At 36.7% G+C, this 72089-nt stretch overlaps 1 long non-coding RNA gene across 1 annotated transcript; it reads right to left on the bottom strand.

The window, feature by feature from the left end:
* Positions 1-15506: 15506 nt before the first annotated feature.
* Positions 15507-64543, bottom strand: LOC149536361 (uncharacterized). Its single transcript, XR_016357012.1, has 3 exons — positions 64499-64543; positions 38743-38841; positions 15507-15579 (listed from the first exon to the last, which is right to left on the bottom strand). It is a non-coding gene; the product is annotated as an uncharacterized LOC149536361 (long non-coding RNA).
* Between the last annotated feature and the right edge of the window lie 7546 nt (positions 64544-72089).

The raw sequence follows: 72089 nt of genomic DNA, 5'->3' as shown, positions 1-72089 counted from the left end.
AACATCATGATATACCACTTGCAGCATTGAAGAGTCTATCGGATTTTACTGGAGAAAATCAAACTACAGCTTATGAACACATAAGGGATGTTGCTACTTTGTGCAACGTACATCATGTTACAGAGGAGGATGTGGCTACTAAGTTGTTGGTGGCATCTTTAAAGGGGAAAGCATTACAGTGGTTCACAAGTCTAACTGTTGGCTCTATAGGCTCATGGGATGCCTTGGGTGACGCTTTAACGAAACATTTTGAAGACAAGTCTGACTTCTTTCGCTGGTAGAGCAGCTCACAACTATAAAGCGGGTGCCACAAGAGCAAATGATGGATTTTAACAACCGGTTTCAAAGAACCTGGACAAGAATACCCATTACGGTGAGACCTTCAGTCGATCATGCTTTTCTTTATTATTTGAGAAGCTTAAATAGCAATATATCAGTAATGATTCAATCTATGGGAGGTGTTTCGCTGCCTCAAGCTTATGATATCGTCATAGAGCTGAAAATAGTCTTATTCAAGCTAGTAAAATAGCCCCTAGGCCTCCAATGCCCATTTTTTCGGACATTCACCCAAATATGCCATTGACAATTCCACAATTTAACCAGTTACCTACTATTCCCAGCCAAGAAATTACCATGGCAGGCCATTCACAAGAGCTGCAGGAGATAAAAAACAATCAGCTCAAGATCAAAAACATGATGCAAACTTTTAGTAACAAGCTGGTTAATCTTAAAAAACAATAGTTCCAGCCTAGGCTGCCTTACCAACAGCAGAATCCAGTTGCAAATCCGCCTTACCAACAGTAGAATCAAGGTTAGGCCCAAGGAAATAGACAACCATTTAAAGGTAATGCAATGGGTTATAGGCAAAATATCAATCACAGACCTTTCCGACCTTATAACCCGGCCCCTCTTAATGCTACAAATCCAATAAGAGACGCAGTCCCCATGCAAAATAACCTTGCAGCAGATTTTGAATGGTGTTACCCCTGTAGTGAACCGCATAATCAGGCCACATGCACAAATGCAGTTATAAATCAGGCATTAATGGTACAAAATACAGTGGCAGGACAACAAAATGTCACTTATGATGCACCTGAAACAGCAGCATGATGCACCTACTCCTGAAATTGGCTTCCTTAACTGGCAGAAAGATGAGTTTTGTGTAGTCAATAATGGCTCATCAATATCAGCAAAATACCCGAGCTAAGAAAAGAGCCCTTGAAACAAAGCAAACAGCAAATAAGGGTAGACTACCTGATACTGCTAAACCATCATCAAGTGCCACAAATGCAGTGGGAGACACTCACGTTCCTGTCGCTAAGGAAACCGTTCACAGGCCAACGGAGCATGGTGCTATTAAAGCACATCAAAAACAACACTTTGCTGCGCCATGAAGAAGATGAACGTGTCCATGTCAATGTGGGAGACTTTGGCCATCCCCGGTCAGGCGGATATCTTGCAAAAGGCTCTCTCAGATGAAGCAAATCCCTCAAGGGTGATGGATGAACCAGCAAGAGTGGTGTTAACCAGCGTTGATGAAAAGGAGGAGGACAGCGATAAAATTGCCACGGGACCAAATAAGGTAATAAAACTACCTCCTTTCTATCTTTCCTTGATTATTGGCGATAAACTAGTCCATAACTATATGGTAGATAGTGGAGCTACAAGCTCAGTCATGCCAAAAAAGATAGCCGACTAGTTAGGACTAAAATACCAACCCATTGAAAAGGGTGTCGTTCAGCTTGATGGGACATCCGTAGGTACTATAGGCGTGATTAGAGATGCGAGTGTCACCCTTCATGCCTATCCTAATTTTTCCATTCAACAAGATATCTATGTTATAGATTTACCTCCATATTTTGCCATCTGTTTGTCTAGAGATTTCACAGCGAAGATTGGTGGTTACCTATCATCTGATTGGTCCCACATGCTTTTTAGGAATAGATATGGCACAAAAGTGACGATCAAATCGGAGTTACTTGCAAAAAACCACATAGAGCCTTATGTTCCTAGTGCTGTCAATGCGAACCTGCTTGCATTTGACCAAGCAGAATGTCATACAGCTGCTGAAAATCGAACCCAGCTAGATGGTGTCTCAGATATTCTTCTTGATGAATGGGCATCAAGTCAAACATATGAAAACCAGTTTTACCATATGACGAATGCTGACTTGGGGACCTACATTATACATGAAAAAAGTGAAGTTATTCCCAATCTGGTCAAACCAGTGAAACAGTTGGGAGAATCCCAAGATCGGCTATGGAGCATGTTTTTCGATGGTTCAAGAGGTAAACAAGGTGCTGGTGGAGGCATCATGCTGGTTTCACCCGACAATGATAGGTACTATGCCGCTTTCAGATTCAGTTTTTCTTGCACCAATAATAGAGTAGAGTACGAAGGCTTAGTTCAGGGATTAGAATGGGCAAGAAAGCGCAGTATTAAGTGCTTGAGGGTGTATGGTGATAGTGAACTAGTAGTAAATCAAATCAGATGTCTGAATGCTGCAAAAAATGACATTTTAAAGTCTTATAGACATCATGTTTGGGATTTGCTTGAAAATTTTGAGGCATTTAATATACTAGCTGTTCCTAGAAAAGAAAACCAACATGCCGATAGACTGGCAGCTGTAGGAGCTCAATATGACATTGTCAACAGCGTGTCCGCCCATACTGATCAGTGTCATATCAGAATCATTACCAGGCCTTTAGTTCCTGATAACGATGTTAGTTGGCAAGTTTTTGACAACGATGAACAAATTCTGCAATTTTTGCTGGAAGAAGACGCTTTTGCCAGTTCTAACCAGCAAAGACATAAAGATCAGTATGGTGATCAGGTGATACAGTTAAAAAACAACAAGTTACCAAAAGGTTTAGTAACGCTGGAAAGCGTATTTAATTCTGATGATCAGCTTAGACTAGGAAAAGCCAACTTGCTGGTCAATGCAGATCTGGAAATTGCACCAGGTAAATGCCTTAAGTTTGGCAAGGTAAATTCAGCTGAAGAAGAAGCTTTTCTTCATTTATTTCAAGAATTTAGTGATGTCTTCGCTTGGTAATACAGCGATTTAAAAGGGTTCAATCCAGGACTGCCACAACATGCAATAGAGCTCGAACCAATAGCTAAGCCAGTTCGACAAAAGCAAAGGCCTATTAATCCAAAGCTGGAACCTTTGATGCAAAAAGAAGTTTTCAGATTGATCGAGAGTAAGATAATTTTTCCTATCAAACACACAAGTTGGGTTGCTAACTTGGTCCCGGTAAGGAAGAAAAATGGGGAGCTACGACTATGCGTAGATTTCAAAGACTTGAATCGAGTCTCGCTGAAGGATAGACACCCGCTTCCATCCATGGAACAGATTTTGCAAAGTGTATCAGGGGCTGAAAGGTTCTCTTTGCTAGATGGTTATTCAGGTTATAACCAAATTTTGGTAAAGGAGGAAGATCAGTTCAAAACAGCATTTACAACAAAATGGGGAACAATGGCGTATAAAAGAATGCCATTCGGATTGTCCAACGCTGGAGCTACCTTTCAGAAGGCCATGGAGATCGCTTTCAGCAATCTGATGTACAAGTTCGTCTTGGTTTATTTGGATGATGTCACTGTTTATTCACAAAAAACAGCAGACCACATTAATCATTTAAGACAAATTTTTGAACGTTGTAGAAGGTTTGGCATCTCATTAAATCCCAAAAAGAGTATTTTTTCTATGCATGAGGCTAAATTACTTGGATACATTGTATCTAAGTCAAGAATTATGTTTAAGACAGATTTTTGAACGTTGTAGAAAGTTTGGCATCTTGTTAAATCCCAAAAAGAGTATTTTTTCTGTGCATGAGGGTAAATTACTTGGATACATTGTATCTAAGTCAGGTATTACGGTGGACCCCGAATGAGTTGCAGCAATTTTGGAGCTTCCTCTACCACAACACAAGAAAGGCCTTCAAAGTTTCATTGGCCGCATCAATTTCGTGCGGAGGTTTCTGCCTGACATTGCAGCACTTCTCAAACCATTAACGGCCATGCTTAAAAAGAATATAGTTTTTACCTGGACGAAGGAAGCCAAAAAAAAATTTCAGGCCATTAAAGATGCATTAGCAGCATCACCCGTCCTAGTCAATCCTGATTTCAGTAAAGATTTTATTCTTTACGCATATGGTGGTCATGATGTGATTTTAGCCATGCTGGTACAGAAAAATCCAAAGGGATTGGAACAACCAATTGCATTCTTCAGCAATGGACTTGAAGAGTACGAACAACGTTATAGCTTTGTTGAGAAACATGTCCTTGCTGTTGTAAAAAGCCTTAAGAAATTCAGGCACTTGCTGACGCATAAAAAAGTCATTTTGCGTGTCACGCATCCAAGCGTCAAAGAGTTTCTCCTGAGTAGAGATCTGAATGAGAAAAGAGTCGGCTGGATCACACGCGTCATGGAATATGACGTAGATATCCAGATAACCAAGCTGGTTCGAGGGAAGGGTTTGTGCGAGCAAATCGCAGATAAGGATATTTCGGAGCTAGAGGAGCAAGCAAATGCTATTTTACTAATCAGTGCTGCTGGAAACGATGACGGAACAGCAAGCTGGTTACAGGATATGATCCATTTTTTAAAAACCAGTCAATGTCCAGCCACCTTAGATCGAGCAAAGCGAAGGTATTATCGCTTGCAATCAGCCCCTTTTGTGCTGATAAATGATATTTTATATCAAAAAGACTTCAATGGAGTCCTTCTCAGATGCATAGATTCAGATCAAACTACTCAAGTGTTGCATGAATTTCATGATGGGCATTCAGGAGGACATTTTTCTCCTAGAACAACGGCCTATAAGATTCTCCGAGCTGGCTATTATTGGCCTGATTTATTTAAAGACTGTCATGCACACATCAGAAAATGCGCTAAATGTGCCATCTTTGCAGGAAAAGAGAGGCTGCCAACTTTGCCCTTGCAGCCAATTAAGATCGAACAGCCCTTTCAAAAGTGGGGTGTTGATTTCATAGGGGCCATTAACCCTCCATCAAGTGCAGGTCACAAGTGGATCATTACAGCCACTGATTATTTCACACGCTGGACTGAGGCAACAGCGTTAAAGGATGCAAATGAAACAGCAGTCCTAAGCTTTTATGATGACATTGTGAACAGATTTGGAGTACCGGATTCCATTATCTCAGATAATGCACTTGCTTTCGTTGGAATGAAAGTCACTAATTGGGCTTTTCATCATGGAATATATCTCAGTACAAGCTCAAATTATTACCCACAAGGAAATGAATTAGCAGAATCTTCCAACAAGAACCTGATAGGAATCATCAAGCGCAATTTGCAAGAGAATCAGAGAGATTGGCATTCGAAATTGAAGGCCGCCTTATAGGCTTGTTTATGGGAAAGAGGCAAGATTGTCAATTGAGACAGAATTACCAGCGCTTGATCTTGCTACACAGCTGGTTTTATTTGAGGAAGGTGACCCTATGCTGGTGCAGTGTGTCCAGTTGATGGAGCTGGAAGAAACCAGGAAAAAGGCCATGGAAACCATGGAGTATTAGCAAATGCAGATAAAGAAAAGCTTTGATAAGAGAGCTCGAGCTCAAGAATTCCATGTTGGCAACATGGTACTGAAGTGGGATGTCCTCAAGAGCAGACCCGACCAGCGCAATAAATTTGATCATATGTGGGCTGGGCCGTTTCAAATTGCTGAGTGTAAACAACACAATGCTTACCAGTTGGCTACCATGGAAGGAGACATCCTACCGATCCCTGTGAATGGGATCCACCTCAAACCATGTTTTGAGGTATAATTTTCAGTCCTGCCTTGTACATAATAAGTTTTTCCCCTTGTTTTCAATAAGTCGGTTTGCATTTTAGTTTTGTTTTGTTTCTGTTCTAGGTTAGTTTCATGTTTTGTTTGTAGTGTTTTTCAGTTAAGTTGCTGGTTTATGTTGTGGAAGTCGTCATACCTGCCCATTTCATTCATGCATGCGTAAATATGTGTACTCAAACGCACACACATATCCAACATACACATACATACGCACACATATATCGCTGCAAATAAATGTCTAGCTGCCAGCCATACATATCTGCATACCCATGCATACGCTGCATACATGCATCCATTCAAGCCCACACATTCACCCATACATCAACCAAATGGTCGACTATAATGGTTTCGACTTCTAGTTCATACTTGAGTTCTGACCCTACATACCCATCAATCCAATAAGAGTTTCTGTTCTTACTGAACTCACGTGCATGCATTCAAAACTGAACCAGCAACTTTAGAAGTCGCTTTTGTCAGGCCTAGGTGCTAGGAACGCATAATCAGACTCTGTGCCCGAGGAATAAGAGCAACTAAAAGCAAACTGGTCAAATGTCAAGCAGGCAGACATATAGCAGAAGTCACCAAAAATGTTACCAAAATTTCACACATGCGAATTTTACTTCAAGTAACATCATAGAAAGAGTTGCAAAAGAAAACACACATTTTCTATTCTTTCAATTTCATCATTTTTGCAATCATATATAATCATGAGCAAAGAAATACAAATGTTCATTGTATAGATCATCACTGATATGTACAATTCTCATTTTTACATGTAAATGAAACGAATTAATGTGCTGAATGGAGAAAGTCTCACACAAGTCGTGAGGATAACTGATTACCTTTCTTTCATCAAGAAATACACTAACAGATAAATATATACATGAATGTAATAGGGATAGAGATAACCAGTCATTGCCTCTTGCTTTGACTGGTTATGGTTTCTTTTCCTACCACACTTGTCCAGCTCCAAGCTCCATGCTCTCCAGCAACTGCAAAAAACATCAAGCAACTAATGTTAGATCCCGAGGGATCTAAGCAATGACTACATATCTCTATGACTACATATACCTGTCAATGCATCTCGTCATGAAAGAAAACAAACAGTGATATTGGCATTTAATTCTAAAAGAAATAAAACCATTTGTGAGTGTCACAAGCCCGTGCTCGAACCTCATGAAATACAATTAAAAGAGTGAACTGCTGAAGAAAAAAAAAAATAGAGCATTTAGGCAAAGAGTAGTACAAAGGTCGGGCAATATTCCTCATGCAAGGTAGGAAAGGGAAACACAAAGCTGTACTGGAACAAGGATAAAGTTTAAGATTTCGTGCGTTCTTGCTTTTAAAAAAGTGGATATAGCATACAAAGAATACCAGTACAGGATTCTTGTCTTGACAGAAATGGAACAACATTCATTATTTTGACAGCGTACCCTGATTATTTCCTTTCAGTCGGAAAGACTCTATAATGCTATGATGATAGAATATTGACCAGATTCTAATAATGGAAATGTTGATAAATGAAAATGCTGATAACGATCAGCAATAATGAGAAATTGTAATACTACAAAGGGAGAGAAATTCTGAGTAATTGGATATTGGTGCTATTGACATATTTTGCTAAAGCTTGGAAATGGAAGGTCTCTTTACGCATGTCATCTGATAAAAGTTCTTGGGTTGAAATCTGCTGATCATATTTTATGCTTCTGCTCTAAGTTTGTTGGGGTTCTAAGGATTCCTCAAATAAAGATGATGTATTGTTACATAATAATATGAGAGGTACTGTAGAATAACTTATTCATATAAAGAGCAGAAAGCCAGTGGAGAAGATGCAGCTTTGTTAATACTTGTGAATGTTTCATTATTCCCTATTTTCTGTCTCATTTCAGCACCTCTGTGTAGAACAGTAAGTTTGTTTGCAGGTTATAACATGTGTTTTTGGGTGAAATTAGTCAAAGGGAGGTATTAGTTTGTCTTTCTTTCTATAGTTTCAGTGAAAAAAACCTTATTATAAATCATTTTGCAAGCCTTTACAGGAAGTTGCGCTTCATCTGTGTTTCGTAAACTTACATTATCCTCTGTCACATGTGGGTTACATTTCCATACCCTTCTTTGGTGTATCACTTCCTTATTTTAAGACTTAAGGTTTAGTTTTTTGGTTTTCAGTAACTTCTTCCCCTTTTCCCTCAAGTTTTCTTTAAGTTTCAAGAGGTTATCACTGAGAGATTCAATAGGAGCCAGCCTAGAATCCGGAGGTTTCATCTCACTATCAAGTCCCACATAGTGAAGTGAATCCCATGTTAAGTAAGGGTTACTGAATGTTTTCCCATTAAGTAAAGGGTGCAAATCCTGAAACTTAACAGTTTTGGCACGCCTAGTGGGACCCGAATACATTTTCCAACTGTGCTGGTATAGCCAAAAGCCTTCTTTCAACCAGCCAGCAGGAAATGATGAATTTATGAGAAAGATACAAACACGAAGTTCCAGTTCTTTTGAATATCTGCAGCTAGAAACTACAAAAAGATGTGGAAGGAGTCTTGCTAGAACAAACCCAGCACCAAGAAGACAACTATCAGCTCCTGGTTTTCGTGTGTACAACAGAACAGGCCAAAGGAAAGTCAAATGTTCAGCAAGTCCATCAGTAAGGGCTGAATTATTTGACATATCTACTCATTCACCTACAAATTCAGCAAGTACTAGTTTTATACTAGTAAGTACAGAAAATACGAGCTTTCAGCAAAGTGTTCCTGCTCAATAGCAACCTATACAACAGCAACCTATGCAACAACCAGTACAACAGCCTCTACAGCAACCTCTGCCAATGGTGAGACAGTTTGCTTTTGTGCCTTTTAATCAAGGGAGCCCCTTGAATTTTGCCCAACATAATGATACACCACTTGCAGCATTGAAGAGTCTACCAGATTTTACTGGAGAAAATCAAACTACATCTTATGAACACATAAGGGATGTTGCTACTTTGTGCAACGTACATCATGTTACAGAGGAGGATGTGGCTACTAATTTGTTGGCGGCATCTTTAAAGGGGAAAGCATTACAGTGGTTCACAAGTCTAACTGTTGGCTCTATAGGCTCATGGGATGCCTTGGGTGACGCTTTAAAGAAACATTTTGAAGACAAGTCTGACTTCTTTCGCTGATAGAGCAGATCACAACTATAAAGCGGGCGCCACAAGAGCAAATGATGGATTTTAACAACCAGTTTCAAAGAACCTGGACTAGAATACCCATTACGGTGAGACCTTCAGTCGATCATGCTTTTCTTTATTATTTGAGAAGTTTAAATAGCGATATATCAGTAATGATTCAATCTATGGGAGGTGTTTCGCTGCCTCAAGCTTATGCTATCGCCATTAGAGTTGAAAATAGTATTATTCAAGCTGGTAAAATAGCCCCTAGGCCTCCATTGCCCATTTTTCCAGACATTCACCCAAATATGCCATTGACAATTCCACAATTTAACCAGTTACCTGATGTTCCCAGCCAAGAAATTACCATGGCAGGCCCTTCGGGTACTGCAGGCCCTTCACAAGAGCTGCAGGAGATAAAAAACAATCAGCTCAAGATCGAAAACATAATGCAAACTTTTAGTAACGAGCTGGTTAATCTTAAAAAACAATAGATCCAGCCTAGGCTGCCTTACCAACAGCAGAATCCAGTTGCAAATCCGCCTTACCAACAGTAGAATCAAGGTCAGGCCTAAGGAAATAGACAACCATTTCAAGGTAATGCAATGGGTTATAGGCAAAATATCAATCATAGACCTTTCCGACCTTATAACCCAGCCCCTCTTAATGCTGCAAATCCAATAAGAGACGTAGTCCCCATGCAAAATAACCTTGCAACAGATTTTGAATGGTGTTACCCCTGTAGTGAACCGAATAATCAGGCCACATGCACAAATGGAGTTATAAATCAGGCATTAATGGTACAAAATACAGTGCCAGGACAACAAAATGTCACTTATGATGCACCTGAACAGCAGCATGATGCACCTGCTCCTAAAACCGGCTTCCTTAACTGGCAGAAAGATGATTTTTGTGCAGTCAATAATGACTCACCAATATCAGCAAATACCCGAGCTAAGAAAAGAGCCCTTGAAACAGAGCAAACAACAAATAAGGGTAGACTACCTGATAGTGCTGAACCATCATCAAGTGCCACAAATGCAGTGGGAGACACTCACGTTCTTGTTGCTAAGGAAACTGTTCACAGGCCAGCAGAGCATGGTGTTGTTAAAGCACATCAGAAACCACACTTCGCTACGCCATTTAATATCGTGGAGAACATGAAGAAGATGAACGTGTCCATGTCAATATGGGAGAATTTGGCCATCCCCGGTCAGGCAAATATCTTGCGAAAGGCTCTCTCAAATGAAGCAAATCCCTCAAGGGTGATGGACGAACCAACAAGAGTGGTGTTAACCAGCACTGATGAAAAGGAGGAGGACAGCGACAAAATTGCCACGGGACCAAATAAGGTAATAAAATCGCCTCCTTTCTATCTTTCCTTGATTATTGGCGATAAACTAGTCCATAACTATATGGTAGATAGTGGAGCTACAAGCTCAGTCATGCCAAAAAAGATAGCCGACCAATTAGGACTTAAATACCAACCCCTTGAAAAGGGTGTCGTTCAACTTGATGGGACATCCCTAGGTACTATAGGCGTGATTAGAGATGCGACTGTCACCCTTCATGCCTGTCCTAATTTTGCCATTCAGCAAGATATCTATGTTATAGATTTACCTCCATATTTTGCCATCTGTTTGTCTAGAGATTTCATAGCGAAGATTGGTGGTTACCTGTCATCCGATTGGTCCCACATGCTTTTTAGGACTAGATATGGCACAAAAGTGACAATCAAATTGGAGTTACTTGCAAAAAACCACATAGAGCCTTATGTTCCTAGTGTTGTCAATGCGAATCTGCTTGCATTTGACCAAGCAGAATGTCATACAGCTGCTGAAAATTGAACCCAGCTAGATGATGTCCCAAATATTCTTCTTGATGAATCAGCATCAAGTCAAACATATGAAAACCAGTTGTACCATATGACAAATGCTGACTTGGGGACCTACATTATACATGAACAAAGTCAAGTTATTCCCAATCTAGTCAAACCAGTGAATCAGTTGGGAGAATCCCAAGATCGGCTATGGAGCATGTTTTTCGATGGTTCAAGAGGTAAACAAGGTGCTGGTGGAGGCATCATGCTGGTTTCACCCGACAATGATAGGTACTATGCTGCTTTCAGATTCAGTTTTTCTTGCACCAATAATACAGTAGAGTACGAAGGGTTAGTTCAGGGATTAGAATGGGCAAGAAAGCGCAGTATTAAGTGCTTGAGGGTGTATGGTGATAGTGAACTAGTGGTAAATCAAATCAGATGTCTGAATGCTGCAAAAAATGACATTTTAAAGTCTTATAGACATCGTGTTTGGGATTTGCTTGAAAATTTTGATGCATTTAATATACTAGTTGTTCCTAGAAAAGAAAACTAGCATGCCGATAGACTGGCAGCTGTAGGAGCTCAATATGGCATTGTCAACAGCTTGTCTGCCCATACTGATCAGTGTCATATCAGAATCATTACCAGGCCTTCAGTTCCTAATAACGATGTTAGTTGGCAATTTTTTGACAATGATGAACAAATTCTGCAATTTTTGTTGGAAGAAGACGTTTTTGCCAGTTCTAACCAGCAGAGATATAAAGATCAGTATGGTGATCAGGTGATACAGTTAAAAAACAACAAGTTACCAAAAGGTTTAGTAACGCTGGAAAGCATATTTAATTCTGATGATCAGCTCAAACCAGGAAAAGCCAACTTGCTAGTCAAAAAAAACTAGTATGCAGATCTGGAAATTGCACCAGATAAATGCCTTAAGTTCGGCAAGGTAAATTCAGCTAAAGAAGAAGAAGCTTTTCTTCATTTATTTCAAGAATTCAGTGATGTCTTCGCTTGGCAATACAGTGATTTAAAAGGGTTCAATCCAGGACTGGCACAACATACAATAGAGCTCGAACCAACACCTAAGCTAGTTCGACAAAAGCAAAGGCCTATTAATCCAAAGCTGGAACCTTTGATGCAAAAAGAAGTTTTCAGATTGATCGAGAGTAAGATAATTTTTCCTATCAAACACACAAGTTGGGTTGCTAACTTGGTCCCGGTAAGGAAGAAAAATGGGGAGGTATGACTGTGTGTCGATTTCAGAGACTTGGATCGAGTCTCGCTGAAGGATAGACACCCGCTTCCATCCATGGAACAGATTTTGCAAAGTGTATCAGGGGCTGAAAGGTCCTCTTTGCTAGATGGTTATTCAGGTTATAACCAAATTTTGGTAAAGGAGGAAGATCAGTTCAAAACAGCATTTACAACAAAATGGGGAACAATGGCATATAAAAGAATGCCATTCTGATTGTCCAACGCTGGAGCTACCTTTCAGAAGGCCATGGAGATGGCTTTCAGCAATCTGATGTACAAGTTCGTCTTGGTTTATTTGGATGATGTCACTGTTTATTCACAGAAAATAGCAGACCACATTAATCATTTAAGACAGATTTTTGAATGCTGTAGAAGGTTTGGCATCTCATTAAATCCCAAAAAGAGTATTTTTTCTGTGCATGAGGCTAAATTACTTGGATACATTGTATCTAAGTCAGGTATTACGTTTAAGACAGATTTTTGAACGTTGTAGAAGGTTTGGCAGCTCGTTAAATCCCAAAAAGAGTATTTTTTCTGTGCATGAGGGTAAATTACTTGGATACATTGTATCTAAGTTAGGTATTACGGTGGACCCCGAATGAGTTGTAGCAATTTTGGAGCTGCCTCTACCACAACACAAGAAAGGCCTTCAAAGTTTCATTGGCCACATCAATTTCGTGCGGAGGTTTCTGCCTGACATTGCAGCACTTCTCAAACCATTAATGCCCATGCTTAAAAAGGATACAATTTTTACCTGGATGAAGGAAGCTAAAGAAAATTTTCAGGCCATTAAAGACGCATTAGCAGCATCACCCGTCCTAGTCAATCCTGATTTCAATAAAGATTTTATTATTTACGCATATGGTGGTCATGATGTGATTTCAGCCATGCTGGTATAGAAAAATCCAGAGGGATTGGAACAGCCAATCGCATTCTTCAGCAAAGGACTTGAAGAGTACGAACAACGGTATAGCTTTGTTGAGAAACATGTCCTTGCTGTTGTAAAAAGCCTTTAGAAATTTAGGCACTTGTTGATGCATAACAAAGTCATTTTGTGTGTCACGCATCCAAGCGTCAAAGAGTTTCTCTTGAGTAGAGATCTGAATGAGAAAAGAACCAGTTGGATCACACGCGTCATGGAATATGACGTAGATATCCAGATAACCAAGCTGGTTCGAGGGAAGGGTTTGTGCAAGCAAATTGCAGATAATGATATTTCGGAGCTAGAGGAGCAAGCAAATGCTATTTTACTAGTCGGTGCTGCTGGAAACGAAGACGGAATAGCAAACTGGATACAGGATATGATCCATTTTTTAAAAACCAGTCAATGTCCAGCCACCTTAGACTGAGCAAAGCGAAGGTATTATCGCTTGCAATCAGCCCCTTTTGTACTGATAAATGATATTTTTTACCAAAAAGACTTCAATGGAGTTCTTCTCAGATGCATAGATTCAGATCAAACTACTCAAGTGTTGCATGAATTTCATGATGGGCATTCAGGAGGACATTTTTCTCCTAGAACAACGGCCTATAAGATTCTCCGAGCTAGCTATTATTGGCCTGATTTATTTAAAGACTGTCATGCACACGTCAAAAAATGCGCTAAATGTACCGTCTTTGCAGGAAAAGAGAGGCTGCCAACTTTTCCCTTGCAGCCAATTAAGATCGAACAGCCCTTTCAAAAGTGGGGTGTTGATTTCATACGGGCCATTAACCCTCCATCAAGTGCGGGTCACAAGTGGATCATTACAACCACTGATTATTTCACACGCTGGATTGAGGCAGCAGCGTTAAAGGACGCAAATGAAACAGCAGTCCTAAGCTTTTATAATAACATTGTGAACAGATTTGGAGTACCGAATTCCATTATCTCAGATAATGCACTTGCTTTCGTTGGAATGAAAGTTACTAATTGGGCTTTTCATCATGGAATATATCTCAGTACGAGCTCAAATTATTACCTGCAAGGAAATGGATTAATGGAATCTTCCAACAAGAATCTGATAAGAATCATCAAGCGCAATTTGCAAGAGAATCAGAGAGATTGGCATTCGAAATTGAAGGCCGCCTTATGGGTTGATAGGATGACCCCAAAGCAAATCATTGGAAACTCGCCTGATAGGATTGTTTATGGGAAAGAGGCCAGATTGTCAATTGAAATTTGAGACAGAATTACCAGCGCTTGATCTTGCTACACAGCTGGTTTTATTTGAGGAAGGTGACCCTATGCTGCTGCGGTGTGCCTAGTTGATGGAGCTGGAAGAAACCAGGAAAAAGGCCATGGAAACCATGGAGTATCAGCAAATGCAGATAAAGAAAAGCTTTGATAAGAGAGCTCGAGCTCGAGAATTCCATGTTGGCAACATGGTACTGAAGTGGGATGTCCTCAAGAGCAGACCCGGCTAGCACAATAAATTTGATCATATGTGGGCTGGGTCGTTTTAAATTGTTGAGTGTAAACAACACAATGCTTACCAGCTAGCTACCATGGAAGCAGACGTCCTACCGATCCCTGTGAATGGGACCCACCTCAAACCATGTTTTGAGGTATGATTTTCAGTCCTTCCTTGTACATAATAAGTGCGTCTGCATTTTTGTTTTGTTTTATTTCTATTCTAGGTTAGTTTCCTATTTTGTTTGTAGTGTTTTTCAGTTAAATTGCTGGTTTATGTTGTGGAAGTCATCATACCTGCCCATTTCATTCATGCATGCATAAATATGTGTACTCAAACGCGCACATATCCAACATACACATACATACGCACACATATATCGCTGCAAATAAATGTCTGGTTGCCAGCCATACATATCTGCATACCCATGCATATGCTACATACATGCATCCATTCAAGCCCACACATTCACCCATACATCAACCAAATGGTCGACTATAACGGTTTCGACTTCTAAAGTTGATACTTGAGTTCTGACCCTGCATACCCATCAATCCAATAAGAGTTTCCGATCTTACTGAACTCACGTGCATGCATTCAAAACTGAACCAGCAACTTTAGAAGTCGCTTTTGTCAGGCCTAGGTGCTAGGAACGCATAATCAGACTCTGTCCCCGAGGAATAAGAGCAACTAAAAGCAAATTGGTCAAATGTCAAGCATGTAGACATACAGCAGAAGCCACCAAAAACGTTACCAAAATTTCACACATGCGAATTTTACTTCAAGTAACATCATAGAAAGAGTTGCAAAAGAAAATGCACATTTTCTATTCTTTCAATTTCATCATTTTTGCAATCATATATAATCATGAGCAAAGAAATACAAATGTTCATTGTATAGATCATCACTGATATGTACAATTCTCATTTTTACATGTAAATGAAACGAATTAATGTGCTGAATGGAGAAAGTCTCACACAAGTCGTGAGGATAACTAATTAACTTTCTTTCATCAAGAAATACACTAACAGATAAATATATACATGAATGTAATAGGGATAGAGATAACCAGTCATTGCCTGTTGCTTTGACTGGTTATGGTTTCTTTCCCTGCCGCACTTGTCCAGCTCCAAGCTCCACGCTCTCCAGAAGCTGCAAAAAACATAAAGCAACTGATGTTAGATCCTGTGACAGTAAAGAAGCTGTCCTCCACGTCTGGTAAAGAAAGCAAATAATATGATTTTTGCATTTTGCAACATACGTATTAGTAACTGGAAAATCCAAAAAGAAGCAATAATATACATATGAAACAACAAAACCTTCCAGTTCCAGCAATGAATTCGCATTCAAAGGCAAACAATACCCACAGCTTATACTGGAGAAGCCATATAAAAATTCGAAGGCTTGAGTTCATATTCATGACGGCCAAGAAATGTTAAAAGAAATAATGGCAGAATGATACCCTTGTGTTCATCATGGCAGCCAGCAATCAATTTTCTCACTCCAAATGTAATCTATAGGTATATCAAAAGGAGAAAGAACATAACATCAGAATTTTTCGTTACCTTTCAACACATACATCTCGTGATGGCTTCGACTTTCAAATAGCAGTGAAACTCAAGCACGGTGACCATCAAACTCTTCATGGCAACGAGTAACTCCAAGAAACCCTCCTAGCCGCAGCTCCAGAATGCGTTTCGAGAGCTCTTCTTTCTCGCATTTGCGAATGTAAAAATGAATGACACTTTAGGGTATTCGACCTTTCTTATGCCCTTATTTTGTTTTTAATAAAATTTTTAAATCCGAAGGGCTTTCCATGGGATTTTATTCCCTTTGCAATTGTCTTTGTTTTTGCTTTGAAAGGGGGGGATTTTTACCCGTGTCTAGCATTTTTTTCCTTTTTGTTTTGCATTTTTTTTTGTCTTTTATTTCTTTTAAAAAGGTTCAATTAAATTTATTTCTTTGTAAAAAATAATAATTTACTATAATATGATTTATTTGTGTTATTTTAATAAGTATCAATTATTTTAATGGAATATTAGTTGATTCAATTATCACTTAATATTCTATAAAATAATTAATATTTATTAAAATAAAAGGAATAGATCGTATTACAATAAATCATTAATAAATACTGAATGATTTATATCTTATTTATAAAATATAAATCATTCAATAAGCATTTTCGTGCAAAGAAATAAACATTTAATTTCTTTTTAAAAAAGGGTTAAAAGACAGATATTTTGCAAAATTATATGACTAAGTGTTGAGTCAAGGGTGAATTTTTTTTGATGAGGAGTTATTGCATTTTGGAGACCTTTTGGAGGTCTGGCAGGAGTTTTGGGGCTACATTTATGAGGGGCAGTTGGTGATATTATCAGACCATGCCTTTTGGGCTATTTGGTACACCTTTTTGAAGTCTTGTCAAAGACTCAAGTTGGCCTTTGGGGTTGAATCCGACCCAGCATTTATGGTTTTTGGTAAGATGCAGTTGAAAAACGATGTTAAGTATGAGTTGGAGGCTCATTTTAGAGGGGTTCTGATTTGTGTGGATAGAGGTTTTGTGGCTTTTTCTCTAAGTCCTGGACTTCATTTTATAGAGTCTGTAATTCATTTCTGGAGATATACTACAGGTTGCAACAGTGTGATTATGCTTGGTGAAGTTATCGGTGAGCCCTTTTCCTTTCTACAATTTTTGTGTGCATTTCAAAATGATTGGATAGGTTAACTTGTGAATGTTTCATTATTCCCTGTTTTCTGTCTCATTTCAGCACCTCTGTGTAGAACAGTAAGTTTGTTTGCAGGTTATAACATGTGTTTTTGGGTGAAATTAGTCAAAGGGAGGTATTAGTTTGTCTTTCTTTCTGTAGTTTCAGTGAAAAAAACCTTATTATAAATCATTTGTGCAAGCCTTTACAGGAAGTTGTGCTTCATCTGTGTTTCATAAAGTTACATTATCCTCTTTGTCACATGTGGGTTACATTTCCATACCCCTCTTTGGTGTATCACTTCCTTATTTTAAGACTTAAGGTTTAGTTTTTTGGTTTTCAGTAACTTGTTCCCCTTTTCCCTCAAGTTTTCTTTAAATTTCAAGAGGTTATCACTGAGAGATTCAATAGGAGCGGGCCTATAATCCGAAGGTTTCATCTCACTGTCCAGTCCCACATAGTGAAGTGAATCCCATGTTAAGTAAGGGTTACTGAATGTTTTCCCATTCAGTAAAAGGTGCAAATCCTAAAACTTAACAAACACTACAAGATGTTAACCCTGAGACAATGACAAGATTGAATCCATGCATGCATGAGAAAAAGCAACAACCTAAAGCAAGAAAGCAATCATACAAGAGCCAGAAGTTGCGTCGCGAGATGTAACATTTGGAACAAGTGGTGCATGTTAACCAAGTTTTCACCTTTTTGGCAAAGAATTTATTTTTGCTACCATGAAGCATGTTTGTCAGGTTTTCATCAATGACACTTTTTTTATTTTTCAAATTTTTTTGGTCTTTTTGATTTTTTGACTTTTTTTTTCTATTTTTGATTTTTTTTAACCTTTTTTGACATTACTAAGGCACCTATTGCTAGGTTTTCACCAAGATAATGATTTTTTTCAGAATATTTTGCAAATTTTAGAACTTTTAAGGACATTTTCAAAATTTTAGAGCTTTTTTAGAGATTACTAGCTCTCAAGCAGGATCATTTCATTTTGTTCCAGTGTCTAGCAAGGTGTAGGACAAGATGTAGTAGCAAGCTAGTGGATAAGTAGAGATGAATAGGCAAGAGTATGAAGTGAGTGAAAGTGATCCTTAAGAACTAGCTCTCCAAGAGTACCCAAGCTAGGGAAAATGTAAGATAGTTATATGAAGTGGGTTTTGGATAATCAATGAAAGTTAATGAGTGAGATAGCATGATGCCATGAAAGCAAGTAATCCAAAAGAGTGGACATGTCAAGAGGCCTCTAAGAACCATTTTTTTTCCTTTTTCTTTTGATCAAGACTAAGGGTCAAGTGGATAGGATAGTGATAGGAGAACACAATTAGAATTAAGGATAATGGAGGCTATGAGTGAGTGACTCAAGATAAGGAGGATGGTGACAGGAAGCCTAGTGGATAAGCAAATAACCCATGCTCACAAATAGCTCAAAAGCGTCAAGATCAAAGAGGAAAGATGGAATGGATAGAATATGGAAGAATTACGCATGACGTCTATTTGCCAGGTTTTCATCATTGTACTTGTCCAAGGTGCCACAAGAACTAGTTTTCACCATAGGATGAATTTATTTATCTTTACTTTTGCTACCAAGGCGCATGTTTCCAAGTTTTCACCAGGGCACATTTTTACTTTTACTTTTAATATTTTTGGAAAGAATTCAAGCATTTTGTCAAGTTGAATAATACTCCTATTGGAAGGAAAAGTTATGATAAGCCAAGAACATAGAAAGGTATGCTCAAAGATGTTGATAGGGTAATGGAATGGAGATGGTAGAAAATATATATATGGAGGATAAGGTTTTAGGCTATGGATGAGATAAATGGGATGGAAGGATAAAAAGTGGGAGGATAGAAGGTGGAGTGGATATGGTATTGAAAGGGATGCACAAGGGTAGAAGAAAAAGTGGGCAAGATCAACATTGACACACACCTTGAAGGGTAGTGGAATGATGGAAGAAATATAGATGAAATAGCTTGAGGTTTAGATGTATGAGGTGGTAGAATAATTTTTGAGGAAGATGTAGTGGAAGGCTTCAGAATCTTTTGAGGAAGATGTTTGGAAGTAGTCTAGAAGATGAAGTGAAAGCCTTTGGAATTTGGAATGTCACCTTTGATTTTTTTTCAATATTCAAGTGTTTCAAGAGAGACCTGATTATCCATATGGATTTAGAGTTCTCTTCACTTTTGCATGATTTAGAGCATATTTATTTAATGGTGGATTTAGGAACCCATATTTTCTTCGATTTTGTTCTTTTTTAGTGGACCTTTGTGGTCTCTTGAATAGTTCTATTTTTGGATTCACATGCCAATCAGAGGAGATATAGTGATCATTTGTAAATGGATTCTCATATTTATTTTTAAGTTGATCATCCAAATTGCTTCCAAAAGGCTTGCGACTTGTGGATGAAGAATGTTTATATCGCAGGTTTAGATGGAAAACTTTATGTGAAGGACTCAAGGATTTGTGCCTTTGTTGATCTCGAGGTAGGGTAGGAGAAGTAGGTAATGACTTAATAGTGGAATTAGGAGATGGAGGAACATAAGGTCCCAAAATAGATTGAAGGTTGAAGGCCAAATATGCCAAATTCTCTATATAGGGTAGGGCATCTAGTTCATATGACTGTGCCTATTATTCTATGGGGACCCATTGGTGAACTAGTAGGGTGAATGTCTACGATTCCCCCACACCCTACTATTCTAGGGGAATGATATGTATATAATCTGGGGAATGGAGCAAAGAATAATTAGGTCGATACAATAGGCATTGAACCGATTGAACTGCCCAATGTTTAGCATCTACCTACCACTATGCAAAATCTCTCCTCCTGCTAGCCCCTATTATCTAAAAGGGCCCTCCCTAAAAAGCTTTTATGGGCCCCTTACTCTTCTATGGTAGGTGGGAGGTATATTATTGTAGCGGCTCAATGGCATGTACTATAAAAAGAAAGAAAGAAACCTATTGCACTCAAAGATTCTATACGTAACATGTAGAACACCTAGGCCTATAATTTTATGCCCATAACCATACCATAAAATTCTAGGGCTAGACTAGGGATTTTCCCTCATTGTTCCTATAGGTTATAATAATATGCACCCATAAAATTATAGGGGCGGGAATGCCCTTCAATATATAGAGGGGTAGGGGCCCCCTGCACGCACCATGCATGCAGAGGGAGGCCTATTATTATTATTGGGGCCCAGAGATATTAAAAAAGGCTAGGAGGGAACCCTACAATTCTATAGGAAAAATATCGATGACGTCTGCTGAACTGAACAACTATTGTAGAATTGACTGAATCCACAGTGCTAATAATCTAGAAAATAAACAATTGGTACATATGTCTGACAGCGCATGAATCAATACCCAATATACCTAGTTCTTCCTTTTCTTTTGGTCTCAAATCAACCGTCTCTACTGTAGGGATTGGATCTTAAGCACCAATGCAGGCTATGAATCTTCTAAAGATGCTACAATAACCAACCGACTCTGTTCCAACCTATGCATCTACCCATGTGGCTATCATTGCATGTGCAGTCTCTACCAGTTATGCTACTGGTCATGCCTTCTCCTTCGCTGTTGGTTCAAGCCCTACTTATCTATAGGAAAGTGGATCTACTAAATAATCAATGGCTTGAGAACTTTCTTTTTTGTCCCTACTTATGCTAGTGATGCCACTGGTAGATATGCTCCTTGATCTAGATCTGTTGCAACACCAATATATATAGGGGTGGGGACGTCTGGATCATCATAAACATCTGAATCAATAGGTTTTGAGTCCCCTATAGGGAAACAACATCTTCTTGGTCAACAACTGGAACTGTTGCTAGTGCAATTACTATAGTTGTGTGAACAAACTATTACATGTAGCGCTACTGCTACTTATGCCACTGGATCAATGGGTTCTTTAATGTGTGCTCCCATTATAGTTGAGATGTTGGATCCATTCCATATACATAGTAAACTATGGTTGCTATAGTGTCTAGGTGCATATGCATGGACCTACAAACTGCTAGATCGACTACATGTAGAATTAGCTGCTTAACCAATGGAATAAGTTGCTAGAACCCTTAAAATAATAGGGCTCAATATGATGTCAGTGGTGGTGTTGGTTCTGGTAGTGGTGCTTCTTATAGAGATGGTGCTCTAATCAGAACCCCTACCATTCTATAGGCGGTTTGGATGTCCTATTGTCTACTCCCTCGATTCTATATTTGTAAAGGTTCCTATCGGTTCATCTACAAGGGGTCTCTATAATTCTATGGGCTCCAGTGAACCTGCATGCACAAGTCCAGTGAACCAACTCCTTAGAATAATTGAGGGTGGATGGATGTAATGTGTCATTGTCCAGGTGCCTATCCTTCATTCCATTTTATAGGACGTATACAATTGCTAATGGTCAGTCGAGTATCAATCTCAATAAGCTCAAGACAAGTTTCCTTTAAGCCAGATTCCCCCACCCTATATTTTAGTGGGCCTATCCTATAAATTTTAGGGTAGGGGGCCTATAAAATTGTAAGGGGTGGGAGGTCCTAAAAAATGGTAGGGGCCCACAATATATGTTTTTCCCCACCCCACCCCATTAATTATAGATAGTTGTTCATTAATTATAGTTGTTGAACAATTCTATTCCCAATGAATAGTCGGGCTATCCCACAATAATCTTGTTGGGGGGGTCAGGTCCTCCCTTCATTAATTGTGGAGAATTATGGATAGGCTGGGGTGGGTGCCCTATTATGGCTATTATTCTCATCGTGCATGCAACTATAATACTGAGCCCCAACTATTATTAACCCCAGCCCAAGCTTCAACATGGAAGTGGGCCCCCAATTACTATAGTTATGGGTATGCAGGAGGCTCGCATGTAGTTGGGTGGGTGGGGGGAGATAGGGAGGATGAAGGTTCAGGATAGGAAAGGAAGGGAAGAGTCTCAAGACATTTTGGTTTTGCAACTAAATGATCTTAAACTAGGATTGTAACTGGATCAAAGGAAGGTGGGGTCTTCATCGAGATAGAGATAGGCGAAGGTGTTTACGAGAAAATTGTACCAGGAGTGCTTCTCCACAACAAAGATCTATAAAAAAAGGTGATGCATCATTTGGTGGTGCCCTACTATTATAAGGCCCTTGTCTCTCCTAGTGGATCAATCAAAGGCTTTGCAGATCTTTTATTAGGAAAAACTCTATCTGCAACCCCCTCCCCATGTTACGATTATTCATCTAAATATGGATGGATCTTCATCTCCAACTGCTACATCCCTATATTAAATGTGGCCACATATGCTACCTATACCTCTGATACTGGTGCTTTCTCTATTGCTAGTGGAATTCCTACCACCTCCAATTTTGTCTCCACTACCTCCACCTCATGTGCTTGATCTAGGTACAGGTTGTGTATCGAAGGATCTACTGATGAATCTATAGCTCAATCATCAACTGGATTAACTGGTTCTAATCCAACTAGCTCTCAAACAAGCTATTTTTCTACCCCTAGAATAGTAGGGGCCTACATTTGGCCTATAAAATTTTACCAAAGTCTCGCCTATATAAGTTATGCCTACATTCCCTCATGTCATCCTAGTTTCTATATGTGCATATTGGGTTTAAGGTCCAGTGTTTTATAGCCTCCCTCCGACCCCGATTAGACCTCACCTTATAGCATCCTAGTACCTAACCCCATCGCAAGCAAAGAAGCCCATAGTCACGCCATAAATGGAGCCTTATTCGAGCCCAACAATGCCATCAGAGCTCCTCTTTCTAGAGAAAGCTTACTGTAACAGCAAAAAAATAGCATTGCCCAACCCTAGTGGTACCAATCCAATCATTTTCCCTAAACAGATTATTCAGTTTTCAGATCCATGCACAGGTAAAGATCCAAAGCTAGTTGTTAATTTAGTTTACCTAGAAGCCAAGATAGAAGTGGGCACAAAGGCATTGGCAAAGGCATAGGTTTCAACAGCGAAGCCAGCCAAGAGCTAAGATAGGACCACCACCTCTCTTAGCATTCCAAGCACTAGTCACGAATGCAATTGATCTCGAACAGCCTATCAAAAATGAGTAGATCGAGAGTCCACAGTATCCATTACAATTAGAGAGTTCAAAGCATCTCTTCCTGTTCCATATTTAGTCCCTGGTCCTTCAGGTGTAGAGCACTACAGTTGAGCAGTTTCACTCCTGCAAAACTTGGTAGAGCAAAGGCAAAGTCAAATCTCATGCTTATAGAAACAATGGGGCAAGATTGATACCCTAAGAGCCAATGGTCCAATATTGAGATACATATCCATGACCAGCAAGCACAAAGACTATAAGCTAACATTAGTGGGAAAAAAGGAGTTGAAGTTTAAGCTTACCTTACGTAAGTGTGTGTGCATGTAGAGTTCATTTCAAAGACATAAGCAAAGGCATGTTCAAAACCTAGTTGACCAAACAAAAGCAACACCTATAGCAAAGAGAGCAATGCAATGGTAGAGCAAGTAGGAGCATTGATCTTGCCCTTATTTTGAAAGTGATCCTCTAGCTCGTATCTGGATCCATAACCTATAGAGGCGCTACCATCAACGAATTGAGATTGAGCAAGACTAATTGGGAACAAAGATAGGCTATTACTCATCAAAATAGGAAAGAAGCAATACTTGAATATTTGCTATGCTAGTACCCTAATTCATCACTCGATATATCCCTGTTAGTGGATCGTTCTCTTCTCCTCCTTGGTTCCCTTGAATGATAATTACAATGAATAAGAACTCTCCAACAGGCACATAAATAAGTTTTTAACACCTAGTAAATGCCAAAACAGGGATTTTACCTAGAGGGAGAAGCTTAGACAAGAAGTAGAAAAGGCATAAGGACCAAGAATAGATTTAGAAGATACAAATGGATAATGGATAGGGATATCAACATCCTTAGAGTGAGCAACATGACCTAGTCCATTAATAGACTCGAGAATAACTTCAATAGGAGCAACACCTTTTGTAAGGTCCCTCCTCATATGTACTTATTAAATATAAATTTCTTTGTTAAATCCATTATAGGAGATTGAAATGGATATGAAGTGATGTTTTATGTTGTAAATGTCCTAATGAAAATTGAGATTAGTTGATATGTATCCATGTTTTAAATACTCAGTGATTTGAGAACTACTATATTATCTCGACTATTTAAATATTAATTTGCACTAACAATGATACGAGGTGTTTCACCTGATGATGATGGTGTTGATACAATACCTCAATGATTAGGTTATACACATTCAAAGAGTTCAATATTCCTTATTGGTGGTGTTTATGATGTTTAGGTGTATGCATGCCTAATGATTATTATTCTAGTATTTTAATCTGAATTAATAAATAAGTTATGTTATATTGATTATGTAATTACTGATGGTTAAATGTATGAGCAGAAATGAGATAAATAGTTATTTATATGAAAGATTGATGTTTTGATTTATGTGATTATCCAGATAAATTTGAATATATGCATGTGATTTTTCTCGAGCTATCGATGTGTGAAATGAGTGTGTAGGATTATTAGCCGAGAAATCTAAAGGAGAATCCGAACTGGACCCTATGTACTATTTGTGAAAACAAGGTTTGAGTCTAATGAAAGATGCAAACCTCATTGTTTCATATTTCTTTTGTATCGTAAATTAAATGTGTGTATCATTCTGTAATCGTTAAGTGTTAATGTTTTCTAACAGGGATCTTATAGTGTCACTTGACACTCATGACTCGTGTATGCATTTCAACATGATAATTAGGGTTAGTCGAGTAACCTAAAAATCTAAGTTGGACTAGGTTAGTAACCTAATACTAATTAGTTGATAATCAGGATTAATTATCCTAATTAGGGTTTAGTGATAAATTTGCATTCTTAGGATTTTTAGGAAGTCCAAATATTTCAAATATTTTAATAGGTCATTAAATAGTCCTAGAGGCCAAAAAGTATGAAAACTAAGTGCCTAGGGGGTATATGTATGGGTTGGAGGTATTTTCCACCCCTCTAGCCCCTTTGTTGACTTTGGTGACCACCCAAATATCTCATTTTTGCTTTATTGCGAAAATTGGAACTTCACCATGAGTTGTCAAGTTATACTCCATCATGAAGTTTTCTTTAGTGATGAGGTTATGTTAGAAGATACTAGAATCCTTAGTTAAGTGGGAGAGTTATTGTATTTTGTAGGTGGTTGAGTTAGCAACCTATGTAATGGCAGATTTGAGGGTGGAAAAGTGTTCGCCCAACCTCTAGATTTAGAGAGTAAAGTCTAGATTGAAAGAGGAAGAAAGATAGCTCTTCTCAAATTTCAGTATGCCATAACCATTTGTGAAGGTAAGAATCCTTCAAGCTCTTGTCTTCATGGTGTGTTTTATTTCTTAAAGTAAGTTTTACATATGTGTGTTTGTGTGTATGATGAACATGTTAGGGATGGGATTGTAATGGGTTTTCTTTAAATGTTTTCCTTCATGTCTTATGCTTTGATTTTTGAAGAAAACTGTAAGCGTTGTGTTGGCATTACTCACCCTCGAATAGGGAAAAAGTAGCCATGTATGGGAGGAGGGCTTCAGTTGGACTCTAGGCAGTGCAGAGTCTCTCCTCATGACGAGGAGAGTGAAAGAGTAGGGTGTTATGGGCCCCTACTCGTCAGTACAAACAATGTTTGTGTTTTAGGAAATTGAGAAGTGAAAGAACGAAAGTTCTTGTGATATTAGCCTCGAAAGGGCATCTGTGAAAGAATGGAAGTTCTTGTGATACTAGCCTCAAAAGGGCATCTGTGGAAGAATGAAAGTTCTTGTGATATTTGCTTCAAAAGAGCATCTGTTATGGTGTTGTGACCAACTTCTCCTTTCTTGGAAAAATACACCTTCTCCCTAGTTTGGTTCAATGATGAACCTATTATGCAAACTTGGGTTGGGAGTAAATGGGTTGAATGTGTCTTAGTGTTAAATTTGTTTGTCTCTCAGTCAATTTTGTTATCACCATGGTTACCTTGATAAAATTGTCAATTTCGTAGTAGCTACCTTGTTATGGAGCCAAGCAAGATCTCAGAGTTGTTTTCAATTCAAATGTGTTGGAAGATTTCTCCTCAAGATAATGATCCTGCTGTAAAAAAATATTGTTAAAGTTATTTTTGAAACGATTTTGATCTCAAATTTTCTTCCCTAATTCTTTCCCGAAGGAGTCCTTGAATCAAATGATCAAATAAAAATAGAGTATGTTCCATTCATATGATATTCTGTATGATTAAATTTATATGCATATGTTTTTCAGTAAATGGATACAATGATGGTTTACCTTTCCTATAGCATTTTTACAATTTTAAATTTGTATTCATATGATTAATGGTAATTAGGTGAAATGATGATATATAGAGTTATGCAATTTGATTCCAAACTGTGTTAAGAAAATTTGAATGATATAAATGTTATTCATCTTGCATTTTCGTGATTATTAGGAAGTAAAATATTCCTATTTGAATGTTTAAACATTACATCAAGCTCTAAGCTATAATTCAACCTAGAAAAAAAAGATCCCCTTGCCTTATAAACTTAATTTTATTTGATAACCAACACTTAGAAAAAAAGGCACTTCAAGAGAAAAATTTATCTCTTAGATCAAAATTGCTCTTTGCCCTTTGTATGGGAAAATTTAAATTCCCTTTAGAATAGAGCATATTCTTAAAAGATTCCCTTAAATATCCTTTAATATTCCTTTAAATCATTGGTTATATAAATATAATAAGGAAATAATATCAATATTTAAATAATAATAAAAAGAGACTATCATATCCTAAAGGTTCAACAACTAAACTTTAGAGTTTAATGCCATCCTCAATCTCACCATCCTAGGCATAGACTTTGGGGACCAAAGGCAAGCACATTTAATATTTTGACTTTAGCCATCTTTCTCCTATTGGCTTATGATCTGCACGTGGCCCCATGACATCTGAAAAGTGCCTCATTGGTTAGTGGATGCATTAATGGGGGGCGATTTCAAAAGCTAGCAAAGGAGAGTGTTGAAAGGCCACGACCCATGCACATAGACTCTAGTGCATCCTCCTTGGGGGCAGCGTAAAAGAGGAGGTGGGACAACACACCCTCCCACTTCGGCGACATGACATGGGAGTGGTGGAGGCTAGAGTAAAATGGATGAGGGAAAAGTTAGTTTAGGTGGTTGGTTAGAGGTAGGTAGAGTTAGCGATTAGATTAATGTGTTTTATGTTACTTGGTTAGTAAGTGTTGGAGTTAGGATTTATTTAGTTGTTAATTGGGATATGTGTTAAAGTGTTAGAAGTTAGGATAGTTATGTTAGATGTTAAGTTATTTGTTTAGTATGTTTTATTAAGGGTAATTAAAGAGTATGAGTTGAGATTTTTAATTTTTGTTTAAATGTTAATTGTTAAGTGATAGGATATGATAAATGACAAATGTTAAGTTTAGCATTTATAAAGTTAAAATTTGATAGTTAGTTTTGGTTAGTAAGTTAATAAAGTAAAGTTAGAGATAGATTAGTTGTATATGTTTTATTTTGTGGGGGTTTAATTTGTATGTTTATTTTGGTTAGTATGTGCATAGGTTTTAAATTAAGTGTTAATTATATAATCATTAGATTTAGACATTATTTTAATGTTATTAGTTTTAGTTTTAATTTATGTTTACTAGAAGTGTTTTGGATTTTAATATATTTACATCAATAAGATTATGGTTTTAATTTTGTTTAGTGATGAATTATTATTTGATGTGTTGATTAGTTTAGTTATCTAGTTAACATTAATGCTAATGATTAGTTTAATGATAAATATTTAATGTTTTTAATTAGTTCTAAATAAGTTATGATTATATCTAGAATTAAGTATTAGTATATTATGATAGATTAACCTTTAAATGCAGAATTAGTTTTTCCTAAGGGTTGATCTAGTATAGTGATAAAAGGGATAGCATCATAATCGACTTAAGAACTTGGACTTGATGTCACAGCTCTGTAATTTGAACCTTATGTTTAATTGATCAACTCATTCAACCGGAACTAAGTGTTCTCATATTGTTAGGACTTTAGTGGTTCGAACCCGTATAGTATGTGGAGATGACAACTCTGCATCTTAATGATTTGTATTCGAAACTCACTTTAATCCTATGTCATCGTTCCATAGCCTAATTAGTGTAGCATGCATTTATATTGTGAATTAATTATCTTTATAAAAAAAATTCTGGGTGTTTTTTTGCCTTGTATTTTGGGCATGACTCCTTTGATAAGAGAACTTAAAGGTTGAGTATAATTTTGAAGTGGATGTGGAGAAGTAGAACAAGAGGGGTACTTTGATCTTGACAATGATTTTCGGATAGCATAGGAAAAGTATTTTTCTCATGATCTTCAGTAATCTTATTAGGGATGGTGGAAGGAATATCACGATCTTGCCTAGTAGAGAGGCATGATATGGGAGATGGAGGACTGTGTGGCTCTTGAGATTGAGGGATGACATATTGAGGGATATGAGAGGGGTCCTGATCTTGATCTTTAGATTTGTTAAAATCCTCTTGACATGGACCCACTTCTAAGGACAAGGTAGAATGTGGAGTTTGCATGACAAGCTCTTGAAGAGATAGTGAAGGTCTAGTTGGAGTGGGAATAATAGTAGCAACAAATGAAGGTTTTGGATCTTTAGTTTGAGTATTATAGGAAATGCTTGTAGCTAAGTCAAGATTAGCTTGGGCTTGTTTGAGGCAGCCCTTGAGGGTACACATAGTCAATAGAAAAAACATTAGGTGCTTTGTTTCGTGGAGGTATGTTGGAAGAAGTAGAAGTTGCAATTGAACCATTATTAGGCATGGTTTCATAAGGTTGATCAAGCTTGAGAGAAGCATCTTTGATAGATAAGTTCTTAAGTTTTTGAATTATGCCAACATCAAATAGATCTTGGATTTTATTTTTCAACTCCATGCAATGTGAAGTTTAATGTAGATTATGTCTATCATGGGCACAATAATTACTCATAAAGAAGACTCCAACCAACGTGACTTTAGGTAAAACAATGAGTTTCTTTTGAAGAAGTTCTTCCAAAGTGGATTCATAAGATCTTCCCAATGGGGTGAAATCACGCTTTGGTTTAGGTTTCAAAGTTTTTTCTTCAAAAATATTTCTAGATTTCTTGGGTGTTTACGAATTGTTTTGAGATGGCTTGGACTCATCTTTAGGAGATGGCTTTAAATAATCTCGCAAGGAGAATTTGTTCGATGATGTGTCATCTTTCTCCCTCATTCTTTGAAGTTGAGCCCTCATTGATTGGATTTGTTTCTTCATGTTCACAATAAGTATCTCTTCTTCCTCACTAGAAATGTTGGATTTAACGCATTTATTGTTAGCCATTGTGATGTCCTAGGTTTATGTGAACAACCAAACAAAAAGGTTTGATAGGTTTAGACTAAGACCATACTTAAAACGTCGTCTCAAAGTAGGTGTAAGTTATAGCAAGGGTGGTGTTTTCCAAGATACGAATAGTCGAAAGAGAGGCTAAAACAACCAAGAGATTGACTATCGTGTCAACAATGGATAACAACACAATAGAACAAGTATAATAGTGCAATAAAGAGAGTAGTTGAAATGCAGGTCACAAGTGTTCAATTGAGATAATTTAGTTTCAGATAGTTACAAATAGAGTTGTGTATGGAGTTTTGTTAACATAGACTAGTGAAGATTCAAGAAGCTAGTATAGTTATCATTTCAACCAATTTCCCATCAGATGTTTAACTCACCATTTCACTAGTTTTGACTTGTTTGATGTTTATGCAGATTTTGCACTTTGCATACTCAAGCACGCCAAACACATCAACAATCATATCAAGGCTTTCAACTAGGATATACAAAAATCAACTATAGGGTGTTCTCAATATACACAAGGTACGTGAGGCCCAAATCTGTAGATGAAAAACAATGTCACACAACGGAGAGGAGATGGTAACTCAAATCTCCACCTTCACTTCCCAAAGGTATAAAGTTTTTTGGGGCTTAGCCAAAAGTGACAAGATTATACTTCCAAGAGAGGTGTCTTTTGATTCACCTCACGATAATTACACTTCACCAGAACACGAGAGTTGAGGTTATCTCAAGGGGTGATCAAATCCCCAAGCAAGCCTCCTAAAAGTAAAACAAGTCCACTTATTTCTTGTGCACTCAAGATCACCCAAAGGCACAATAGGAGTGAATATGTAAGTGACCTTGAAGTTCAAAAGACACTTGTTCTTTTCTAATGAATCTTTAGATTTTGTAATCTACCCTTGAAGACACTCGTGTTTAGCACACAAAGTTCTTTCCAACGTACAACATTGTCAACATAAGAAATCAATAGGGAAAGGAGTCAATTACTTTATGCATTTAAGATTGAATGAGTATTTTTTTTAAGCACCAAACTTGAGTGTTAAAGATTCATTCTAATGAAAGGATGCAAATTTCCTTTAAGCATTCAAGATTGTGTTTTAGCATGCATTCCAATGAAAAATTTATATTTTAGTTCATGGCATTCAAGTTTTCTCAATTTATTAAGACACTGAAGATTGAATTTGATTGTTTTAAGTTTGAAGACATTCAAGAATGTGTTTGGAATATGAATTTAATTGCAACATTCATTCAAAGACAAATGATTAATCATTCAAGTTCATTCATTCCTAATTTTAAGTCCTCCCATGTCTCCTTCCTTGTCGCTTTCCACAAACCTGCGATAACTATTTTTTATTAAAACTCAAATATTTACATCATGAGTTAATTTTTGTTCTTATGAAAATACATTAAAAATTATTAAAAATAGAATTTGTATCAAACAAATCTAATTTTTTTTACTATGAGCTCCTAATAGTGTCCCAAACCTACAAGAAAAATTTCAGATTAAAATTCTATGATTTATGTCATAAATTAATTTTTTATTATGAAAAATCATGAAAACAATTATTAAAAATAGACATTTGATCAAACAAATCTGAAAATTTTACTAGAATCTCCTAAAACTGCCCAAAATCTTCAATTAAATTTCTAGATCAAAATTCCATACTTTGGGTGATAAATGATTTTTTTAATGAAAAAACATTAAAAATATATTTAATAATAAACTTTTGATCAAAAAATTCTAAAAATTTTATTGTAATCGCCAGCTATTATCCAAAACTTGTAAAAAACATTTCAGATCAAAATAAACTGATTTGTGGCATAAAATAATTTTTATATGAAAAATCTATAAAAAATTATATAAAATAGAGATTTTATCAGAAAAATCTGAAATGCTTTTTGTGATCTCTAGCTATTGCCATAACCTTCAATAAAAATTTCAAATCAAAATTCATTGATTTGGTCTACTTTTTATGATTTTCATGAAAAAAATAAAAAGATTATAAATATAGAATTTTGATTTTTTTTAAAAAAATTGATTTTTTTTTTTTAATAAGTTAGATATGTCAACACCAACCTACCATTAATTTTCATGAAGATTAAAATAAAATCCAAAAAAAAACCCTCCACAAAGACTATTAGGAAGGTGCACAATAGAAGGGAGGAGTTATTTTTTAGCAGTCCCAAAGTGTCTTCCAGATTTTGTTGATTGTTGAGTCTCTTCCTAAAGCATCTTCAAACCTCCACGAACAAGATATAAACAAAAACTAAATGCAAAACAAGAATGAGGCTTTCAAGCCCCACGGTGGATGCCAAAACTATGAGTGCTAATTATGGCCTATAAATTGACCACATTTCAACATGATCATTATATGAAGAATCATCCTAGAATGTTCATGAGATTGTTCATCTGAAATAATCCAACAAGTCGATATGTCACCTCCTAACTAGATTAATTTTGCTATTCACTCTCAAATTTGAGAAGCTAGCAACTAGACCTCTAGTATGAAGGATTTAAATATAAATGATATGCAAGATTAAGCTAAATGTATGCATTATTAAGCTAAGAATAAAATAAACAAATTACTGTAAATGAATGCATTTTTTATCTATATGAAAGAAAGCAAGTGAGAATAGTAAAACCATGAATGCAAGAAATTGAGTCAACAATTCTACATAAATTCAATACTTTTCCTATACATCCTCTGAAATGAGGAATTGAGTGTTTCTTAAATAGAATTCTAGAATTGATCAACGGTCAAGATCAAATTGAATGAACGGTCGAGATTGGAAATGAGATTCAGTTAGAATAGAAACTTCCCTATGCAAATGAAGTTAACTGATTCAATTCTAAGTGTAATGGAGAGTTAACTGTTTCAATTCATTTTCCAATTCCAATTCACTCAGAGTTTCCAATTCTTAGTTGAAGAGAGAATTTGGAGAGTATATTTGATTTAATAGAATTGAAGATGACCTCATAAATGAATAATCTTAATTAATTGAATAATTAAACTCTATAATTAGAATGAGGATATCTTTAATTAAATCAAATACATTTAGTTCCTTAATGTATATTAGCCAAAGGGGTAAATTTAATTTAATTAAAGTTCCATGACTCACAATTAAATTAAATTGATTTATAGGTTTACCTTTGCTAATTTAATTAGACTTAGGAATTAAATAAAGTATGTAATTAGTGCAGATTAGAGATTTTCTACATTTGACACTTAGGTCAAGCAAAGGTTGTCGAAATCAAAATTGCCTAGTACTATACGACTTAAGATTGATTAATAGATCAAAATTAGTTTAGCATGGTACTGTGCCAATTTTGGGGTATTACAGGTGGCAACGGGTCGTGTGGAATGGAAACATTGTATGAGTGTCAAGGATTGTCATACATATGTGGAAAGGGTGAGAAACCTAGTTGTACGAGCAATATTTCCACGAAGAAAGTCATATGGTGAAAGTATTGTGGGGTGTGGGTGTTGCATGGTGGAATTGCCCATCGGTAAATTACAGTGGTATCAGAGCTAGTAATCTTGCCAGCCTTTTGAGTGGTGAATGTGGAATGAGTTCATTGTGTGCACCAAAGGGAGATATTGTTTTGTGGACAAAATGGGGGAGCTTAACACTAAAATCACGATATTGCTAAGGGAGCTAACAAGAAGCCAAGCTCAACTCAATGAAGCCATGGCTAGGGGAAAACAATGAAAACCCATCGAAGAGATGGGCATGGCAATAATTTGATAACTGAAAGTTCAAACACAACATTCACTTTTTTTCATTGATGTCAACATTTTCCCAAAGAACAAAAGCACCTTGTAGAGAGTGAGAGCTCACTTTCTTGGAGATGCAAGAGTAGCTAAGACAAGATTGGAGGAATGAAAATAGAAATGAGACATTTTGACAATAGGAGCCATGGCGATTAGAACATTAACATTAAAAGGAGGATTGGCAAGCTAAATTTATCATCCTTTGATGGGTGTCAGAGAACATTAGCATGACCTTGAGTATAGAAAGACAATACCTACTTCCATCTCAACTTGATGCCCAAATTTGAGGTAATAAAATTTGCAACACTTTACCTGGGAGGAGTCTCTTACAAATTGTGGTACCACAAGATGGTCCCCTTCGATCATGATTGAGTCACTTCATATGTAGATTTCATAGAGAAACTCATAGACTACTTTGACGAGAAGGATTCAAAGCTAAAATTCAAGGAGTTGGCACAACTAAAGAAGTCCACACCAGTTGACAATTGCATTTCAAAATTTTAGAGGTTGTCAGTGTTGGGTACTAACAAGTCTGAGAGAAGACTTGTGGTGTTGTTTATGGATGGTTTGATGGAACCCCTCAAGCATTGGGTTTAAGGTTTCAATCCAAACATGCTCATAGAGACATATGAGAAGACAAGTAACATGGCTACCTCCAAGGAGCGATTTCAAAAGAAGCCTTCGATAGATGAAGCCACTTGTCAAGAATTTCGAAGAAGGAAATTTTGTTTCATTTGCAAGGATCCTTGGGAATCAGATCACCATTGTCTTGGCAAGGGGAAAGTTTACTATATTGAGGTGGTACCTGATGATGAGGAAGAAGTATGCAAAGCACAAGAGGAAGAGACTAATCATGCAAAGAGGATCCCACACTTGTGCAAAGGGGATGTTCCATTTCTACACTTTTGGCAACTTTTAGATATAGCATATTTCAGGTACATGGCATACTTCGAGGGGAGCAAGTCACATACATGCTTGATAATAGGGCCACACTCAATTTCATCAATTGATCACTTGTCACTAAACAAGTTTTGTAGATGGTGGAGCATGACGGATTTGAGATCAAGTTGGCAAGAGGAACTTTACTACCCTACACTCGTGTGATTCCATAGCTGAGCATTACCACCATGAATTACACAATTAACAAATGATTTCTTTGTAATAGCATTCGATGATATAGATGTTATATTAGCCATTCAATGGATGGAGACCCTCAACTAGTACACAAAGTTTCAAGATGGGGTTTTCATTTGAGGTGGATGGAAAGGTGGTGCTAAGAGGCATATCCAATAGAGGTCGAAGAAAGATTTCAATTAAAAGGATAGAGACATTTTTTTAGACAAGATTTAAGCACTGAAGATGTGCTAGGGAAGAAGAATATGGTGACCAATGCTTTACTCGAGATACTTGCATGTGCTCCTTTTTTCATATTTTAAAGGATTCGAGGTCTCATTCATGTTTGATTACTCCAATAACACCTTTGCATATCAATTGATGGGTGGTCAAATACAAATGACATGGACAAAGAGGTTGATGATCTCATCTGCTACAATGACAATTTTTAATTGGTACTTGAATCAAAACTTAAGAAAATGATCGTAGGAAGATTCATGATCCACCCCTAGTAGAATACCTAGGATTGAATTTGTGATTGCTTGAGGGAAAGTAATCTCTCATAGGGGAGGACTGTAATGTCCCTGAAATTAATAAATGACTCAATTAAATTAATTGATTAAGTGGTCTCACATTTAATAATAATATCTTATAGACCCTTCTAATTAATTAATTTAATTATAAAATGAAAAGTAATAAACTATTGTCGGCCTGCTTGTAACCCTTTGGGAAACTTCTCGTAGTTATAAGATCGTTTTAGCATTATAGGAAGGCATCACATAGTTATCTTTTCTTGTGTATTTGTGATTCCAATTGGAATTGAGTTCTTGTTGCAGTTTCAGAGGCACAAGGGCCTCCCTAGATTGTAATTGAAGTTCCAATGGTTAGCAACCACCTTAATCTCCCATTGGATATTGTTTAAGAGATTTCACTTGTGTGTGATTGTTCAACTTTGTGAAGTTTTCACTTGAAGACAAATTCAATGTAATATGAGATATATAACCTAAAAATACAAATTTTGTGTTCTTCGCAATTCTTTCTGGCTAAGTTGGCTAAGTTGTAGAAAAAATAGGATGCAGGGAAACAAAACTCAATAGCAATAAAAGTAAAAGTAAAGAGCAAAGGGAATGTAGCCCCCGCCCCCAAATGTTATAGTAGAAGACCACCCTTTCTTTAGTACCACAATGAACATTAACATTGAATCTGTCCCCCTTGCACACAAAAGAAAGCAACCACTAGAAACTGCTTCAAAATAAGAGCTGGGAAATTGCTAACATTAAGATGGTAAGATGCCTGTATGCAAATGGGTTGCCCCTAAATGTTGTCCGCTCTCCATTTTCGAAGGACATGTTGAGGGGTGCAAATGAAGCTCCAAGACAGTATTGTGGCCCCAGGTATGAGAAAGTGTGCACCACCTTGTTGGATGAAGAGGTCAAATGGATTGAAGATCAATTGAAGCCCATAAGGGACTTATGGGTTGAGACAGGAGTGACAATTGGTTTAGATGGGTGGAAGGATTCTAGGAACCATCCCTTGATCAATGTCCTTGTGGTGTCTCCTAAAGGGGCAATGTTTCTGAAAGCTATGGATTGTGAGGGCAAAGTAAAAGATGGGCCATTTATTATTGATATCCTAATTGAGACTATTGAACAAGTGGGTGCAAGAAACATTCTCCAAGTCATAATGGACAACACAAAGAATTGTAGAGCAGTTGGTTTGTAGGTTGAATCATGATATCAACATATATTTTGGACACCTTGTGCAGTCCATTCACTCAATCTTATGCTACAAAAGATTGGGAACTAAATTGAGTGGATCAAAGCAATGTATGAAGAGGCTAAGAACATCCAAATGTTTGTCACAAACCACCACATGACTCAATCCTTCTTGAGAAACCACTCAAAATTGGAGCTATTGAAGGTAAATGAACTTGAACTCAAGTTAGTAATTCAATTTTTTTATATTTGACAATTTCTAATTTTTCATATTTTACTTGTACAATGTATATACATTTCTAAAATATGTATATAATAGTTTTTTATTTTTACTCTAATTTATGTCACAGGTTGCTGAGACCCATTTTGCATTCCATATAATCATCTTAAGGAGACTTGTGCAAGTGAAAGATGCACTTCAAGGTATGGTAATCAACAAAAATTGGGGTGTATAGAAGCAAAAGAACACTGAAAGGGGAAACAAAATAAAGGATAGGTTATTTGTTGAGTCATTATGGGAACGTGTGGAATATCTCCTTAAGATCACTGAGCCCATTATGAGCATGCTAAGGTACACTGACATGCATAGGCCTTTCCTTGGAGAGATCTATGATGGCATAAACTCAATGGTTTAGAAGATCAAGCAAGTTATAAATGAGAAGGAGCAAGATCCACAAGAGACATTTTTCAAACAAGTGCAAAAAATTATTTTTGACAGATGGAACCAAATGACCACTCCATTACATTTGCTTTCTTATGCCTTGACCCCCAAATACTATAGCTCAAAATATTGTAGTCTACCAGGAAGATTGCCGCCATATAGAGATATAGAGGTGTTTGACGAGTCCCAGGCAATATTTAGAAGAACATTTCCTGATGATGACATGAGAGATGTAATCATAGATGAATTCATAGAGTTTGTCAATGCTAGAGGTCTAAGTAACAATGCTCTTCGTCATTGGTTCAAGAAGGATTCTCATTGTTGGTGGTACCTCTATGGCCAAAGATTCCAAACATTGCAGCCTCTTGCAGTCAAAGTTATAGCACAAGTAAGTTTTATTTTAAAAACATCAGCTCACTTTATCTTCAAAAGACTCATGACTAGAAAGCAATTTAATTTTTTTATAAGATTGAATTAATTCTTTTTTAATTGCTTACCCTATGTTATCTTCATAGGTTGCTAGTTCTTCTACATCAAAAAAAAAATGGAGCACCTATTCTTTCATCCACTTGGTGAAGCACAATAGGTTGCAATAAAAAAAAGCGAGAACCTGGTATTTGTGCATAACAACTTGCACCTTCTTTTGCACAAGAGTCAAGAATACAAAGAAAGGGAGATAAAGAAGTGGGACTTAGGTGTAGCGATTGCGGATTTGGATGCTTCCACTGCTCGGCTTACAATTGATCATATTGATGACTTTGATGTCAATACTATTGTTGATTCTACTACTGATCCCATTGGCATTAGCGCAAGTAATACCAGAGAAGAAGAAGATGAATATGAAGAAGAAGATGAAGATTGAAGAACTTAGAACTAAGAATATGAATAGATTTTCATTCCATTAATTAAATAATGAACATGAAACAATGATACTTGAACTTAATATTTTAAATGTTTTGAATCTTTGATGTTGAAGTTGATTGAACTATGTTAGTACATGATGGTATGATCACTATGATTACAAGTTCAACTGTGTATGGTGTTTCAAAGTTTTTGTTGTTTAAATTTGTTTATGCTACTATGCTACTTTATATATATATATATATATATATATAACATGTTTTTTTACTAACGAACCCAAACCCCTTCACAAAATTTTGACGAACTTGTAAACTGGTTCTCAAAATTTGAACTTGGAACCGAACTCGAACTAACAACTTAGCTTTCTGGTTGTTGGTGAGTGCCCTGTGTTAGAATTTATTTGTCAATGATACATTTTGCATCTATAGTAGACTCATATCAATTGAAGGCATCGAATGGTGTCGAGTGCCAAAGAAAGACAAAAAGGTGTCAAGTGTCGAAGGCTAGGCAATGAAGTTGAAGAGTGACAAGTATTGAAGGGTGTCGAGTGTTGAAGGCAGCCAAAAGAGACATTAGTAGCAAAGGGTGATAGTGTGGAGTGGCAACACAGTATGGGTGGGCTATGTGCACTATATGGGTGTCAAGAAGTGGCATACACGTGCAGAGAGGGTAACAACTTAGTCGTATGGACCGTAATTGCTTCAGAGACATCACAAGGAAGGTTGTATGGTGAAAGTAGCCATACAGTGGAATTGCTCATCAATACATTACACAGCCTCATCTATAACGCTTAAATAGCATGACTTAACCAAAGAAATTAATTAAGAAAAAGAAAAGATTAGTGCTACCATATCTTTTCTTACAAAACACAAGTTAAGATGTGGAACTTATGGGGGAAAATTGTGTATTAGATGAAAAGTCTTCTCCCCAGTTATTTCCCACAAGATTAATATCACTAATATGGATTGTGAAAGTGTAATGCTCCTAACATACTCCTTTACTGGGAAGAGAAACTAATGTACATATTATCTAAAATAACAGGCAATCTGCATATAATTGCAATCCTTTCAAATTTTCAACTAAAAGGTTCTCCATCTATCTCGATAGCATACCAATCCTTACCTCTTAAACAACAAAAAGAAACTTGAAAGTCAAGATGTAAAGCCTGTAACTCAAGGAGTAGTATTGTTGCTCTTACTCCTGCTGAGATCTAGGTGATGTCTGTACAGACAAAAATAAGAAAAAGTAAATTATCATTATCATTCCACTAAGAGAAAAATGCAACATACAGACACATTAATACTTCACTAAAATAGACAGCTAGGTTACAAATGTTGATCACATATTAAAAATTCAAGAATCTCCCTGAAAATAGAAAATGTAATTAGTTCCTTGATAATCCTCCTGCATAAAGTAAAATTGCAAGTAGTTCCCAGCAATACAGACTCCAGTCCGAAATAGAAGATACAAATAATTATGTTGAAATAAACTAAATGTGCTTGAAAGTTTGTACAGCCTTTAACAATAAACCATTTTGTGCATATCTTAAAATCATGGCACTACATGGCACCACATTTGTCTGAGAGATTCTGTCAAACTGTTCACTGTCTCATTGTTGCTATCAAACTGATTTTTTTAATTACGAACTCCAGGCTTTTAATTTCTTCACTCTAAGTTTATTTGATTATTTTCTCCAGATCTTCTGTACAAAATGGCAAATGCAGATGGATTTAATACTAATACATAATAACAAGAAAATGCATTGTCATCTTAAGTTATTGTTATAATTTAATCTTTATAACTATCTGTGTTGTTCATGTCTGAATCAATGGATCACGATATAAATAGTATGCATCATTTTATATTTCTTAGTTCTTGAAGCTATTTTAGCTGTAAATATGTTGACATTATTAATCAAATTATAATACTTCTACTGGATTATTGCCTACTACAATGTGTTGATTGAGCCTTTGTAAGATCTAAGTGGATAGATGTCAATATTTAGTTTCAACCTTGCAGACAATGTGACCAATTTAATTGCATCAATAAAAGTTTAAGAAGATTGAACCTCATTTATTTTGACTTAATGTAAATAATAAATTTTCATTGTACGCATTAGACTTGCTAAATCACAAAAAATAACTAGTAAAGTGACTGGCACATTGATATGTTGTAACTTGCTAAGCGTGTTGTAACTAGACTAGCAATTACACGCTCTAATACTCATCTTTCCTGAAGTATCATCCGACAAGTTGTAGATATCCTTAATATTGTCTAATTGTTAAAACCTATAAGGATTTGTATTAACAAAATTTTGTTGACCTGATCTTTGAAGTCTATTATGATCCTCTTGAGCATCCCCGGAAGAGGAATATTTGAGCAAGATTAACCAAATTGGTAAATAATGCCTCAAGGCATAATTTCATACCAAGTTTTCATTTTTTCTAAATTGGATTTGGACGGGAGTTGCTAGGATGAAGCAAGTCATGTTGCACAAACAATATGGGAATATGCTTAATGTGCCTTTTGTTTATGAAAGGTAATTGAGAACAAATCCATTTTTTAATATTTTGTGGCTGATTAATTAATTTTCCTTTTGTGTTTACTAAAATGTCACGTTTTACCTGTAGTGTGATGCAACAACTGGTCATGCATTATATACTTATGAAGGCCTAAAAGTCAAAGCATCAATGTATTCGGTACAACTAAAGCAAGGAAAATTAATAGACTTAATAATAATTTGTTTTAGCCTCTAGATGGATAATTCTTTGCTTTTCAATAACAGGTTTAATCAGATAACACTTTTCCCTGTTGTACAATTGTATGCAAGAATAGCACTAAACAAAACAATTTCTTGCAACATCCATTCTTGAATTATTTTTTACGATGCCTAATCTATAGCTTTCTACTTCATGTCTTTTGCCTAACATGTTTCTATTATGCAATGTAGATTTTTTTTGCAATGTAAAGTCCAATGACCTGTAATATCCCTATCCAAATCTGATTGAAACTTGCTTTATTTTCTTTTAGAAATTTTGTCAAACACTTGTACAACAGAGGGATATATGACTGATTTTATTTTCAGTTTGTTTTCAGAGTAAGAAAGATGACTTCTAATATCATAGGATGACTGAAAAAATGACTTCTCTTCCACTTAGTCTACACCTAACATGAAATGAAACTCTTTTTTTTTTTTTTCTTGATGCAATATATGACATCTATTCAATGCAAATTAACACTCACAGCCAAGTGACATTATGTCAAACAGTTGGCATGCAAATTAACATTATATTTCAAACTTCAAAATTGATATTTGGCTGATATAAAAAATTTGATATAAAATCAGGTTACAATGCCTTCAACAATCTATCTAGACTGTCCATACAGAACCATGTAGATGTATTTTCAGATAATGCACAAACATGAAGATAAAATGAAGGGAACCTGAATTTGGTAGGCAGTTTTAAAACTGATCAAAATCTGTCATGCACTGTAGCAGTATTGTTCACAGCATTGTAGCAATACTATTCACGACCATTGTAGCAATAACACTATTCACGATTCTTATAGCGATGACACTATTCACGATTCCTGTAGCGATGTCACTAATTTCTGTAGCGATGGCACTGTAGTAGATGGGTATAAACTTCCTAATATGCCTCCAAATTAGCTGCTTAACTTATTCCAAAGTGCAAATAAAATGAGGGCATTGAATGACCCTTAAATCTGAAGTGTATCTTCTTCATGAATTGCTACAAAAACTCAATAAGCTTCAATGAGATGACTGAAATACCACCTCCAGCAAATGCAACAATATCAGCTGATAGTTTCACAGCCTCAAAGTTGCCAATCAAAGAGAATTATCATTCTCAATGACTGAAATGTCCTATAGAAACCCTTAGCTCCACAAGTGCACAAGCAAATGTCAATATCAAACCTACAATGAGGCTCTCTCTTCTATTTATTCTATTCCTTCACCCCTTCTAGAAGAACATAAAATATTATTTTATTGCACTTTTCTAAAAGCTTCCTCCTTTCCAACAATAATTAGTTGTGCTTCTAGAAGATTCCCTTTTCAATAATATAATATTATTTTAGTGATTTATGATTTAATATTTATTTTAGTCACTTTTTAATTAAATTAATTAAATATAAAGTCACCTTTTAATTTTTAAATTATTTAATGACTTTATAAGAAATTAATTTAATTATTTCACCTTATTTCTCCACTTAGCCTTCAAAGAATGAAAGACTAAGAACTCCATTGAGAGGCTAAAAAGATGGGGACATTACATGACCTAAGTTGTTGAAACTTGTCAACTTTGCTTAATCAATCTAGAAACTGCTTATATGCTGACTAGCTTGATGTAAACAACTTCTTCGCTAGAGGAGTGTTAAAGTTAGGCCGAGGTAATAAATAAAAACAACAATAAAAAGGAAGAATTAAATAGGTAAAAATGACACAAAAATTTATAATTATCCTGGGAAAACCCTTCTACTTGAAGGGTAAAAACCAAGCCACACCATGAAAATATCCCTTTTATTGATAGTTATTTGAATACAATTCTTAATACTTGATATAATATATACAAAGAATAGAGAGACTCTTCATCAAACAATTGAAGGTCTTCAATTTCCAAATATATAACTCTTCATATTTCCATATGCATGCCTCTTTGCATGACACATGTTTCTAAATATAATATTATCACAAATTTCTTCTTCAGCTGAAGATGACCATAACTGTGACAATTCTATTTCATAAAATCAAAGATAAAGATTTCTATCACAGCTACAATTTTCCACACTGCCTCTTAGCAAGAGAGAGATCTTTAGTATGATAGGCACTCATAGTTGCAACCAAAAATGTTAATCACATAAAACATGTTATCTCAGCATAACATAATTCATCAGAGCAGCATAAAATTATCATCATGGTGTCACACACATGACATCCATCATTCCTACTCGTAGAGGGTAGTCCATCGTAACTACTCGCAGACGATGGAATGAGAGATTTCACCTCAGACTTCTCCCAGAGAAGAATGCATTTCCACCATGCCTACTTGCAAAGGGTGGCCCATCATACCTACTCACATAGGGTAAATGAGGGCTTTCATCTTAAACTTCTCCCAGAGAAGAATGCATTTCCACCATCCCTACTTTCAAAGGTTGGTCCACCATACCTACTCACAAAGGGTGGAACAAGGGCTTTCACCTCAAACTTCTCCCAAAGAAGAATGCATTTCCAAGGGATTGCACCTCAAACTTCTCTCACAGAGAAGAAATCATCACCAGCATGGAAAATAATGGCAGAGATTATCCCTCAACAAAGACTCCTTGTCAGTAGATCACCATAAGATAGCTGATTTCAATATGACTAAATAGTTACGCTGCCACATAAACTTGCAGGGAATTAGACATATCCCTCTATCACATAACCTCCCTCTTCAACTAAGAATACGTTCTCTGAATATCACTTTTTGTATCATCAGTTCCATGAATGTATGCAGTGCACTCATTTGCATATAATCTCTCATCGTCCCAATACTTCTTATCCTTCAATCCTGAGAAGTTAGTAACTCATAATTATCAATGTTAAAAGCAATCACTATTTATAATCATATTTAAGAGATATAATCATAAATACTTATCTCTTTGTGGTCTAATCTCAATATAGACACGAAAGAGATTATGCATTTTGCCTCTACAGCCAATGCAATGCTCATGGCATCAATATAGAAATTACTAACAAAAGTCCAATATCAATGCCATACATGAATAATGCATGATAAATAATACTTATCTTTTTCTCTCTCAAAAAAGTTCCCGAACTTGATGTTGGTGCAGATTTTTCCAATGTTGGACTAAAGACCACATGGTAATAGGATAAATTTCAAAAAAGACGATAGAATGCCCATCATCATATATAGAGCTAAGTCAGAATACACACACAAACACAACTATATATATATATATATATATATATATATATATATATATATATATATATATATATAATAATGTAATGACACTAACAAAGGTCTTCGTTGAATAAAACACGCCAAATATATAACCTACAAATACGAACAATACCAAATTAAAAAACGTTTGATCTTCACAACATAGATATTACCAATCGACAATCTTGAGAAACTCTTATGTTCTTGATGGTAACACCCACACACTTAGAAACCTGGTATTATAGTAGATGGAAGCCAAATTTGATGAAACTAATACAAAACTTAACATATAGAGGTTTATGTTAAGTTTCAATAAGAGTCGAATAATCTCCATATAGAACCTTATAATAAAAATGAGTTATTATGAAATAGACTACCCATTAGAATATCTTCTAGTTTACTATGAAATGGACTCTAACTATCCAAACAAGTTCCAAGAAATCCCAATATCAACCATCAAGCAGTTTTGTGAAAAGAATTAATATCATAAACATGTATGTTACCATACTTTAGCTATTGTCAGTTTCTCAACCAGTGAAATCTAAAGCATTTTAGAGATTACTTGACATATCCATGTTCTAATAATTTACAAAAATCTCAAATAATGATCAAGAAAGAAGTTGAGTATTATACTTCTAGTGAATACAATAAAGTTAAAAATTGCAAACGCTAATTCAAAACAATCAACATTAATCCCTATACAATGCCTATCACAAAGTAAAGCATTTGTCATAATGCAAATAGGCTTTAACCTCACAAGAAATAAACCTAAACATTTCTTTAAAAAAAAAACCTATAAAACTATGGCTTGTGCAATGCACAAACACTTCTCGTTGTGTGAATTTAGCTTAATTTCTACTTAACAACTATTGGAGCAACTATTAAGGGCTAGAATCACTTACCTGCCAACAAAAATTAGTGGATAAGGATTGGGAAGCTTTATCATGACGAGCCAATGATTATAATCAGTTCCTTCAAAATTCGTGCTTCGTTTCTTTCCATTAGGACCAATAGTAGTAGATGAATTGCTTTCATTTAGCGATCCGAAGTCCAAATTACTAAAGAAACAAGAACCTTGGAAATGAGATGGTGGCATAGACGATCGATTAAAAAATGTAGAACCTTATATGTTTTCTATTAAAGCAAGTTTAGAGGCTCATGACGAACTCATAAAATAAATTTGACGAAGTCAAAAGAGAAATCTACCATGGAATATGAGGCGATAATCGTTATCAACGCCACTTCCCTTTCAATAGCTAGTAGAACCATTGATTGCCTGGAAATAATTAATGACACTTTAGATAGCCATGACCTAACTATTTCACCTTCCATGTGTTAATCACAATGCCAGGTAATCACAAGCTCTGAAATTCTATTTAATAAGAAAAATTGGCACACTAACATACGAAAAGAGCTGAAGCATAATTAATTGAAGCCAATATAAGATTCCAACAAGTGCAAAAAAGAAAAATGGTAGAAATAAAATATTAAAGCAACTCATGAAAGGAAATATAATAGAACATCTTGACCACAGTATGGAATGGTAACAACATGAAAGAGACATGGCTTGAACTAGTCACAAAGCAACTCAAACATAATGACGTGAAATGAGAAACATACAATGTTAGGTAACAGCAAAAAAACTAGAGGAATGATAAACCTCTTCTCAATAAGAAAATAAGAACCAAAGAGAAGAACAATACCATCTACGCAGATCCATAACAAAATAGAGAAACAAAACTCATCTTTACAGATATATTTCACAACAAGTTACCACAGGTGAATGAACTCTCTCATAACTATAAAACATTAACACTTCCAGATAGCCTAGAACACTTAATGAGATTCGCAACTGATATATGAGCTAGAGAGAAAAGACTTCCCTAGAAGTTTCTATCTAAACTAGGCTCTAATACCATGTTAAAGTTACGCCCAAGTAATAAAGAAAAACAACAATAAAAGGGAAGAATAAATCAAGTACAAATGACACAATTATCCTGGGAAAACCCTTCCATGTGAAGGAAAAAACCCAGCCACACCATGGAAATATCACTTTTATTGATAATAAATGTTCGAATACAATGCTTGATGCTTGATAAAATATATATAAAGAATAGAGAGACTCTTCATTACAGAACTGAAGGTCTCTTCGGTTTTCGAATATAAAGCTATTCATATTTCCATACACATGCCTCTTCACATGGCACATGTTTCTACATATAATATTATCACAAATGTCTTCTTCAGCTGAAGATGACCATAATGGTCATAACGGTCATAATTCTATTTCATAAAATAAGAAATAAAGATCTCTATCACAGCTAAAATCGTCAACATGGAGCTTGTGAATTTTATTGCTCAACTTGGCAACTTTTTATATGCAGGAAAAATTGACATAAAGGACTGCCATATTCAGTATAATGTCTTCTATTTAAGCCATTCTAAATAATTAAAATGTGTTTTTTGTGATTTACTTATTTCCGAAGTGACTTCCGTATTATGTGTGGTTAGCCTATTACTTATTATCCATTCCCATAAGCTAATCCGGTTGGATAGAAAATGTTTTGTTGTTGTTTGATATATTTTTATATTTTTAGCCTATGGAGAAATAAGGGAAAATAGTATTATTTTGTTGGCCAAGGAGAAATAAATAATATTACTTTGAGCTCCTAAAGCATTATTATTAAATAAAGTCACTTTTTGTTATTAAATGATATTATAAAAAATAAAGTGCCTTGAAATATTAAATAATTAAATGAACACTTTATGTAATGTCCCTTGTATCTTTCGAGTTTCCTAGCTTATGAAGCCGCACGTATGTTAGTGTTCTGATCAAGGTATTTATAACAAATAAGATTATATTACTAAGACTTATGTGCAAGGAAAAATGCTAACTAGTTCCTTCCTTAAGGAGAGGTGGTGATCAGATGTTTAGTTCCTAGGGGAGTACCTCTTGGGGCTCTATTTGTCATGCACGACTTAGAATAGCATCTCTACTAAACACCATCTTTTCACCATATTTCCTCCCATTAAGGCCTTATGGATAATCACATTGATATATCCATCCTCCTTAGGAGAGATCCTACTCATCCTAAGCCTTGTGAATAACCATATAGATTTATTCATCCTTATATATGATTCGGCTTTTCTGAATTACTGACCTTCAGCGATGTTCGATCTCTGCCTTTAATAGGAATGGCTTTTCCATCTTGGATGTATTCTTGCTTCCTCTCAAGGGTCCTGTAACGAATTAATTCATTCTTACTTTAATGGATAATTTCCTGTGTTGGTGTTATTTTGACCTTATTTATTTACTTCTGATGATTCCTTAGCTTTGGTTATTTACACAGTCGGAGGCCCTTGGATATTTATGTTGATTGATGGAATTATCACAATTTCCCTCTCTTAATTTATTTAACCTGATAGCTTGAACTTGACCACAATGACTTGTTTAGTGTTTGTTTAACCTAATAGCTTGAACTTGACCTCATCTTCTCTATCTTCAATTTGCAACAATGGACTCCTCTTCCCCCCTCTAGGCTCTGCTAACCCTTAAAGTAAAGAGTGTTTCCTTTGTAAGGCATGAAGCTATCAATTATTTGTTTTAATGTTCACCTTGACCATTTGCACTTTGACTTTTCTATTTAGATGACAAATGTATATTTCTCCTGGTCGGCTCTGAAGATGGAGTTTGATTGAAATATCGTTGAGTCTTCTCCTAAGATCGTGTAATGAGATGTTGAGTCGGGCATGTATTTCTACGTCAAAGTTTGAATCTATCTGTCTAATGTGTTGTTCCTTATTCTGATCCCTATGTGTGCTTCCTTGCCCCCTTACTTGATCATTCCATTCATATATGATGTCAAAGCTTTTGTTTTGACCAGTCGTGCCATCTACTCGTGGATCAGAATCAAGGCTTTGTATATATTTATCTTTGACAATGGGAACAACTTTGTTTATCAGTGCAGGTATTTAATTATGTGTTCATTATAGTTCATTATATACTTATGATTCCATTATGTTTAAAATTTAAATATTATATTTAACTTTAATGTATTATATGAAACACTATGTACAAAAAATAAAAAAAATAAAGGTAAGATTAATAAATTGCATGTTTTGATCAGACATGCTCAAAAAATTCTAGGAGGGTTTTGGCAATCAATAAGGCTTTTTTTTCTCATCATCAGCTTGCACAACTTCATTTTGAAGGTGTTCAACATATCCTCTGGGTTCTGTTTCACTAATGAGTCCCAAGAATTCTAAGAGTCTATATCAGATATTGCCACCTCCAAAGATTACATTTTATGATAAGACTTCCAATAATAGTATATGGGTATGAAGGAAACAACTTTGTTTATCGGTGTAGGTATTTAATTATTTGTTTATTATAGTTCCTTATGTACTTTGATTCCATTATGTTTAACATTTAAATATTATATTTAAATTTCGTGTATTGGGCTCTGCTAGGGTTTCTTGCTTCATGTGAACTTGCAGTTTTCTTGTATATAGCTCTTTGTCTAAGCTTTCCTTCTGTAGTCTCCACTTGTCACACCGCATTTACTGCAGGAGATTTTAGGCTAGGATATAATGGCCCCGCCAGCGGTGAACCAGTTGTTTCTAGTGTTCACGCTGTTGTTTCGGATTGCCATGATGCCGCCACAAAACAAACGCCCTCGCAAGTTTGTCCCAAAGGCTTTTCACGAAGTAATCTTGATATTATCCTTCCTTTACAAGAATTTAATGTTGCATGTGACTGGTTAGAAGAACATACATTGAAAGGATATTTTGTGGGTAGGACTCCTCCTGAAGCTATGCTTCGAGAATGGGTTAACAAGTGCTGGACTCCTCATGGAGTCCACCTTGACGCTATGCAAAACCTTACCAAAGGTTTTTTTTTAATTTCGCTTCACTAACCCATCGCAGGTAGACGCGGTCTTTAACAACGGACCTTGGTTTGTGCATTCGCCCCTACTTGGTTTTCAAAAATGGTCGCGAGACTTCACAGTCTCTGATGATAAAAAGCTTAGGGTTCTGTGTGGATCGAGTTCCCAGGTTTACCCTTCCCATGTTGGCCTTTCACTGAGTCCATTGCCAAAACCCTTGGCAAAGTTGTCACAAAGGAGCCTAAGAAATTTTTTAATGGTCGCCCACAGAGACATGTTTGCGTCAAGGTTGATCTTTCCAAGGATCTTAAGGATTTTGTGGAAATCTAGATTGGAGCTCAAACCTTCTCTTAGAAGATGCTCTATTTGAACCTCCCCAACACCTGTTATAGGTGCCAATCCGCGGAACACAAGAACAAGGATTGCCCTTTGGCTACGCCTAAAGTTAAGCCCACGCCTAAAGAAGTTCCTACCAAGCCAGTCGAAGGGAAAAACGAAGAATGGGTTACTATTGGGCACAAGGGCAAGGCTACGTTGAATCCCTTGCCCCCTAAATAGTCCTACGCAGTGGTCGTCGCGACTTCTTCTCTCCCCACAGGATGTCAATTCTTGCTAGCGTAGGGACGCAAGCAGTTTCCAAAGCACCTATTTTGGGGGTTTCATAGGTTTCAAACCCGATTGGTATGCAAGGGATTAAGGTGGTCGCCAAGGCTTCTGCCTCGGTTGTGGTTCATACCCCTCTTGCTGGTTCTTCCATAGCGCCACAAGCGACGTGGTGTTCTCGCAGTTCTCCTAGACGTGCGGAGATATCAGAGGTGAAAAAGCAAGCTGTAAGTACAGAGGATTTTCCTTCTGACTTCCACCAGGTTTCTACCTTCTTGTAGAATAGCTACTCCTCTCTTGAGGACGAGGATGATATGGAAGAATTTTCATGAATTTTTTATCATGGAATGTTAGAGGTCTCACAGACCTCTCCAAAATGTACTATGTCCAGAATACCCATCAAAGACTTGGTAACTTAGATTTTCTCTATCTGCAAGAAGTTAAGATTTCTGGTTTCATACTCTCTTTTGCATGCCGCATCATTTGGCAGAATGGAGTTATATTTTCTTCTTACCATGAAGCTGGCCGAGGTGGTGTAGCTATTCTCTTGTCACCTCGTCTTCATTCTGCTATTATTTCGCACAATTCTGACCCCACGCATACAATTATTTGGCTTTTTCTTTCCATTAACAATCATTCTTTTGGAGTCATTAATGTTTATGCTTCCAATGATGCTATGGAAAGATCCCAGATGTGGCGCTGGCTAGCTGACAACTTGCCTCTAGCAACTTGGATTATGTGTGGTGACTTCAATATGGTTGAGGTGGCCTTTGACAAAGATGGCATTTTTCCCTTTCACTAGACAGCTGGGGGAAGGGAAGCCTGGTACTACATGCACAATGAATTGGGCCTTTTTGCTCCCAATATTAACCGCCGCCAGGATAGTGGGGTTTGGCACACTTGGTCCAACTTTCGAGCTAGCTCTGACCGCATATTAAAACGTCTCGATCGTGTCATGATTACTACACAATCTTTTTTCTTTTTTTCTGAGGATCGAGATTTACCTGTCATTGCCCTGCCAAATGTGATGTTATCTGACCACTATCCCATTTATTTTGTCATTTCATGGCAAACAGCTATCCCGAAAGTTGCCAAGTCTCAGTTCTTCCTCAACATGTCTATGCTGATGCATGCTTCCATTATCGCACATATCCTACATGTCTGGAATTTGGAGCCATGTCCACATTCTCAAAAGGGTTGGATTCAATGTTGGAATGATGCCATTTCCAGAACTACTCATTTTGTGCACATCTATGGGTGCCAGTTGGCAGTTTTCAGAGAATGGTCATATGAAGCCAACACTTTTGCACTCAAAAAAGCCTCTAAGGCTTTCACCCTTAATCTGTTTGATGTGGATTTGCAAATTCAGCTAGCCAAACTTCACCATGACAAACAAGTTGCTAATAACTATGTTGCTCAAGGAGCCCAAATCAAAGCCCATCTCCACTAGCTGGAGGTTGGCAATAAAGCCTCAAAGGAGTTCTTTCAGGCTCTTCGTGCCCATCATACCAATGTTGGGATTAAAAAGATCAAACAAGGAACTGCTGTTCTTTCCAGTCTCCCTGACATCCTGCAAGCATTTGTTCATCACTATGAAAACGTTTTTGCTTCGCAGGGAAATTCGGTTGCTCAAGAGGAAGCTCTCAGAAAGTGTATCTCTGTTACTCCAAACCACCTAGCAATTGAGCAACATGCTTTCTGTGAGCAACTTTTTTCGCTCTGAGACCTTAAAGAGGCGGTCTACTCCATGGCTAATGGGTGTGATGGGTTTCCCTGTGAATTTTACAAACACCTCTGAGAGAATATAGGTCCTAATCTGCACAAAGTTTATCTAGAAGCCTATCATTCTAAAAGCTTAGGAGCCATTATAAATTAAGGAAATATCAAATTCATACCTAAAGCTGGCAATCCAAAGGACATTTGCAATTGGAGGCCCATTACCCTTTTGAATGTGTCTTATAAGATTATTGCCAAGGCACTCTCTAAAATTCAGCACATGTTGCATTTAATTGTGCACCTTGAGCAAACTAGCTTTATTAAGTCCAGATACATTCTCGACAACATTATTGTTGTCTGGGAAGGCATGGAATGGGCTCGCAAGTCCAACCAGAAGGCCATCTTTCTAAAGTTTGATTTTGCTAAAGCTTATGATCGCATTGAATGGCCCTTTATTTTGGCTATGATCCAGGCTCTGGGTTTTGGTCTCAATTTTTTCCAGAGATGCTTGCATTACCATCAATAATTCGCAATCGGAGGCTTTTGGCCTTTTTAATCAATCAGGCAAAGTTGCCCTTTGGCTCCAGTGCTTTATGTCCTTGCTACTAAAGGTTTTGGCTATTTGCTAGCTCATTCTGTCTCTTTTGGACTGGTTCGTGGTATTTCTTTGCCCGAATCATCTTCCCGATTAGTCAATGGCCACTTTGCAGATGATTCCTTTCTCACTCTTCTCGAGGACAAATAAAACATCCACAATGCTTTAAGTTGCCTAGACACCTTTTGTCAAGCCTCTGCATCTACCATTTAAAGGCATAAAACGCTCTGCTTCCGCTAGTCATTCTTGCCAGCTCCACCTTGGCTCAGCCAGTTTGAATAGAAATGGGTTATGCATGGGGAGATTTTCCGCTTTCTGGGTATTCCTTTTGCTTTCCAGGCTTTGCCTATTGAACTTTGGAATGTTGTGCTTGCCAAGATCACCAAGAAGCTTGATTATTGGATTATGAAACCGCTTTCCCTTGCTAGCAAATTCCAGATTTTCTCGAAGGTTCTTGCGGCTACTCATGTTTATTATTCTTCTTCTTGGGCTCCCTCCAAAGCTTCTTATCAGAAATTGGAAAGATTGCTTAGGGATTTTCTCTGGGCTTCTGGTTCGGATCACCATGGGTTTCACAGAGTTGCCTGGGATTTTTGTTCTCTCCAAAAGAATCTAGTGGTCTTGGCCTGCTTTCCATTCAAAGACAAGGCCGTGCACTTTGTGCTAAATGGATTATTTATGCTATCACTCAAGATGAAGCCTGGAAGATTTTGGTTTGACATTGAATATCTTCGAGCTTTCCTATCAACAAGCCTGCTTGGAAGGGGATTGGTTTTAACATCCTTCTCATCATGCGTGAGCCAATGACCATACAGGGTTCGTTTGTCATCAAGAGCATATGGAAAGCCTGGGAAGCTATTAAGCCTTGGCTTCGATGGGCTGGGGATGAGTTCCACAATGGTCTCTCCTTGAATCAACATAACATTTGGTGGTCTCCCCTATTTGTCATTTAGGGTACTCCCCTTGCCAAGACTCAAGGTGCTAGTACTCTGTGTTTTTCCAAACGGGGCATCAAAACTCCCAAGGACCTCTTCTCGAGGGTTTCCATAAGTTTCAGGTCCTGGGAAGATCTGCAAGTACAATACCGCCTTATCCGTTCAGATCGGAAAACTTTTGTCCTATTGCTCTCTTCAATTCCAATCCACTTAATTCATAAAATGGGTATTCAGTCTATTCAGCCTTGGTGGCATAATTGGAAGTGGTATCTTGCCACTCCATTTTCCAATTATAAGCCAAGTCTGGGATATTGATGGCTTTCGCCTCATCTTCCGATGGGGGCAAACTTTTGTCCTATTGCTCTCTTCAATTCCAATCCACTTAATTCATAAAATGGGTATTCAGTCTATTCAACCTTGGTGGCATAATTGGAAGTGGTATCTTGCCACTCCATTTTCCAATTATAAGCCAAGTCTGGGATATTGAAGGCTTTCGCCTCATCTTCCGATGGTGGACATACTCAACCAAAGATGGCATTTGCAATCTTCTCTTTCTCAATGGAGAAAACACTTTGATACCATTTGGAGTGCTATAACAAAACCCAAGATTGCCCATTTTGCTTGGTGCCTTGCCTTCCAAGGTCTTCCATTGGGGTCTCGGCTCAATCATATTGGGGTTCTAGATCCTAGATGCCCTTTTTGTGGACAACCAGAGTCTTTCTTGCATATCTTTTGGTTTTGTAGGTGTGTCCAAAATTATTGGCACTGGATATATGATTTTTTCAAGCCATTTAGGCCTAAACCTTTTTCTTGGCACATGATTTTGCTGGGTGATTCTCCTAGAATCCCTCACAAATTCACCCAGATTTGGCATACTTTCAGGATAAAAATTTTGTTTACTCTATGGAAAGATAGGAATGTTGTTCTTTTCACATACAACTTTTTGGATATTAATATTGCAATATACACTAAGGCATGCATTTGTAATAATGTAATTATGCAAATTCAGGGGCAAACTAACAAAGTTGCCCTTGAGGTAGCTCACCTGCAGGAGCTACTGAACCACTGGGGCAATGCCCTCTGCACTATTGCCAAAGTTCCTCCTGATGCCTCAGCAGAAACCTCGTTGCCTCGTGGCAATCGTTCACAACGTCATTCCTCAGGTCACCACTCGCACACCCCGCGCTCCCAAGATTCTCGCCACCGCTCTCCCAATGGTGGCAATGGTAGATGGAGGCGCCGCTCGACTTCCCCGCCCCATGGTGGTTCTGGTTGGTCCCTAGCTCCTCCTCGTGCTCGTCGGGCGTTTTCTAGGAAATGGCCTCGCTTGGATCTGGCGATTTCTCCTCCGCAGCTAAAGCTCAAAGATGCAAAGGCTGCCATTGATCCTCCTATTGCTGCTACTGAAGACAGCTGAACTGTTCCTAGCCCGCCTCCCAATCCGAAAGATGATTGGGGCTTACATGACAGAGATGAACCACCACCCTCGGCCGGCACTGCTTTGGCCGCCTGAGGTTACCTTTGATATGTTTTTTTTTAATGAATGGTGTTTGATTCTGGTTGTGGCCGTGTGTTTTTGCTCCGACTATGGCCGTGTGAACTCATTTGCAGGGTGATCTTGTATCCCCCGGCCTTTTTTTGTGAATTGTATTCTTAGTATATTTTTATTAATAGAAAAGGACTATTCATCAAAAATTTCATGTATTATATGAAACACTATATACAAAAAAAATTTAAAAATAAAGGTAAGATTATATATATATATATATACTTAAATGATTTATATGAATTCAATTCTCATCATTAATATTTTATCAATATAAATGTTCATCCTATTTTCCAAGGATCATTACACTTTTAAGTGACTTTAGTGGGAGAAAATAAAGTGAAAAGTGATTTTATTAAAACACTATTTATCCTAGACTTGGATGGGCCCACTTGAGGAAGAGGAACATTTATTAAAAATAATCTAACGAGATTTGAAGTTATAAAGGGGTCATCCATCATTACATCTCATGAGCATTTGAAATAGTGATATATCTCCATTATAGCTAGCTTAACAGTAGCAACCTAATCTAAGGATGAAAACCCTTGGATTTTCGAAGGTTGGATGAAATCCCAAGACTTCCAATGAAATCCTAAGATTTCCAACTTGGGTTTGAAGGGCTTTGCTGAAGATTTATTGTGGATTGGAGATCATAGCAAAATTTTATTATTTTTACCAGCTAGCGCATTTTCTTTCCAAATTGCAATTTAAGCTTTTTGATGGTGGTTTCATGATTTTTTAAACAGCCTATCATTTTATATAAATTTTGCTATATTTGGGTTAGTAGGGTTTGAAGATATAAATTGCATTTTTTGATCAAACATGCTTAGAAAATTCTAGGAGGGTTTTGGCAATCAATAAGGCTTCATTTTTCTCATCATCAACTTGCATAGCTTTCCAACGAGCTATTGCATGTGATTATCTAAGTTCATTTGGTCAGCTATTTTAATGCCTAATGATTATATGGTTTCCTAACTAAGTGACTATTAAAGTCATTTAACTTGTCACTTTAATTTAAAAAACTTACTATATTCACTTAAGTGACTAAAGGACAAAAAAGGTGTTTTATCCCACATTGCTTAAAAGAGCATGCATCACATTGGAAAAAGTAATAAAGGTACAACAGACACCACCTAGGACATATGAAGATTATATTATTTAAAACAAATATTATTTTGGAGCTGGAAACAGTTGCTGGTTATTTTTTCGAAGACACAAACCCTTGAAGAAGCATTTGAAGGTTGGACGTAAACCTAGCCTTCTTACAGGTTTAATCTACATTGCCAATCTGACTGTCATTTCTATTTATAAGATTGGATTATTGGAATTGTTGCATGTTATTGTATTGCTGTTGTATAATACAGTAACATTACTAGACAGTTATTTGTATTAACTTGCTGGTTTATGTATAAACTTCTGAATATTGGGGAAATAAAATAATCTTTTCTAAGTTTCTTGTATGCAAATGTGCTAGTTAGAAATTGATTAAAGTTTTAGAATTTATATTAAATACTGATTTTCTGTTCAGATTTAAAATCTGCACTTTTTATCACAGGTTTTTGGGAAAATATCTAGAAAGGGATATTACAGTGGTATCAGAGCTGATTTTCCTGCCAGCCTGTGAAATTATAACAGCAAATAAAGTACAACATGGGCTTTTGTAAGAACGAAATTCCTCATGAATGACATTCTCTTTGCTGTTGAAAGACAAAGTAGAGGGATTGATAGGCTGAGCACGAGGTCATTGCATTTAAGATTGTTATTGCCTGCATTTGTTAAATACTCAATTGTCAGGAGACTTTGATTGGAGAAGTTTGTACCATGTTGGTGCTTATTTGTAAAAAGTGAGTTGTTGGGTGGTATTTGAAAACATTTGGAGGGATTGTTTCATGTTGTACAAGTCTGGTTAGGCCCAGAACTGAACCACTTGAGCTGAGAGGAAGAATACAAGGACTGTACAAGTCCGTTATCACCAAGAATTGTAATACTGAGGTCTGCAACTAATAAATCTCTGTTGCAGTAGTCTGAAACTATATCATATTGGGACATGCAGATAAAAGGAGTTGAGAAGGCTTCCATACATGCTCTCAGGTGGTCATACCATGTCTAAACCTTGTTTGGTATATTCGAAGGGACCTAGCAGAGTTGGTAGAAGATAATCCTCTTGCTGTTAAACTTCTTTTTGAGCCTGATGGAACCCTAAATTTTGGCAAATTTTAGAGCTCCAAACACCATTCTCAAGAGGATAATTTTCAGATCTCACCCGCTACTTATATTCAAATAATATGTTTCAAAGCATTAAAACGTCATGAGCAGGGCAGTTGTAAGTGATTCAAAAAAATTAAAGAAGAATGAATAAAACAAACAACAACAATCCATTAATAACAAGAAGGACAATATAATGGTTTGAGAGATAATGCAGTTGGAACAAAGTTATCATGTACAACAAACAAATTTGGATTGGATTCCAAATTACACAAATCAGTGACAGATACATGAAGGTTAAACAACATACACTTATATAAAGCAACTCCAATTTGGAAGACCAATACAATACAAGCAGAAAGGGATAATGATAGCAAGCAGATGCCACTAAACAGCAATAATCAACACATATTCTTATACAAGGATTATTCATGTATAGCTTGATATGCTTTGAGAAGAACCCGGCAGTATAAAAGCAGAATGTACCGTTGAAGCAAGACACTAGAGTTGAAGACTATTCATAATCAAACAATGTACTGTGAGAGATTTAACTATATAGAGTTTATTCAAAACTGAGTGTCATTATTCTTGAGGAACTTGGAAACTAAACTTCATGAGACTAGAGATGCTGTGAATCATTTGAAGCCCGATATTGATATTGATACCATATATGAATATACAACTGAATACAAAAGGCTAGTGTGTAGGAGTAGATATTCGTAGCTGAAAAGGATCGGGAGCATCGAGAAAAGGAAATTATCGATGCATATTTCAAATTGCAAAGTGTATGTTTTGATATGTGCAAAGGGTTAGGCGTTGCTCGTATACACCCAGTTGGGCCATAGCGAATGGAAGGAACAAATAAATCTGCCATTATTAAACACTCACAAAATCACAATATTCCATAATCGCATACACGCATGTAGAGAGTAAATACGTGCATCAGCATTGGGGCTAGAAGCCAATCATCTGAGGAAAGTCCAGTATCATCATTGGCGGATAAAGGCTCTCAAACGGAGATGAAAACAACGGAGAAAGGGAACATATTGAATGATATTCATAAGCCATGTAGAAAAAATAAAATCCAACATGTTAAAAGGGCCCCGATAAATATGGAAGGATGTGCGAGGAGATCAGACGAAAATCACTGTTGAAGGACTGGATGTTCACGATGTGCAAAATGATCAATTCCTCATCCACGTCAATGAAAGTTCAATGCCTGAATGTTTGAATCAAAACAACACCCGATGCCGTAAAGAATTGATGTTGATGAGGCCCGGTGATTACATTAAAGTGCTTATAATAATAAAATATTTAAAAGAGATTGGTTAACGGGAGTCATTAGTTTTATTTTAAAAAAGGGGTGTGATTATTTATTTTATAAGGTAAGACTTTTTATTTAAGAGGTCACGTCTCTAAGGATAAAATGACATAAATAGGAAAAGTAAAGAGGGACATTGTAACAATTCATATCCGAACATTCACACATTCATATTGAGAAGAGGCATTTTATATTTATTGTAAGGAAGAATAAGGGTTCAGTATGATTTTATAATGAAGTTCCATTATTTTATTATTATAAAATTATTTTATTTTAATAATAATAAAATGTCTTTCGTTTACCTTTAATGGCATCAAGATTTAAAAATGCAGGCAAATCGTCCTTTATAATTATATTTTGAAATTTTGTATATGATTTTGTTATCAGATAAGTGGATATGGTCAATTAGCATTTTAAATTTGATCATCATAGGTGTCGTGAAATATTTAATTGTTTCCACAGCTGTGTCCAATTTGTCTCAGTGGAGTTAAAATTCAATCTAGACTAATTTAAAGATTGCATTATAATTGGTCTGTCGCATCTGAATTATCAAAATTATTGGTAGTACAAGTGCATTGAACATTATGAAGTTGTATGTAAAAGTTCACCTTCCTGCAAACATCAAACCACTTATTTAAAACCTTATACAAAAACATTCAATTATCAAATATTCAGCATCCAGTTTTAGTTTCATCGAGTTCGAGGACCTTGCCAGCCGAAGAACTCTAGAAATTTAAATTTGCTATAGAAAAACCTTGAGCCGAGCAGTCAATGTTCAAGGTGAAGGTTAACCCGCCTGGGTGTAGCGAAGCCCGAAGTGCAGGGGAATCTAAGCGATTTCCGTTCGTTGGCCAAAATTTGATTGAGAGATCCTACCGGAGAAGTGGCAAGCTCTTGGATTTCCAATCTGCGGTTTTGGGAACCAACAAAGCCCAAAGACCATCCTGATGATTTCATCCCAGCTTCACACGTAGGAATTACGTGGACAGTGGAACACTTAGGGAGCAGAGGGTTTACCCGTGACCATAACATGGCTCTTAAACTCACAGGTCATGGTACTCTCAGGTGTCTAAGGAAGTTGGTGACGGCACCTCTTTCCTTTCCAGTCACAATGTGAGGAGACTAGTAGTCTTGCAGTCGGTAGCACTTCCAGCTAGCAGCCAAGTCGGGTTAGTGGAGATTTGTGGCATATACACAAAAGGGTAATAGTGAGTTTGAAGGCCGTGACAGATTCGTCTGGGGTCATAGGTGGTATTCACCCGTCACAAGCAGTGAGTTACAGCAGACAGGGAGGTCAACGAAGCTCATTATCTCAGCGCGGGAGTTTGGGCTGTGGGTCATTTTTCAAAACGACCATCCTTTGTGGTCACACTAGATATATAGTGTGAACTCACGTCAGTCTTGGTAGCCAGTTAGGAAATACACATTTATGACTGTGGGTGCCGCGAGAGTTCAAGAATCACGTCTTGGAACAGAATATGCATGGTAAGCAATCGTAGGTAACAAGCATTCTGCATAGAGGGAGGTCATTAGCGTAAATGGAGCATTCATAACAGGTGTCGATATCCTGTGAAAACATGGGCTTAAAAGAAAACCACTTCTAGTTTGGTTCAACAGACATAGGGTTCATAGTGTGGCCAAGGGTGTGAATCACTTCTGGGCAGTATCTCCACCAACTCACAACATCTAAACACCTTGCTAGGGCAATAGCAGTGGACCACATTGAACGTGGGAAGACTGTGCAGGTTTTCAGAACATTCTAGACGCCAAAATCAGCACATTTCTCTATCATCCGTGAGTGCAGACAACTCCACTAGGATTTCAAGCCAAACTCCAAACTCAACATTCAGGAAAAAACATGAATCTGTACACTCTAGTCCATTATAGAGTCCATGCTGTTGTTAAACTGTATATTCTATGTTATGTTTTAATCTGAGACTTTCCACATCTTCCTTAGTAGCAGATTAGGACATTGTATATTGATTGAGCTATTATTGTTAGAAAATCTAGGCGGGCTGAATATTGTTTCTTCATACATTTGGTGAATACAATCAGAAAACATTTATGCAATCACTGATGGGAAATGTATTTAAATACATGACAAGTTTTTGGTGCAAATTCTGAACTCATTCATAGTGAAATTAAACATACTGAGGTTGCCCTAGAACTATTTGACGAAATTCCTAATAGCCATACTATCAGTATTTTTACTCTAAATTTGAGACTCAGAATATTACAGTGGTATCACTTTCTTGTAACTAGACGGGACTATTGCATGGGAAAGGTAGTGACGTAAACAGTTTGGTAACAGTGGGAAGAACCTTTAAACTTCATCAACAATCAACTCAGTGTTGTTGCATACTAGTTTAATTAACATCTGATCTGCATTTCGAAATTTGTGAGAGAAGGGTTTGTAGAGGAATTGCATTTGCTAATGATGAAATTGGAGAAGGAAGGATTTGTTTGTCTTGGCGTATAATTTGTGCATTTCCCTTGCAATCAACATCATTTCCTTGGGGATTATTTTTGGGCTGCAATTCACTTGGTCTTAGCAATATTCAATTATATACAGCTATGTGGGTTTCCCTAGGGTCTGTGTTCTTAATAAAGGAGCCACATTTTGCAGCAAGCATTTTTCTAGTGGTTGCCACAACATTTTATAGCAAAGTTTGAGTTATATGGTCTGCAATTCTGATCTTGAAGCTGTGTTTGGGAATGAGAAGCATCTACAAATGGTTTAACAACATTTCTACTCAATCTAGGTTCCCTAGTAATTGGCAGAGACTTGAAAAGGTGTTAATTGGAAACAACATACATTATCATTGCACAAACTAAAGCATCATATCAGCAAGCTTGCAAACTACTTAACAGGATTAAAATGGGGAAAATACCTAGCTATAAGTTGCAGCAGTCAGCCCAAAATTTCCAATCTGATATAAGGGCTGAAATAATGAGAATATATGATGAGTACAACAAATTTCCTCTACAGATTTAGAAAGAATTACCCTTCATTAATTATGTGGACTTTCAGCTAGAACTGCAAAACAAGATGGATATGATGAAAAACAAATATTATGAATTAGCTCGAGATCTCCTTGCAGAGGATAGTCACAAAGATTTGCATAGGGAAGATATCAATCAATCTGATAGTAGCACCAATAATGACACAATTATACTAACAGGTAATTGGGAGACAGAAGTATCTTATGGCGCTATTTACACTGGTCCTTCTAATGAGCAGGTTAATGGCCCACGCAGTAGAGTTGACCAAACTACCAACATTGGCAACTCCAACATCTTATTTGTTGACATGGAAATTAACTTGGATGAATTTTATGGTAACACAAGGCTAGAAATTATTTCAAATTTTGAGGTGCAAATGGACAGCGATGTTGGCAGGACAAATGATCTAGCACATGTTGAGTTAGAGGATATATCTAAAAATGTTGTTTCCCAAGGTGCTGCAAAATCAGAAGATTCTATGGAGAGCAGCCCACTTGAGTTTGAAGGAGATGGTCAAAAACCATTTTCGCTCCTTGACTTATTGGATATGCTTTTGGTCAAAGAGGACAAGATTGTCTAAGTATTGACAAGAATGGATTATTCTTCCAAACTGGTTGAGGATCTCATGTGGAAGGTTGTGATACAAGAGAAACATGGGAATGTATGTGGCGTCACAAGTCCTCTTTTACATACTATCTCAAAATGTTGAAAATGATAAAATATGAGTACTTGCAACTATTAATAGATAGAGATCTAACAATAAAATTTGGAAGGGACAAGGAGAGTGAGGTGGATAAACTATGCCTTCAATTGAGCTTAACCCGTTATTCCATCCACAAAGATGAAAATCAAACGAGTGAGGCAGCCACTTATGAGAAAGATAACTAGGGTTCAAGGGCACAAGAATTCATGCAAATCATTGAAGGAATTCATAAACCAGGTAGATGTGAAGGCAAACAATGTGATTCAATCACGTGTTTCCCATTTGAGACTTTTTATGGTGAGAAAAAAATCTATGGATCAGAAAGTTGATGAATCTGAAAATTCTGATTTTTATGACAGCAGTTGTACATCTTCACATGAGCACATGGTTAGCAATACAACAAGTGAGGATAATTCAAAAATTTCAATTAATGGTGAACCATCCTCTTACGAAGACATCAGTGAGAGTACTTATGGTGTGGTAGGAATTTCAGATTTATCCTTCACAAGCGCTGAGGAATTTTTCAACTTACCCAGAGATTTATCACTCAACTCTTACGAGATGGCCACGGCCTACTTGTTGATTGGTGATTTTTATTTTTGGTATATTTCCACTATCAATGATTTGCCTGTGTATGTTGGTAATATATTCACTAATTCTATTTGGCCTTGCGGGGTCAACGAGTTATTTGCAGGTGAGTGGGGAGATCACACATTACCCTACATTTCCCTTGAGGTGTCTACATTTTTATTTCAGCAAGGTATTGAAGATAGTGTTAGCACTCATGATGTTGGTGACTCACCCACTACTCTTTCATTTACCCAGGATCATGTTGCTTGGATAGTCGAGAATCCAAGTGTTATTAGTATCTTACATCTAGCAAATTATGATGTGTTGCTACACCGTCACATGATTATGATCTGTGTGTTTCAGCTTTCTAACATATTAGAGTTCTAGAGATTAGGATTACTCCTTTTTCACCAGACTGATATGGTGGTGGAGTCGGATTGGCCAGATCTATCATTGACATCATAACAGATATTACAGGAGTGGTACAATAATACAGTGGTACAGGTATTTCAAGAGCTGGTCAGTGGTATTTCAAACAGCGCACGAGTTCTCACTTGGGATCCAAGTGGAGTATCCCTAGGTATTGCTTTTCATCAGGGAGGTAGGATAAGAGTTTGGTTGTTATCATCTTGGGGTGGATATTGGTATATTGTTGAGCTCCCATCTTCACTTGAAAGTTGAGACTTGCAGAATCACTCATGGAGTGGGGTCTTCATGCTGACTGAGGGTTTTGGCACATAGGGCAGCAACACATGGCAATTGGTGTCCCTTTATGGTGAGACTTGGGATCCGGGCATTTAGTTACTTGGCACATCGATTCCTATTGTACTGTGTAATGTCCCCTTTTCGACAGGCACCAGCTACTTATTTTATTTTAGCCTTTATTTTCCCCAAAGGCTAAAAAGGAAGAAATAAGGGGGAAAAGATATATTAAATTTATTACTTATAAAGTTACTAAATAATAAAATATTAAAAAGTAACGTTATATTTAATTGATTTACTATTAAAGTGACTAACATAATAAAATATCAAAAAGTCACTTAAAAAAATAAAGTGTTGGATTCCTCTAGAACCTTCTTGGAGTTGCTTGTGAAATATTTATAAGGAGCCTTTGGGGGGTCATTTTACACATCTTGACTTGCATATTCATCTATTGTGTTGAGAGCCTTAGTGCTTGCATACTTGCCTGAGGGTTTGAAGACTCTAAGGTGCCAATTTCGGTTGTGAGATATCAACCCTAGTTGGGAGTGGAGGAATTGGTATTCAGCCAATTCATTTGTGATTAATTGGGAGATAATATTCAATGATTTTTGTTCAGCCCGTGCATCTAATTTTTGACATCAGTTGGCAAGGAGAAAGGTTTCAGTTTTCGCAACGGATCCGAAAAAGCAAAGTGAAAAAGAAAAGCCAAAAAAGCTGTTCGAAAAAGCAGATCCAAAAAAGTAGTCTGAAAAAACAAAGCGAAAAAGAAGAGCCGAAAAAGCAGTCCGAAAAAGAAAATTCGAAAAAAGCAAAGCCAAAAAGCATGTCATCTCAGCTACTTATTCCAAGTTCTTTTGGTATTTACATTTGGCAATTGTAGATGGATAGATTTGACAAGTAATATATGTCTTTTTGTTACCAAAGTATTCAGTCATTGTAAACATTGAAGTATTGAAGGGAAATCAACTTAATTCAGTTGTTCAGTTTGTATACCAAATGTTTGTAAAAATGTCTCATTGCATAGTCATTCATAGGATGCATGCCAAGTGTTTGTGAAAATACCTCTTGGCTGTAGGTGTGCATTTTACATCAGAATTTCATGTACTTGCATTTAGAAAATAATAAAAAGAAGTTGCATATCACTTTCAATTCCAATTAGGTATTTTGCAATCATTTGTATTCATCAATATCATTGGCATTCAAAAATCATAGCAAAACAACAAACATCAGCAAATTGAGGCTACAAGGGAAGTGTTTGACAAAATTCCTAAGGCAGAAAAACAGGGATAAAACTTCAAAAATTGTCGAGGCACTTGACAGTGGTATCAGAGCAAAAGTTCCTGCCATCCTATACGGGTTATGAGTGAAGAGTTTCCAAATGTTTCATTCATAAATCCAAGAGTTGAGAGATGAAATGCCAAGAGGAAGAGAAGAACTGTCACTTATCCTTGGACAGCTGGTAAATAAGGGAAACAATGGAAATGATAGGAACCATAACAAGACTAATGGGTAGAATGGACACAATGAGGGTCAAGAAAACAATGATACAGCTCAAAGCAGTGCTAGAACAGCAAGTAGAGCTACTCCTAGGCCTCTTATGCCTATATTTTTGAGAGAACAGGGTGTTGCAAATCATGACCAACAAGTAAGAGAAGAGGGATATGGCGATTATTTAAGGGAGTACAACTCTCTAGGTGATGATTTCAAGGCTGCCATGTCACTAGGAGACTTTTGTGGTCTTAAATTGAGAAATAGACCAAGAAACAATCAACGGGGAGTGCAAAATCAAGACTTACAGCGTAAGGTGAGAAAACTAACTGTTGCTAAAATTTTGCACATGTGGAAAATTGTAAGCATACATGCAATGAGTACAGAAGTGCTATTCATTTCGTTCAAACAATAGAAATGTCCTTGTATTTATTTACTTTCAAATATACATTGACGTTTTCAAGCAATGAAATGAATTAATATGCTGAACAGGAAAAGATCTCACACAAGCCGTGAGTATAGCTCATAGTACTAAATTTCTTTCATAAGGAAATACATAAACAGATATATATGAAAAAAAGAAAAGAAGAGTAAAGATAACCAGTCATTACTTGTTGCTTTGACTGGTTATAAACTCTCTACCTGGCGCACTCGTCCAGCTTCAAGCTCCATAATATCCACCAGCTGCAAAAAACATGAAAGCAACTAATGTTAGATCTCGAAGGATCTAAGCAATGACTACCTATCTTTACAACTACACATACTCTATATGCCGGTGCATTTCATTACAAAAGAAAATAAGCTGAAAAAGTTATTTGTGAGTATCATGAGCCCGTGCTCGAACCTCATAAAGTATTCTTTCAAATATTATAGAATGGGATAATTCATCAGAAGGTCAGTTACTCCAGAAATGATGAAGATCTTACATAACTTGTTGTAGGAAAGATTAATGTGGAAAGTAGAAATTTTACCTATGAACAAAAGTGGGTAACAAGGACCTGCAAAGAAACATATATACTTTTGGGTCTTATAATGGTCGAACAAAGGAGAATATTGTCAATGCTTTACAGAATATAAGAGAGGGATGTACCATTTCAAAATAAAACTCATTGCAGACAAATTAAAGTTGATGATAAATCAAGAAATACTGAGGAAATGGTGTGCACTAGAAATGGAAAAAGACTTTGTACTTGCTGAAAATGAGCTAGAAGAGAAATTTATCAATCAAGTTATTGATTTCATCACATACATGCATGACTATATGTTAGAGCTTAAGCAAATACAATCACAATATGCCTAGCAAAGATTACATCTATTCTCAAAATTCTCAGCATAAAAAAAAAAAATGAAACAACATTAGCAGTGGCTTGTGGAGACAAGTTATTTATTGAGCATCATACTAATAGAACATGTAAAGATTCAATTCAGCATTTTGGGGTAGAAAGAAATGTCTCAAGGTTCAGTGCCACAAGTCAAACAAAACAGAATTTTTTTTTTTGGCACATAATTTTCAGGATTCGTTCTCTTCAAATGCTACAGGTGCTGCTGCAAAAACATATATCAATGACGGAAACAATGATGCATTTCTTTATGATCTTGGACAAGAAGTATTGCATATTAAAAAAATATAAGCACCAATGAACTCAGGTCTGTCTCACAGCCTATCCAGATTCAAGCCAAAATTCAGCTCTAATAAGATTGATACAATGATCATTCAGGCAATAAGTCTATTAAATGATTTTGACAAAGAGTTGAATACATATGTGCTAAAGGTATAGAAATGAGCCTGTAGAGTGGAAAGAGGAAGCATGCCCGAGAATGTCTTTGGTGAGCAATTAATTTCTAAGATAGTTGCTGCAGCAAGTAAATCTGTGGATCCACTCAAGCTTGTTCATCTAAGATGATGCAAGTTCGTGTGATGGTTGGAGATTACCCTCCAAGAGAAGCATATCAAACAGCAGGCGTCCATGCTTAAAAAATCAAACATTCTTGGAGATTACGGGTTAAAGATTTCAATGCCAAAATTTAAACCAGCTCAACTTACAGGAGAAATTAGCAGTTCGGGTTTTGTAAAGAATGGAAAAAATAGAGGGCGGCATGCATAAAAGACCCAGCAAAGTATCAATACAATAAATCTCTCACAATAACGGCTTCATCTTCAGATTTCCAGCAAATCATAAGAAGAAAACAATTAGCAAATCCGAACAGCAATATCATCATGGCAGATTCATCTTGCAGTGCACGAGTTCAAACAGAAAATAGCAAATACATTACATGGCAAGAAGAAAACAATTTGTATGATGCTAAGATGTTTCCAGCAAATCAGATTCAAGCAAAATACCCAACAAAAGATCACATAACGGCAATAAATAAACCCCATTCGGGTTTTTAAGAAAAATAACTTGCAAGTTCATTTGAAAAATGTGCTGGAATCTAAATAACAGCAGGAAAAAAGCCCTCAACATCAATAATGCTAGCATATTTGAAGAAGCTATTCTACAGTCATGGCAGCTCCAAGTTTCAGCAAACAAGATTCAAGGAAAAGCCAATAATCCGGTTGCATACAATTATAGCGGCAAGATCCAGAAGATGAACAAAACAAATGCATCAAATTTCTTACCATGTTTCCAGCGAGCTCAACATTGGAGCAGCAAAAAACCAGTAAAAGCATGGAAGACCATGCAAATCATCAATGGCGGCCATCAAATAAAGTGAAACCCTCAAACTTCTTAAGTCTCCCAAGATGCAAAGGCAAAAAAAAATGAATGACACTTAAGGTATTGGAGTTTTTTTTTATGCCTTATTTTATTTTTCTTTAGCATTTGGAGTCCACGGGTGATTTATGGGATTTTAATCCCTTCTTCATTTGTTTGGGACATGTAAAACTTTAAAATCTTTAATCATTTTAAATGTTTTACATTCATTTAAATGGATATGGTGCATTTTTAAAATCCTTGTTTTCTTTTTTATCTTGCATACATCTTGAAATAAAATATTAAAATGACTTATCATTATAATATTTCTGTTTGTTTTAAATGCAAAATAAAAAGGGGTTGTTTTATTTATTTTCTTTTGCATGAATATACTTTTGTAAAAGAAAAACATTTAAATGGTATCTTTATAAATAATTTAATGTTTTTTTTTTATATTTGTCATGTAAAAGAAAATGAGTCATTGTATATTTATGTCATGGACTTAAGTAAAGCAATCAGTTGCGAACATTTGGAGGAAAAATAGGCTTTATGGGTCGAATTTGACCTTACCATAACAGTTAAGTGACATTTGTTAACTATTAGAGACGCAGTTTAAGATGAGTCATGGGCTTCATAATGAGTCAGTGGAGTCATATGAGCAAAAGACATTAATTTCAGAAGATTCTAAGCCCTGATTTGGAAGCTTGACTTCTGCATTCGACCCAAGGGTTGAAATTGTACTTATTGGAGTTTGTGAACTCATTTTTGAGGGTTCTGATTTTATGATGAAGTTTTGAGACAATCTTTCTGGAGTCCTGAGCTTTATTACAGGGTTTGTAATTCAAGATTTTGGAGATATAATACCAATAACAGCACTGTGATCATGCTTTTTGGAGTTAATTGAAGCCTTTTCCTTTCTGCAATTCTGTGTGCATTCTTAAATGATTTGATGGATTAATTTGTGAATGTTTCATTGTTCCTTGTCTTTTCTGTCTCATTCTAGCACCTTTTTGTAGAAAAGTAAGTTTGCTTGCAAGTTATGATATGTGTTTATAGGTGAAATTAATCAAAGTGAGGTATTTGTTTGTCCTCCTTGTTGTAGTTTCAGTACTAAAACCTTATCCTGAATCATTTGTGCAAGCCTTTACAGGAAATTGTGTTTTATGTCTATTTCATAAGAGCTATTTAATCCTCTTTATTATATGTGTGTTATATCTTCCTAGTAACTTCTGGTGTATCACCTCTTTAGTTTAAACTTTAGGTTTTAGGTTTGTTTTTCAATCACTTCTTACCTTTTCCCTGCAAGTTGTTATTGAGTTTTTTAGAGTGTTTCACTGAAGAATCCAATAGGAGCCGGCTTAAAATCCGGAGTTTTCATTTCATTAGCCAGTCTCACATAGTGAAATGACTCCCATGTTAAGTAAGGGTTACTGAAGATGACTAGTTCAATAGGGTGCAAATCCTAAACCTTACCATCATTTGATGGAAGTAACAAAGGTACAGCTAGAGCTTGGGTTCAAAAGCCCAACACATTTGCAGCTCAATCCTATGTTGGAAACAGAGGCTATCTAGGACGCCACACTTCATTTGGAAGGTGAAGCACATGAATGGTGGTACCATGGACTTGTCACCTTCGGGCATGCCAACATTACTTCATATTTGGAATTCACCCAGAAGCTCATTGACAAGTTTGATCGTAAGGATCCTAAACTCCACTTTAGGGAGTTAGCACAATTCAGGCAGACTAACTCAGTGGATGCTTACATCATAGAGTTCCAACGATTGGCAGTTATGGTGACAGATACTTCAGAACAGTGGTTGGTTATGCTCTTCATTGAGGGATTGACAGAACCTCTTCGTGGTTGGGTTAAGGCCTTCAAACCAAATTCTCTCCAGGATGCTATCATGAAGACTAGAGACATGGAATATTCTACATCTAGCATTAGGGCTCCTAGCAAGCCTTTCACATCCCATAAGGAAAAGGGGAAGAAGTCATTCCAGAAAAAAGTAATAAGGAGAACTTTGATGAAGCCTATAGACAGGAGTGTCGGCTTAAGGGGATTTGCTATCATTGCAAGGAGAAATGGTCTAGTTGACACCATTGCCTAAGGGAAGGCAAGGCTCACTTAATTGAGGTGATATTAGATGATGAGAGCAGTTCTGAGAAAGAGGAACCTCAAAGGAAAGACAATAACGGTTCAGATGGAGAAAATCATGATGAGATCATTGCTTCTATCTCCAATGCTCCTAAGTTCAACTCTTTCAAAGTTCATGGGGTCGGTCCTACGTCATCAAATAGCAATATTGATTGACAGTGGAGCTACTCATAACTTCACTGATGCATCATTGGTGAACAAGCGACAAATTCCTCTAGAGGATTTTGAGGGATTCAGTGTGATGGTGGCTGATGGGCGTAAGATAGCTTGTACTCAGTGGATTCCATAGTTGTCTATTATGATGGGCAACCACACAGTTACAGATGATTTCTATGTGGTTGACTTGGGTGTTATCCATGCCATACTTGGGGTCCAATGGTTGTAGTCATTAGGGAAGTACTCACAGAACTTCCAAACCATGGAACTCAAGTTTAGAGATGCTAATGGGCGTAGAGTGGTGCTTAGAGGTGTGGCATCTAAAGCACCTAAGATTGTTTCAGCTAGACGTATGGAGAGTATTTTCACGCATGATGACATAGTTGGGGCAGCAGAGTGTGTGATCACTCCTAAGGAATCTACAGATTCAAGACAGCCAGTCCACATTGACATCAAGGAACTATTGGGCAAACATGACAAGGTTTTTGGTGAGATACCCCTAGGGAGGCGACCAGACAGAGGCTTCGAGCATACTATTGAGTTGGAAGAAGGGGCCAAGCCAGTGATTACTACCCCTTATCGCCATCCTAAGAAATTTAAGGATGAGATCGAGAAAGCAATCAAGGTATTGCTTGATATGGGACACATTCGTCCTAGCTCCAGCCCTTTCGCTTCTTCAGTGGTCTTGCTGAAGAAGAAAGATGGGAGCATGAGAATGTGTATAGATTACCAAGCCCTCAATAAGAAATTAATCAAGAACAGGTACCCGATACCCAGGATCGATGAGTTATTGGATGAGTTACATGGGGCAGTATATATTTCAAAGATTGATCTTCGATCGGGTTACCATCAGATTAGAGTGAGGGAACAAGATGTGCACAAGACTGCTTTTCGATGCCACTCTTGGTGATGCCATTTGGATTAACTAACGCACCTGCCACATTCCAATCTTGTATGAATCATATCTTCAACAAACAGTTGCATAAGTTCCTCTTGGTATTCTTTGATGATTTGCTCATATACAGTAAAACTTGGGAAGAACACTTGCAGCAACTTGATGAGATCCTTACCATCATGAAGGAGTAGTCCTTGTACACTAAGGCTTCGAAATGTGAGTTCGGCCTTAGAGAGATTCTTTATTTGGGACATGTGATCAGTGTAGACCCAAAATGTAGATTAGATTTCTTTTTATCTTTGGTACAAATAACACATCTTTAAATTGAAGAGTTTCTCTTGTTTTTATTTGTAATGAGCAAGTCCCAATTCCTTTACTGGATAAGTGAAATTATCTCTAATTGTGACTTCTTCTGCGCAATACTCTTTGAATGTTTCAAACTAATTTCTGAATCCAATTATATGACTTGAAGCTTTGCTATCTATTATCCAAGTATTATTACTTGTTTTTATTTCTCTTGACAAGGCTAAATAGAATAGATGATTTTCCACATCATGAGATTCAGCTACGGTAGCTTGATTATCCTTCCTTTCTGGACAAAATCTTCGAACGTGACCAAACTTATCACATGAATAGCAATGTACTTTGGATAGATCTCTTTCCTTGTAATTTTGAGAATTTTCTCTCTTTGGTTTGAACTTCCTCTTCTTTCCTTTGTTTCTTGAGTTTGTATGTAGTGCTTGGATCTCTCCTTCCTTATTTGTGCAGATTCCTCTTGAAATTAGCCGTGACTCCTCTTGAGTGCATTGATTCTTTAGTTGATCAAATTTTGAAGTGAAGGGCAACTTACACATTGGATGAATGATTTTCATGATATAGGTAGTCCTCTTAGAGAAATTAGTGAAAGTTCCAAGTCATCTACATTGTTTCCAATGGTGGCAAGTTGATCCTTTATTTCAGAAATTCTTAAGAAGTAAGTTGTTATTGCCTCTCCTTTGTTTATTTTTATGTTCATGAGTTGTTGCTTTAATTTAAGTATTCTTCTTGCATTGTTTATTTCAAATGTATCCTTTATATTTTTAAATACTTCATAAGTTGTTTTCAATCTTTCTATTGAAGGAAGAATATGATCTCTAACAGCATCGATTATAATCTTCTTGGTTTTTCTGTTTCGTCTATTCCAAGTTGTCCTTTCATGTTCTTCTTCAGGCATCTTTAGATCTTTTTCTATGAAGGATTCTAGCTCAAGTTCTTCAAGCAAGGTTATAATCTGTATTTTCCATGAAGAGAACTTTCCAGCCCCTTCCAATCTATCTTCTACTTTGATCTCATTCACCATCTTAGTCTTAATTTACTCTAACTGATATGATAAGAGAAAACCTTATTTCGATTTGTTTTCAATGATTTTCCTCTAACAAGGCTCTCATACCATGTTAATTATATTCAGATCTTTATAGAGGAAATCAGAACTCTTGTATATCAGATTTGGGTGACTGTTATATATATATATATATATATATATATATATATATATATTACTTCAGACTGAATATATATATGTAATGACAGAATTTGAGTGAACTTTACATAAGTTGATATGAATCGAGTGACTGCTGGTAATCGAAATGCCTTGTTAATAATTTTCCTTACACAAGTCATTGAAGGCATTCAAAATATATATGAAGTAAAGTCAATGTCCACGGAGGGACATGACTTCCGTGGCATATGCCACGGAGAGTCATGGTCCTCCGTGGGCTTGACTCTATATAACTAATAACCACTGAAGGATGACTATTTGATAATCATCCAATAGACACAATCGATAATCACCATGATTAATTTGATTCATATATATATGTATTTAGAGGATATATGTGTGTGTGTGTGTGCTTGTGAAATTATATATATGTGTGTGTGTGTGTGTGTGTGTGTGTGTGTGTGTGTGCGTGCGCTTGTGAAATTATATATATATATATATATAAAATTTCACAAGCGCACACACACACACACATATATAATTTCACAAGTACATATATATAAGTATATTATTATTATAGAAATATTCCGAACCTTCAATCCGAAAGAGACTAGAATCTTTGCAATGATTTACTTTTACTTAAATAGTTGAGAGTAATTCTTCATGTTTTGAAATCTGTGATCAGCCCATTGAAGAATCTTGTCAATTAAAAAATAAAGTTTGTGGTATTCATAAGGTAAAATTACATGTTGGGAAAGCTTCTCATGCTGAAAGTCGTACTGATGAAAGAGATTCAGGAGTTAACCTTCAGCCTATATACCTTTCAGCTGAAATGTGGAAAGACATTCTTCTTGCT

This window comes from Cupressus sempervirens, chromosome 10, assembly GCF_028749045.1.
Source record: "Cupressus sempervirens isolate cs-2001-9-10 chromosome 10, ASM2874904v1, whole genome shotgun sequence".
Lineage (NCBI taxonomy): Eukaryota > Viridiplantae > Streptophyta > Pinopsida > Cupressales > Cupressaceae > Cupressus > Cupressus sempervirens.
The sequence above is the reverse complement of the archived record's forward strand: the minus strand, read 5'-3'. Positions and strand labels throughout refer to the sequence as shown.